The 72,089-nt window shown below is 41.5% G+C and overlaps 1 protein-coding gene and 1 non-coding gene across 4 annotated transcripts; both read left to right on the top strand.

Moving 5' to 3' along the window:
* Window positions 1-19,702: 19,702 nt before the first annotated feature.
* LOC149744320 (melanoma-associated antigen D4-like) lies at window positions 19,703-27,176 on the top strand. 3 transcript variants are annotated; one of them, XM_089904533.1, is made up of 13 exons: window positions 19,703-19,769; window positions 20,730-20,940; window positions 21,186-22,016; window positions 22,401-22,607; window positions 22,713-22,776; window positions 23,005-23,084; window positions 23,475-23,566; window positions 24,202-24,281; window positions 24,366-24,408; window positions 24,825-24,887; window positions 25,886-26,000; window positions 26,272-26,702; window positions 26,894-27,176. In XM_089904533.1, exons 2-13 carry the CDS (start codon window positions 20,731-20,733, stop codon window positions 26,901-26,903), a joined length of 2,226 nt encoding a protein of 741 aa, XP_089760659.1. In that variant the 5' UTR covers window positions 19,703-19,769; window position 20,730; the 3' UTR covers window positions 26,904-27,176. The 3 variants fall into 3 exon arrangements, with proteins under 3 accessions (XP_089760659.1, XP_089760658.1, XP_089760660.1); XM_089904532.1 differs by lacking the exon at window positions 19,703-19,769 and having other exon boundaries at window positions 20,605-20,940; XM_089904534.1 differs by lacking the exon at window positions 19,703-19,769 and having other exon boundaries at window positions 20,605-20,940; window positions 26,272-26,714; window positions 26,894-27,175.
* LOC149744321 (small nucleolar RNA SNORA11) lies at window positions 25,511-25,639 on the top strand. The gene has a single exon (XR_016391443.1). It is a non-coding gene; the product is annotated as a small nucleolar RNA SNORA11 (small nucleolar RNA).
* Window positions 27,177-72,089: the final 44,913 nt, after the last annotated feature.

A 72,089-nucleotide genomic window follows, 5' to 3' on the forward strand; every position in this document is an offset into this window, starting at 1 on the left:
AGCTAATAAAGACAGTATGGTACTGGCACAAAAACAAATATAAATCAGTGGAACAGGATAGAAAGCCCAGAGATAAACCCAAGCACATATGGTCACCTTATCTTTGACAAAGGAAGCAAGAATATACAATGGAGAAAAAACAGTCTCTTCAATAGGTGGTGCTGGAAAAACTGGACAGCTACATGGAAAAGAATGAAATTAGAAGACTTCCAAACACCATACACAAAAATAAACTTAAAATGGGTTAAAGACTGAAGTGTAAGGCCAGATACTATAAAACTCCTAGAGGAAAACATAGAACACTCTATGACATAAATCAGAGCAAGATCTTTTTTGACCCACCTCCTAGAGAAATGGAAATAAAAATAAACAAATGGGACCTAATGAAACTTAAAAGTTTTTGCACAGCAAAGGAAACCATAAGCAAGACGAAAAGACAACCCTCAGAATGGGAGAAAATATTTGCAAATGAAGCCACTGACAAAGGATTAATCTCCAAAATTTACACACAGCTCATGCAGCTCAATATCAAAAAAACAAACAACCTAATCCAAAAATGGGCAGAAGCCCTAAATAGACATTTCTCCAAAGAAGATATACAGATTGCTAATAAACACATGAAAGAATGCTCAACATCACTAATCATTAGAGAAATGCAAATCAAAAACACAATGAGGTTATCACCTCACACCAGTCAGAATGGCCATCATCAAAAAATCTATAAATAATAAAAGCTGGAGAGGGTATGGAGAAAAGGGAACCCTCTTGCACTGTTGGTAGTAGATATATACTACCAAATGTAAATTGATACAGCCACTATGCAGAACAGTATGGAAGTTCCTTAGAAAAAGTTAAAGAAAAACAGTAAGAACTACCATATGACCCAGCAATCCCACTACTGGGCATATTCCCTGAGAAAACCATAATTCAAAAAGAGTCATGTTCCACAATGTTCATTGAAGCACTATTTACAGTAGCCAGGACATGGAAGCAACCTAAGTGTCCATCAGCAGATGAATGGATAAAGACGATGTGGCATACATATAAAATGGAATATTACTCAGCCATAAAAAGTAACAAAATTGAAAGATTGATAGCTACACACATTGAGTGCTTATTACATGCCAGGCACTGTTCTAAGCCACTTCTGTGTAATAGTTAATTAAATCCTCAAAAACTTTAATGGCCTATATGGGAAAAGAATCTAAAAAAGAGTGGATATATGTATAGGTATAACTGATTCATTTTGCTGTACAGCAGAAAGTAACACAACATTGTACATCAACTATATTCCAATAAAAATTTTTTTAAGATGAACTTCTCCTATTATAATTTTATGTCAGAGAGCAAAAGTAATTGCTTTCTGGAGACCAAAACCTTAAATGGTCTCCACATGTTCTATACACAAAATATAGTAGACAATTTTTTAAAATTAGCAGGCTTGAACAAGATTGAATAAAATAAATGGGACTACAGTTTACAAAAGTAAAGAAAAATAAAGAAGAGGAACAGGCCCATAAATGATCCAGATTTTAGAATTTAAAACAATGGATGACAAGAAGGAGAATTTCTCCAGATAACTGAAATATACAAGAATAATACAATGGGGCTTCCCTGGTGGTGCAGCAGTTGAGAATCTGCCTGCTAATGCAGGGGACACGGGTTCGAGCCCTGGTCTGGGAGGATCCCACATGCCACAGAGCAACTAGGCCCGTGAGCAACAACTACTGAGCCTGCGCGTCTGGAGCCTGTGCTCCGCAACAAGAGAGGACACAATAGTGAGAGGTCCGTGCACCACGATGAAGAGTGGCCCCCGCTTGCCACAACTAGAGAAAGCCCTCACACAGAAACGAAGACCCAACACAGCAAAAATAAATAAATTAATTAATAAACTCCTACCCCCAACATCTTCTTTAAAAAAAAAAAAAGAATAATACAATGGAAATTTTAGAAATGGAAATCAAATAAATTAAAAACACAATAGATTGGTTTAGCACCACATAAGACAAGAAGAGAAGAATAATGAACTGGAAATTATATCAGATAAAAATATCCAGAATTAAAAATATAGAGCAAAAAGGATTGAAGACAAAGAAGTCAATGTAAGATATATGAAAAATGGAGAATAAAATATATCAAATTTGAGTCAGAGAGAGAGGAAAGAGAGAGAGAGAATGGGGCAGAATGGGTATCTTTCAGGCAGAATGAAATGTTGAGAAATGGAAGCATGGAGATACAAAAAAGAATAAATGGAAATTGAAGGGTAAAATATATGAATTATTGTAAATTAATATTTGTTATGGAAAATAGTAACATTGTCCTGTGGGCCTTAAAATACATGTAAAATTAAAATACATGTTTAAAATAACACGAAAGATGAGGGATCTGAGGCAAATTAAAGTGTTCTAATATCCTTGTACTTTTCTGGGAAGTAGTAAAAGTACCCATAAAAATTAGACTCTAATAAGCAAAATTCATGGTGTAACCTTGAGAATAGTCAGTAAAAGAAAAAGAGTTATATATCTAACAAGGTACTAAAAGGGAAACATAAACTGATGATACATACTTGATTAATCGAAAAGATGACAAAAACAAAATGAAAAAATAACAGAGTATGCTGGAGACACAGAAACAAATAGTAAGATGATAGATTTAAACAAAAATATATGTGTAATTACATTAAACTTTAACAGACTAAAAATAATAAATAGAAGGAAATAAAACAGAAAAACATAGAGAAAATAAATCTAAACATTTATTATTTGCAAAGTTTAATACAACTGATAAACCAATAGCAAGACTGATCAAGAAAAATAGAGAAAGCATAAATCAACAATATCAACAATGAATAAGTTGACAACATTCAAAGACATTATAGATATTAAAAAGGTAATTGGTATAAAATTGTCCGTAATAAATTTGAGGGTTTACATAAAATGAAAAATTCCTTGAGAAAAACAGTTTACCAAATCTGACAGAATAAACAGAAAATATGACTGATCTTAAAGTTATTTTTTAAAGTGTATGTTATTAAACACCTCCCCACAAAGAAAATTTCAGGCTTAGATAGCTTAACCAATGAATTCTCCTGAACACTTAGAGAAATGTCACTAATTTTAAATAAATTCTTCCAGGGATAGAAAAAGTACAGTTTCCAACTATTTTAACTCTCTAGCAAAATCTTGACCCAAGACTGAACACAGACAGTCCAGTCTGTGGGAAAGGAAAATTACAAAATATCAACAAATAGAATCCAAGAGTATATATGAAGGGTAGTTCATGATGATTAAGGCATGATTGAACAAGGAAAGGGTGCTTTAATACTGGAAAATCTATCAGTGTACTTCCTCACATTAATAAAAGGGAGCAAAGTCATATGAAAATCTCAATGGATACAGAAAAAATAATTTGACAAAATTAATTATTTAAAAAAAATTTTAGAAAATTAGTGAATAGAAAAAAAGTCCTTAATCTGATAAATACTACCTTTATAAAACATGTAGCAAACATCAATGGTGGTGAATTATCCAAAAGAAATTGGATTGGAAAGGATAGAATAAAAATGCTACTACTCACACATGGTGTTACTAAGCACATAGAAAACCCAAAAGAATTTACAAACTATTAGAATTAATAAGTGAATTTAACAATGATGCAAGGTCAACACATAATAATTAATTATATTTCTATAAACAGAAATGAACAAACAAAAGGAAATTAAATAGTATAGGTGATGCCATTTACTAACATAAATAATAAAATACCTAGGAATCAATCTAATTAAAGAAATGCAAGACACAAAACACTATTTAAAGAAATTAAAGGAAATCTAAATAAATGCCATGCTCCAGGATTGGAAGTCTCAATAATGTAAGATGTAAATACTCCCCAACTTACTTAAAAACTAAAAGAAAATACTCCCCAAATTGCTCCATAGAGACAGTGTAATAAACAATTTTAAATGGAGCAGGTTTTTGAAAAATGACGAGTTCATTCTACAATGCATATGGAAATGTAAATGGAAAGAAAGAAACAAGGTAATCTTGAAGAAGAAAACTATAGCTAAAAGACTCTAACTATAAGAAGAGTTAATAGAAAGTTATAATTAAGACACTGGTACTGGTACAAAGATGAACAGACCAATGGAATAGAGTCCAGAAACATGCATACACACATATGGTCACTGATGATGTAAATGCCATTTCAGGGCAGTGGGGAAAAGATAGACTTTTCAGTAACTTGTTCGACTTCAATGGTATATTTCTATGGAGGAAAAAAGAATGTTCCCCCATCTTCACGAAATGTGAAATAATCTATTTGAAATGTATTTCAGATTTAAATGAGAAATGTAAACCAATAAAACTTTTAGAAGAAAATACAAGCAGGCAGCTGGTGTGGCTTGCTGGAGCCAGGGTGGGCAATAAGGACCTTGTTCTCTAAGTATCAGGGTTCTCTGTTCTGATCGCTGATCACAGTTTTTCATGGCTGAGGTGCAGGCAGCTCCTCAAAAAGTAAAATGTAGAACTACCATAGGATCCAGCAATTCCATTCCTCAGTATATATTCAGAAAAATTGAAAGCAGGAGCTCAAACAGAAATTTGTATGCCCATGTTCATAGCAGCATTATTCACAATAGCCAAAAGGTGTAAACAACCATGTGTCCATCAACAGATGACTGGGTAAACAAAATGTATATACACACAATGAAGTATTGTTCAGGCATAAAGAGGAATGAAATTTTGATATATGCTACAACATGGATGGACCTTGAAAGCATTTTTCTAACAGAAATAAGCCAGATACAGAAGGGCAAATATTGTCTTTACATTGTATAATGTATTTCACTTATATGACTTAAGTAGAACAGGAAAATTCATACAGGCAATAAGTTGAATAGAGGTTACTTGGGGCTAATGGGAGGAAGAAATGGGGACTTAATTTTTAATAGGTACAGAGTTTATGTTGGGAAAGATGATGACTTTTGGTATAGATAGTGATGATGGTTACACAACATTGTGAATGCATTTTATGCCACTGAACTCTGCACGTATAAATGGTTAAAATGGCAACTATTATGTTGTATACATTACACCACACTTAATTTTTTAATTGTATGACCATTTTGGAAATTTCTTTATTAGTATTTAATAAAGCTGAGTGTAGGCAATGTCCTATGACCTAGCAGTTCATCTCCCAGGTAAATTCTTACACAAATTCACAGAGGTAAGTATCATTATCACTAAAATATGTAAAATATTTGATATAACAAAATATGTAATATCCCAGATTTTAAAACTACCCAAATATCCATAACAAGTAAAGTTAATGAATAAATTATGCACATTGATATAGAATACAATTAAATGGTTGAATAACTACCAGACCCAAAGAGCATGGATAAAACACAGGAAAATGATGTTGAGTGAAAAAAAGCTACAAAGAAAAAAACACAAAAAACTTAATACTATACAATTCCATTAACATAAATTTAAAATCAGACAAAACTAGATCGTGCTGCTGGAGGCGAGGATTGTGGTTACTTTGGTGAGGAGGGATGGGGGTATCTGGGAAGGGGCACAAGAAGGCCTTGTCAGGAACTATGTGATGTTCTACATTTCAAACTGAATGCGGATTACATAGGTGTAGTGTGTTTACTTTGTGGAATTTCATGGAGCAATACAATTATAATTTGTATAATTTTTGTATGTGAAGTTATACTTTAATAAATAAGTGTATTTGAAAAAAACTGGGAGATGGGAGAGATTGGGTCAGGAAGTGCAAGGGAACTATCATCCTCATATTTCATCTTCCAAGACAGGGATTCTCCTGAGCCTACCAAAATTTAAATGAGCCATGAAAATAAAAAAGGCCCCAAATCTAAAATGTTATTGAGAATCTATTTTCTTAACTTTGGAGGAATCTTCTAGGAACATTTATCCCATCAGCTAAAGACATCCTTAACCAAGACTCATCTCTTTCTTGTCACCTTTCAACTTATTTTTGCATACTTGATAAAACTAAATCTATTTTTATTTTGAATAACATTGTATGGTATAAGCTAATTGTTGCGATATTCCTTTCTTTCAAGTTATGTCTCTTTATTGCTTTCCACCTGCTGTCCTACCCTTTTATTTCATAGATGAATAATAAGATGCTTGAAGTGATTTTGATCCAGCATTAGAACTACATAAATGTGGATGTTGAAATTTGTCATAATGTATTGTTTTGCATTTATGTTTTCTCAGTGGTCAACTTTTTAACAATCAGCATATTATAACAAAATTATGAAGTTACACTCCTATATTTTTTAATTTATATATACCTCACCCTCATATTTTGTAAATGTAGCTATATGTTGTCAACCAAACCATGTGATTGATTTACACCATGATTAAAAGCTGCAAAATCCTCAGCATTTATATGCTAGATTTTGTTATTTTTTCTTTTATAATGATAATTCATTTTGTGAATTTACACTTGTTTTTGTCAGTGGATCCACATATAAACATTTTCCAGAATTATTTTTTCTTAATCTGGGAGGAATCTTCCAGGAACTAACATCTCTTCAGTTAAAGAAATCATTAACTAAAGATTCACCTCTTTCTTGCTTCCTTTCCTTTATCTTAGTCTAATAAAATGAAATCTAATACTTTTTTATTTGAAGAGCATGTATGGTATAAGATCATCATTGTAAAATCATTTCCGTAGGTTAGATCCCGTTCTGGCTATCCACCTTACAACCTATCAATAAATAATATGTTTCATAAGTAAAAAGAAAGATGTTTATATGTAATGATTTTGAATAAGTGTTAGAACTAGCTAATTCTGAATGTTGCAATTTGATATAATTTATTGTATCTGCCTTCATATTTCCTTGTGCTTGACTTTTTTAACAATCAAAATGTTACAGTAAATCTATGAAATGGCCATCCTTTGTTTTTTTAATTCACATAAACCTCTCCCCATTACCTTTTGTAAATATAGCTGTATGTTATCAACCAAATCGAGTAACTTACTTACACCATGATAAAAGTTTTAAAATCATCAGCGATTATATGCTAGAATTTATTGTTCCCTTGTTTTCTAATGAAAATTCGCTTTTGTGAATTCACATTTGTTTTTCTCAAGAGGCCCATACTTTAACAGTTTCTAGAATAGGTGCATTTGAGATTTTAACAGCAAGATCAATTTTTACACATGACCTACTTTTTCTATGATCCAAGCAGTTTCTATCCATGGTTCTAGGTCACTGGAGGTGGGGGCCAGGCTTCTCTTTCCACTTCCCACCCCAGAGAAAGCCTCTTCTCCCAATCCCTTTCCTTACTCTTCCCTTAGAGGGAAGACTGATGTGATGGACCAGATTCCGGAGCACTGTGAGCAATACCAGTGTGCACTGGGACTGGACACCTATGCGTGGAGGACATGTCCATGCCCTCTCTTTCTTACAATACTAAGAGGTACATAAGCTGAGCCACTGCCTACCTACCCATGAAGGCTGGGAGCTGCCACACCACTCTCTCCTCCTTTCTTCTCACTGGAGATTTGGGGCTCTGTCATCCTTGCACATTAGGGATCAGCTGGTGGTAAGAGATAGAGTTAGAGTCTAGGAGATCCTGCTTCATTCTTGAGCCCAAGCCTGTGCTTCACCCCAACTCCACAAGGGGGCGCTTCACTGAGGGACTCTGAGAACTGGCCCAGTGAAGGATATTCCAGACTCCTATGTGTCTGTCTCCTTTAGAGAAAGCCCTGGGAGAGGGCAGAGCGGCTGTGTTGGGTAGGAGGAGGCCATTGTTGTATCGCTGAACGAATACTGGCCCCGTACTGTCAGATTCTCACCAGTAACTCCACACCTTCACGTCTCTCACTCTACTGCAGACGGTGAACACACTCACCCAAATGTCATAACCCACAATTAAATGTCACAGGTACCCATTCAAATAGACATGCCCTCAGGTGTTGCCATGCTCTCAGCCAGAGGCCAGCACTTGGTGTTTGCAGACATGGTAGTGGACACAACTCATGGAATGATAAGGTAAATGTCTGTTGATAGGTTAAAGCCTCCTGAATTCCAGTGGTTTCCCCACACCTGCTTTCCATCAGGGGCTCATGCACCGATGTCAGGTACCATGAAGGCAGTGTTCTCATTCTTAAGCTGGTCCTTGTTCAGACCTCATGTTATCTCTCAGCACTTTGGCCTTGACTTTTAGACTGCCCAAATTGTAAAAACATTTCATGGCCAACTGACGGGCTTCTGATATTTCTCAGATAGAATTGGCTACTTCCAGCCATATGCCACATTTGAAATAATCATCCACTTACTTCGCAAACAATTTATTTTATGTACCTCACCTTTTACAATTGTCTACAACTAGACAACACATATCCCTATTTCCCTTTTGAGACATGCCGTCCAGCTATCATTAAATTGTATATTGCTAATATTTTGTACAATTCTTATTATACCTAGCCAATAGCCATACTCCTCTTCCCCTTCCCCAAATAAAAGATCTGGGGATGAAAAGCATTTATCCACCAATAACTTTTCCTTGATGACCACTCTGAAAAAGCCTCACAAGTGTGCTGCTTGATCAGCCTCTTGGTTAGGCCTGTGTTAACTGTCCTAGGGCTGCTATTAACCATTGGGAAACAGATGTTGCACTCCCATAAGCTCTCTCCTGCTTGCTTCTCTCTGTCTTCCCTAAATATCCCATTGAGAGGCCATACCCATGCTGCATACACCATTACACAAAGGAGTCCAAACTGGGCTCATTGTAAACTTTTAGTCATTATCTCAGGGAAGGGGAGGGAAGATCTTATGGTAGAAGTAAGATCGGTGTGTCACAGAGGAATTAGTGTGGTTAGTCCTTCTCCATTTAAGTCCATGCAAGTCCTCAAGATGTTGCCTGTAACCCTCCATCAGCTTAAGGAAACAATTCAGGCCCATGGTGAACTACAATAAAATGTAGAGCTTGGGAAATATTGACATTTAAATGTCAAAATATGGCTGTTTGTTTCCACTGAGTCTCATTAGTCTAACACCACATGGAAGAATGTCCTTGGGATCAAGTGATCATGGTTACAACCTTTTCATGCTTTGTGATGTTAAATTCTCTACTTCATCTTAGAGGTTTGATATAATAAATGCCCAATACCAGCAGCAGGGCAACTTCTACCTGGAATGCTTGTTTTGCCCCTGAGAGGATTCAATTTATTTCCAGTGCCTCACGATGGAGAATTTTCCATGGTATGTAGACAAAAGACTTATTTCCTTTTTCCTTTCTACAAAACCAATGCATACATCAGTCTATTACCTTCCCTGGATGTGCTTCCCACATAGCCACCTGAATGGAGCTTGCTTCAGAATGAGGAGTGTCTACTTGTCCCTGTCCCTTTCCCTGTAGCCTTATCACTGGTAAAACCTCAGCTACTAGGCTTTCACCAGAAGCAATGAGTGGAGTCAGACCTTTGTTGCCTTGAATTTTTACAAATGGCTCTAATTTTTCATGGCCAATGTTAAGAGCTGGTGGTGCTAGAAAGAACAGGAGGGATGTCTGGAATTCATTATTTTGATCACCACCCAGTAAAGTGTGTTGCTGGGGAGAGATGCTCCTTTACTTTCTGCCTGTCCCTGGCTTTCTGCTTGTCACCTTGCAGTCCCACTTGCTGTCTCTCTCCTCCACCTCTCCCTCAGCTCGCCTGCATCCTCCCTCTCTCTTTGCTGCTACCTCTGTCTCCCTCTTTCCTATGTCTTTACAGTCTTCCGACTGGTTTTTCTGCTAGTCTCCCCTTCTCCTTCCATCCTTTATCCCCCATTCTGTGTCTGTGTATCTTCCACCCCCTGGCTCTCCCTAGCATATCCCTGTCTGTTTTCCCATTGCTGGGCCCACGTGGAGCCACATCGGTGGGAAGACCATGGATATATACATTCATCCACCGATCCCTCTATCGATTCTTCCATCCTTTCCGTTCTGTTTTTTAATTCATTAATTCCTCTGTTCATTTATTCCTCCCACAAATGTACTTGAGAGTCTATAAGGGAACAGGCACTGGACTAGACCCTCAGGATATACAGTGGAGAACAAAACAGACAATGGAAACTTTCACCATGGGGCTTGCACTGGAACGGGGCGGCAGGTGTTCCAAAAGGATCCCTCTAACAAATATATACAAATACATTAGTTATGACAAATACTGATAAGTGCTATGGAGGAAGTTTTCAAGGTGCTAAGAGAAAGGAGAAGAGGATAAATAATTTAAATTGAGGATGAAGTGGTTTGTGGCCAGGAAAGATCCTCAGGAAGAAGTGATCTTTAAGCTGAGACCTCAGAAATAAGCATGAGGTAGACAGATGAACAGGAGAACACAAAGGGTTATCACTTCAGGGTTCCCAGGAGCAGCACTATAAAGTCTCTAAGGCAGTAAGTGGTATGTATGGCTCCCACAGGGCCTAAGAGAAGGTCAGACTAGTTCAAGCAAAGAAGGGTGGGAATACTTTAGGGTCAGACGGTTGTGAAAATCTTATTCCAGCTCATATCACTATTGTCATCATTCTTTCAGGCCAGGCCCCTCACTTGTCAGTTATGTTTTCAATCCTTTTCATTCCCATTTTCTACTCCCTCTCTATGCCTCTCATGGAGACAAGGTATTCTAGTTTTTTTTCTAAGTATCCTTTTTCTTCCTTTTTTTTCAGATATTTATTGACATACAGCACTGTACAAGTTTAAGGTATACAGTATAATAATTTGACATAGATATATCATGAAATGATTACAACAGTAAGTTTAGTGAACATCCATTATCTCATATAGATACAAAAGTAAAGAAATAGAAAAGAAATATCCTTGTGATGATAACTCTGAGGACTTACTCTCATAACTTTCATATATAACGTACAGCAGTTTTCATTATATTTATCACATTGTATATTACATCACTAGTACTTGGTTATCTTGTTACTGGAAGTTTGTACCTTTTGATTGCCTTCATCCAATTCCCCCTCTCCCCACGCCCTGCCTGTGGTACCCACAAATCCGATCTCTTTTTTCCATGATGTTTTTTGTTTTGTTTCTTTTTGAAGTATCATTGACCTACAACATCATATTAGTTCCTGGTACACAAAATAGTGATTGTATATTTCTATATACTTCAAAATGATCACCACAATAAGTCTAGTTATCATCTGTCAGCATACAAAGCTATTATGTAATTATTGACTATATTCCCCACACTGTACATTTCATCCCTGTGACTCATTTATTTTGTAACTGAAAGCTTGTATCTCTTAATCTCCCTCAGTTATTTCTCTTTTCCTCCAAACCTCCTCCCCTCTGACAACTACCTGTTTGTTCTCTGTATCTATGGCTCTATTTCTCTTTAGTTTTGTTGGTTCATTTGTTTTGTTTTTTAGATTCCACATATAAATGATATCATACAGTATTTGTCTTTCTCTGTCTGAGATTGTTCACTTAGTGTAACACCCTCTAGGTCCATCCATGTTGTTGCAAATGGCAAGATTTCATTCGTTTTAATGGCTGAATATTCCACTGTATATATACCACATCTACTTTATCCACTTATCTATTGATGAGCACTTAGGTTGTTTTCATATTTTCACTGTTGTAAATAATGCTGCAATGAACATAGGGATGCATATATCTTTTCAAATTAGTGTTTCTGTTTTCTTTGGAAAAATACCCAGAAGTAGAATTACTGGATTGTGTGGTACTTTTATTTTTAATTTTTTGAGGAAACTTCATACTGCATTGGCTGCACCAATTTACATTCCCACCAAAGTCCACAGGGGGCCCTTTATTTTCTCCACATCCTTGCCAACACTTGTTATTTGTTGTCTTTTGATGATAGCTATTCTGACAGGTGTGAGGTGATATATCATCATGGTTTTGATTTGCATTTCCCTGATGATTAGTGATATTGAGCATCTTTTCATGTTTGTTGGTCATCTGTATGTCTTCCTTGGAAAAATGTCTATTCAGGTCCTCTGCCTATTTTTTAATCAGGTTTTTTGTTTTTTTGATGTTGAGTTGTATGAGTCCTTTAAATATTTTGAATATTAACCCCTTATCCAATATATTGCTTGCAAATATCTCTTCCCATTGAGCAGGCTGCCTTTTAGTTTTGTTGCTAGTTTCCTTCACTTTGCAAAACCTTTTTAGCTTCTTGTGGTCCCATTTGTTTATTTTTATGTTTGTTTCCCTTGCCTGAGGCGACATATCCAGAAAAATATTACTAAGAGTGATGTTAAAGACCGTACTGTCTATGTTTTCTTCTAGAATTTTTATGGTTTCAGGTCTTACATTTAAGTCTTTAATCCATTTTGAGTTTATTTTTGTATATGGTGTGAGAAAATTAACCAGTCTGATACTTCTGCATGTAGATGTCCAGTTTTCCCAACACCATTTATCAAATAGACTGCCTTTTCTCTGTTGTATATTCTTGCCTCCTTTGTCATAGATTAATTGCCCATATAACTGTGGCTTTATTTCTAGGCTCTCTATTCTCTTCCATTTATCTATGTGTCTGCTTTTGTGTCAGTACCATACTGTTTTGATGAATGTAGCTTTGTAGTGTAGTTTGAAATCAGAGATTGTGTTACCTCCAGTTTTGTTCTTCTTTCTTAAAATTGTTTGGCTATTTGGATTCTTTTGTATTTCCATATGAATTTAGAATTATATATTCAATTTATTTAGGTCTTCTTTAATTGTTCTCAGTAATGTCTTAATATTTTCAAGTAAAGTGTTGCTCAGCTTTTGTCACATATACCCTTATATAATTCTTCTTTTTATGCTCTTGTAAGTGGTATTTTTGCTATTGGAAATGGTATTTAAAATTTCATTTTCTTGATTATTTCTGTTGTATAAATTTCCATTGATTAGAATAAAGTTATTGAATATTGACATAAATTTTTAATATTAGTGATATAATTAACACTAATTTTATCGTTCTTGATATTGGTAATTCATGTTTTATTTCTTTTATTTCCCTAATTATTCTGGATAGAGGCTTATCACTTGTACTGATATTCTTAAAGATCAGATTTTATCTCTTTAATTTCCTCTATTCCTTTCTTTTTTTTTTTTTTTGTGGTACGCGGGCCTCTCACTGTTGTGGCCTCTCTCGTTGTGGAGCACAGGCTCTGGATGCACAGGCCCAGCGGTCATGGCTCACAGGCCTAGCTGCTCCGTGGCATGTGGGATCTTCCCGGACCGGGGCACGAACCCATGTCCCCTGCATTAGCAGGCGGACTCTCAACCACTGCACCACCAGGGAAGCCCTATTTGTTTTTTTTGTTGTCTACCTCAGTGACTGCTACACTTCCCCTTATTTCCTTTCTTCTGCTATTTTGATTTTAATTGTATCTGAATTCTTTTTTCTAAATATTGAAATTTAAATGATTGATTTAATTCTGATTTTTAAATATAGGCATTTTGTGCTATAAATTGGTTTCTAAGGACTGTTTTAGGTGCATCCTACAAATTTTGATAAGTTGTACTTCACTTTTCATTCAGTTCAAATTAATTTCTAAATTTCTTTTTTATTTCTTTCACCGATATGTTATTGAAGAGTATGTTATATCATTTGCAAATATTTTGGGAATTTTACAGATACATTCCTGTTATTTATATCTAATTTAATTTCATTGTCCTTTAGGAAAATCCTTTAGGTGATGTTAATTCTTTCATTTGTAAGATGTATTTATGGCCCAGAATATTGTCTATCATGGTAAATTTTCATGTACATATGAAAAAAATGTGTGTTCTTTTTTTTGTTAGGGATAGTGCCCTTAAAATGGAGAACAGTATGGAGGTTCCTTTAAAAACTGAAAATAGAGCTACCATATGATCCAGCAATCCCACTCCTAGGCATATACCCAGAAAAAGCCATAATTCACAAAGATACATGCCCCCCGGTGTTCATTGCAACATTATTCACAATAGCCAGGACATGGAAGCAACCTAAATGTCCATCAACAGAGGAATGGATAAAGAAGATGTGGTACATATATACAATGGAATATTACTCAGTCATAAAAAAAAGAATGAAATAATGCCATTTGCAGCAACATGGATGGACCTAGAGATTGCCATACTGAGTGAAGTAAGTCAGACACAGAAAGACAAATATATGATATCGCTTATATATGGAATCTGAAAAAAAAGTCTACAAATGAACTTATCTACAAAACCAAAATAGAGTTACAAATATAAAAATTAACTTACGGTTACCAGGGAGTAAGGAAGGGAGAGATAAATTGGAAGATTGGGATTGACACACACACACTACTATATATAAAATAGATAACTAATCAGGACCCACTGTATAGCACAGGGAACTGTATTCAATACTCTGTAATAGTCTATATGGGAAAAGAATTTAAAAAGAGTGGATATAATTATTTGTATAACAGATTCACTTTGCTGTACACTTGAAACTAACACAACACTCTAAATCAATTACACCTCAATAAGATTTTTTTAATGTTAATTAGATTAATTCGAGTGATAGCATTTTCAAGCATTCTATACACTTACTGATGTTTTTTGTCAACTTGTTCAACTGTGGAGAGAAAAGACAAATCTCTGACCCTAATTGTGGATTTTCCTTTCTTTCATATATTTCTAAATTCCGTTTTTACGTGTATAAACATTAAGAATTTTTTTTTTTTTTTGCGGTACGTGGGCCTCTCACCGCTGTGGCCTCTCCTGCCGCGGAGCACAGGCTCCGGACGTGCAGGCCCAGAGGCCATGGCCCACGGGCCCAGCCACTCCACGGCATGCGGGATCCTCCCAGACCGGGCCACGAGCCCGCGTCCCCTGCACCGGCAGGCAGACTCTCAACCACTGCGCCACCAGCGAAGCCCAACATTTAGAATTTTTATGCCCTCTTGATGAATTGGCCTCCTTAGGCAATCATAAATATAAACAATCCTCTTATAAATGATCCTCTTTATCCTTGACAATATATTTTATTCTGAAATCTGCTTTATCTGATATTAATATATACATTACAGCCTTGTTTGGATTATTAGTAGCATGATATATCTTTTCCCATACTTTTAACCTATAGGTACAATGGGATTCATGTACACTGCATATAGCAGGATCTTTTTAAAATCCAATTTGTCATGCCCCACATCGTATGTTATTAGGGAAATGCAAATTTTAAAAATGAGATACCACTACACTCCTATTAGAATGGCCAAAATCCAGAACACTGGCAATACCAAATGCCTACAAAGATGTGTATCAACAAGAACTCTCCTTCATATCTGGTGGGAATTCAAAATTATACAACCACATTGGAAGACAGTTTGACAGTTTCTTATAAAATTAAACCTATTCTGACCATGTAGTCCAGCAATTGTGCTCCTTGGTATTTACCCAAATGAGCTGAAAGTTTATGTCCACAGAAAAACCTGCATACACATGTTTATAGCACTTTTATTCACAATGCTGTAACTTCGGAAGAAACCAAGATGTACTTCAGTAGGCGAATGGATGAACAAACTGTGACACATCCAGATAATGGAATATTATTCATCACTAAAAAGAAATGAACTATCAAGCCCTGAAAAGACATTCAAGAACCTTAAATGCATATTACCCAGTGAAAGAGACCAATCTGAAAAGTGTATATATTGTATGATTCCAACTATATGACATTCTGGAAAAGGCAAACCTATAGGGACAGTTAAAAAATCAGTGGTTGCTAGCAGTTAGGAGAGAGGGAGGGATGAATATGTGGAGCACAGAGGATTTGGGAGGCAATGAAATTATTCTGTATGATACTGTAGTGGTGGCTACATGTTGTCCAAACCCATGGAATGTACAACAGCAAAAATGAGTCCTAATGTAAACTATACACTTTGGGTGATAATGATATGGCAATGTAGGTTCATTGATTGTAAGAAACACACCTCTCTGGTGCAGGATGTTGACAGTGGGGGAGGCTCTGTCTCTGTGGGGGCAGGAGGTATATGGGATGGCTCTGTAATTTCTGCTCAATTTTGCTATGAGCCTAAAGCTACACTAAAAAATAAACTCTATTTAAAAGAGAAAGGAGTCCAATTTTAGACAAATAGTATTTAATATGATTACTGGTATGGTTGGATTTAAAGCTGTCATGTTAATTATTTTCTATTTTCTCATCTGTTGTTTTATTTTTTCTCTTTTAAAACATTTTAAGTTAAATAAGCATTTCATGATTCCATTTATCTCCCATATAGGCTTACTAGTCATAATTCTTTGGATACATACATTAGTGTTTATAGTTCATGCTTCTTTAACGTATCAAAATGTACCTTCAAGTAATATTGTACCACTTCACATGTAGATTTAGAATCTTACATACACTTATATTCCCCCATCCTTGTGCTATTATTTTGCAAGAAGCTAATTCCACATAAGTTATAACTCCACAATGCATTATGAATTTTTGCTTTACATCATTAATAACAAAATATTCTTAAATGTGAAAATTAATAGTTTATATCTACTTTCATATCTACCATTTCCATTATTGTTGACTCATTTATGTAGACCATATTTCCATTTACAGTCATTTTTCTTGTGCCTGAAGGACATCCTGTAACATTTCTTGTAGGGTAAATCTACTGATGATTAATTTTTTCAGCTTCGTATGCATGAAAACCTTTTATTTCAACTTCATTTTTAAAAATATATTTATTGAGTATACAATTCTGATTGGACAATTATTGTTTCACTATTTTAAAAATGGTATGCCACTTCCTTCTGACTTGCATTGTTCCTTATGAGAAGTGTCCTCTAATTCTTATCATTGGTCCTCTTAATGATTCTATATTTTCTGCTTTTATACTTGTCTAGGAATAGAAGTAAAACCCTGGGGAAGCAGATTGGCAAAATATCATGAATGCACACCATGCATTAACTGTGCATAGCAACTTGGATACATATTAAAGCATAAGAGTCACTAAAAAAATATTAAAAACCAGGATGGATACTTATACTTGCAGCCACGATGAATTAACAGGAATCCGATGTGCTCTGCCACCTAAATATCTATAAACCAAGAAAGTTATAAAGCTTTACGTCGTGGCTCCACGAGCCATGCAGGACATTGATCCCCAAGATAAGGGAAATTAAAAAGGTGATCCCCAGGATTGCCCAATTCCCCTCAACTTCTTGCCTGGATACGGCACAGGGAGATTGAACACAAACAGAGGTGAATAAGTGAAGGAGACAGAGCTGAGAATTCCAAGAGGCCAGTGTGACTAGAATATTCTGGGGGTAATGGAGGGGAGAGAGCTGCACACTGAGGTAGCCCTGGAGAGCTGCAGAGGTTTCCCATCTGGGTGCAGTGTATGAGAAAAGGGCAGTGGTGGTAGCTGACTTCCATTTTCTGGAGTGAGTAGTGTGGATCATGGTGTCATTTACTGAGATTGTGAAGATGGGAGTTTTAAAAACAAGAGAGATGGGGGACGTGAGTGTGTGGGAGTGGTGGATATAGCAATACCACAGTGAGACAGACTCACTGTGAGGAGCCCTTGAAACATCCAAGTGGAGATGTCAAGTAGACGAATGAATATATGGATTTGGATCTCAAAGCTGAAGTTCGAACTGGGGTTGTAGATTTGGGAGTTGTAAGCATATTAGCATATATAGTTATAAAGCATCTAGCATATAGAGGGGCTGGTATAAAAACGAATACAATAGAAGTTCTCATCATAAAAAATTGTAACTATGTGTGATGATGGATGTTAACTGGACTTATTGTGGTGATCATTTCACAGTATATACAAATAATGAATCATGATGTTGTACACCCGAAACTAATATAATGTTATATGTCAATTATATCTCAATAAAAAAAAGAAAAAGAAAAAATAAGAATAAAAAATAAAATAAAGCGAATATAAAAGTCCACTATGGATTTTGTAAAAAAAGCACAGTTTCAAAATGAGATGGGAACATAGCATTTTCTATTAGCATATAGCGGTTTGTCAAGGCTTTCGCTTCTAAGGTCTGGTCACGTCCCACAGAAACGTGTTGCACAGGAAGGGCTGAGAGACACAAGCAGCTGACAGGGAAGGTTGCTATGCAACAGCTGAGGAAAGCCATCCAGACAGGCAGAATTGATGTTGGTCACTGGAGAGTAAAAGCTCTGGTCCTAGCAATAGCTTCCATTCAGACACAGGGGTGGACAGCCTGATATAAAAACGAATATAAAAGTCCACTATGTTTTTTTGTAAAAAAATAAAAAAATAGAAGTGCAATTTGAGGTGGGAACATAGCATTTTCTCCAGTCATTCTGGAAGCGCAGCAGCATGTGTGTCCTTAGGTAGGACCCCAGTAAGTTCTCCTTCTGCTTCACATTTTGCATATTGAGAAACCGGGCTCAGAGATGTCCAGTGACCCAAGCGGGCTTTCACACAGCTAGCGACAGACTGGTCCAACACTCCGTCCCTGGAATTCGGAAGTCCAGCCCAGCTTCTATCCACAAGATCACAGCTGCCCCAGGCCCCAGCCATGGAAGGAACCAGGCGAAACATTTACTCTGAATCAGGGCTTGCCATGGCTCAGACACACAAGTGCCTGATTGTCCTGGCCGCTCCAGTGGGCACCAGGAAGGCCTCAGGCAGCGTGTTTGTGCCACTCACAGCGAAGAGGCCTGACAGTCGGAGCAGGGAGTGGACCCCAAGGAGCAATTCTCACACCTGGATGGACCCACATAGAGCAGGCAAGGGGTGGGCCTGGGGCTCCTACCTGTTCCCCCTGGAATGCAGAGCGTGAGCTTAGGTCTCAGAGAACAGAAACCTGGCTTGTTGGGACAGATGTTGACAGGGCAGGAGAGGTGGGGTGGATCTGCTGCTCAAACTGAAGAAGGGAGGGTGCCTCAGTCCCCGGGGCCAGTGCTAGCGGAACATGGATTTTTGGAGTCAGCGAGACCCCGGCCCAAATTCTGCATTTTCAACCTACTGGCTCTGTGGCCTTGTCTAGGTCGTGCGATGTGTCCGTCTGTGCCTCAGCTTCCTGATCTGTAAAATGGGGATGCTGACATCCACCTCCCAGGGCTGCTGTGAGAGGAAGATAATGCCCAGCACAGCTCAGGCTGTGACACACAAGCTGCATGAAGAGTGGCTGGGGAAGCAGATGTTCCCCGTGTGTCTGGGGGCCCTAGAGATGGATAGTGGAGGGGAACACAAAGGGAACTGGTGTCCTCTCGCCATTTCCATTTCTCTTGTTGCAGTTGCAGACTGGGCTAGAGACCTCCGTATTGGTGACCTAGGGGTCACGCTGGGGAAGCAGGGCTCAGTGTATTCCAGACCACACTGGAGGAGCTTAGAGGCAAGGGGGAGGGCAGGGCTGAGAAGCATTGTGCAAAAGTGGGGGGACTGAGGGTATATGATGGATGGGTTGGAACCGCAGTACAGGGTGTGAGTGCCCGCGCCTGCGGTCGGGGGCGCGGAGGCGGAGGTGGGGAACAGTGAGGGGAATCTGGCGGGAAGGAGAAAACGCCCCCCACCCCGCCCACCCACTGGCGGAATCGCATGCGCACAGGGGACCTGGTGGGAAAGGCTTTTGTTGGGAAAGCGGGCCGGCTGGAGGGGTCCGCGCATGCGCAGGCTGCTCAGCCGCGCGGCGGGGAGGGGGGGGCGTTGCGCGGAGAAAAGGGGCGGGGTGGTCGGAGCTGCTGTGCTGGCAGCAGTAGGCGAGGGCGCGGCTGCGGGGTTCCTGGTGCTGAGGACGGACGCCATTGGAGCCCCAGGGAAGGTAAGGATCCAGCCCCAGACAGGACCGGGAGAGAGCGAGTGGAACGAGGGTACGCTGTGCCCTCCCCATCCCCAATCCCCCGCCCCCGGATCTGAACAAAGCCCAAGCACGCAGAACCTGAACCCCCTTAGACCCGCGGTCTAGATAGGAGCCTCCCCCCTCCACCGCCATCAGACGCAGGCTCCCCGATCCGAGCCCTCCTTACACCGGAGCCCACCATCCGAACCCCTTTAACAGACCCGTGTGCTCCGTGCTGAGCTTCCTTAGAGCGGAGGCCCCACCTCCACCCCAAACACTCTGAGATCAATCCAGTGGAGCTGAACGTTTTCCCCCCTTCCTGGAGTTGCAGTCCTGGCCTCTGAGACCTCCAGCGCTCCAGTTCGAGCCTCACCTAGCCCGAAGACCCCCACCCCATACACCTTGAGCGCTCCTGTATGAGCCCAACCTAGACCTGAATCAGCTGAATCCCCCCACCGGCACTTAGAGGGTCCCTGGGATTCATTTTCCCAGAGCTTCCAGCGGTCCCCGTTTGTCTCAGCCCTCTCATGTCATCTCCTCCCCACCGTCCTGGCCCCCTGCTCCAGGCATTAAATTCAGGCGCTTTATTTCTCCCTCTCTCAACGCATCTCCTATGGGACTCTTTGGACCCAGGCCCGCCAGTGCACCCCTTGTTCAAATCCGGCCGCTGGGCCGGGGAGCCTGCCTGTCCTAAACTCCCCTTTCAGTGTAGGGACTCCTCCGACCTCCTCTATCCTTCTCTTAGGGCTCTGTCTCTGAGGGAATCTACCCCAGCAGCCTTCACTCCCCCACCCACCCCGACCTTACACTGCCTGGTAACCTGATGATTGCAGCTCCCCACTTCCTGAGAGATCCGGCCTCCTGCTGGGTCCTGCCCCCCTCCCCGTGAAGAGGCCTCCCTGTCCCTCTCAGGCTGAGCTCTCTTCTCCTTGGGACCCCCAGCATGGCTGAGGGAAGCTACCACAAAGAATCTGAAGGGTACAACGTTGAAGACATGGACGAGGGTAGTGATGAAGTCGGGGAGGAAGACATGGTTGAAGGCAACGACTATGAAGAATTTGGTGCTTTTGGAGGCTACGGAGCCCTCACCAGCTTTGACATCCGTATCCTCAGAGCCTTTGGGAGCTTGGGTCCAGGCTTTCGCATCTTAGCGGTGAGGCCCCTTGTCGGCCACCTGCTAGCCCTGGGCCTTCCCTCCTGCGACGTCAGGGAGGATAGGAGGAGGGGGTGGGTGAAGGCTGGAGTTGAATGGGGAAGGACTGCCCAGCTTCACCAAACCTTCCCTCTCCTGCTGGGAGAAGGGGGATTTGGGAGGGTCTGGGGGCTGGTCGGGGGCTGGCCAGCACAGGACGAGTGTGTACAGCTGTCTGCCTTGCCCTCCCCTCCCTGGTCTTGCAGAATGAGCCCTGGGAACTTGAAAACCCTATGCTGGCCAGGACTCTGCTGGAGGCATTTCGGATGGATCCAGAAACACTTGCCAACGAGCCGGCTGCCCGTGCTGCCAACGTAGCCCAGGCCGCCTCCTCTAACCAAGCTGCTCGGGCCGCTGCTGCTGCTGCCCGTGCCACCTACCATCAGGTGGTCGCTAACCACTCAGTGGCCACAGACCAGGGCTCAGGAGGCGATACCCAGCCCATGACATCCGCTGCCGAGGCTCAGGCAGCCACCCTTGAGACAAGCCTTGCTTCTCCGCACAGCTCCCAGATGCTAGTCAAGAGCGAGATGGCCACCCCCGGGGCTCCAGCAAGGTCCACGCAGCCCCAGACATCCTCCCGGGCCCAGGAGGCTGCTGCCGAGGGCCCTAGTACGGCCTGTGCTTTCTCCCAGGCCCCGCGTGCCAGTGAGATGGATGCCACCCGGCCCAAAACAGCCTTCCTGGGTCAGAACGATGTCTTTGATTTCACCCAGCCGGCAGGTGTCAGTGGCATGGCCTTCCCACGCCCCAAGAGACCTGCCCCGGCCCAAGAGGCTGCCACAGAGGGCCCCAGTGCTGCCTCCGGGGGGCCCCAGGCAGCCTCTGCCGGGGAGGGGGCAGCCACCCGGCCAAAGACGACCAAGTCTGGGAAGGCTCTCGCCAAGACTCGGTGGGTGGAGCCTCAGAATGTTGTGGCAGCAGCTGCTGCCAAGGCCAAGATGGCCACGAGCATCCCTGAGCCTGAGGGTGCAGCTGCCACCTCTCAGCAGAGTGCGGAGCCCTGGGCCAGGATGGGAGGCAAGAGGACAAAGAAGGTGAGACCTCCCTGCTCTCTCCAACCCCCCTTGCTCCCCTGCTTTCTGGGCCCTCTCCTCTCTGCCTCCTCCTCTCCCTCGCCGCATCCCCTCCCTTCCCCTCCCCTCTCCTTCCCTCTCCTTCCCTCCCCTCTTCTCTCAGCTTGTGCATGTTTCTCCAAGACAGGTTAACTAGCATGTTTTTACTCCACGTAGTCCCTACCCTCGGGCCTGGAGGGAGAAGCGGTTGGCTCAGTGCCTGGCACTTAGTAAGCACTCGGCACGTGTCATCCGCTGTTCCTACTACCCTTATCTCCAAGTACCTGCTCTGGTTAAGATGTGTGCCAGGTGCTTTTGCACGGGTAGCCTGGTAGCCCTGAGTCTCTCCTCTGTCTAATGGTACAGTCCAAGCACCTGGATGACGAATATGAGAGCAGCGAGGAGGAGAGAGAGCCTCCTGCGGTCCCACCGACCTGGAGGGCATCGCAGCCCGCACTGACGACTGTGCGGCCTCAGATGGCCCCTCGGCCCCCCATGGCCCTGAGGTCCCAGGTACCCTCAAGGCACGTACTGTGCTTGCCACCCCGCAATGTGACCCTTCTGCAAGAGAGGGTAAGAAGCCTGCCCTTCCCCCATCTCACTCCTCTCCTCCCTTGCGGGCCTGTTCTTTGAGGTCGCCCACGCCTTGGTCTACCCGTGTGCTCCCTCCTTCTCCAGGCAAATAAGTTGGTGAAATATCTGATGATTAAAGACTACAAGAAGATCCCCATCAAGCGCTCAGGTAGGCAACCTGTGCCCCCTCCCTGAGCTCTGCCCTTCCCCCCTCCCACAACCCTGCCCTGTGGGCCTCCCATCAGATGCCCACACACACACATCAGGCCTGGCTGATGGCTCCATTTGCACGGTGTGGGGTCCTGAGTGTGCTCCCTTCAGCAGGGCTGACAGAAAAGCTGCAGCTCTGTGGCCCCTGCTCAGTCTCGGTGCTTTGCCCACCCCTCCCCTCCTGCAGACATGCTGAAGGATGTCATCCGAGAATACGATGAACATTTCCCTGAGATCATTGAACGAGCAACGTACACTCTGGAAAAGGTGGGTGCGGGGCCGGGGGCAGCTCTGTGGAGCAGGGGCTGCAGGGAACCCTTGCCCCCTGCATCCCCTCGAGGCCCAAGGGCAGGACTATGTGCTCTGGAAGGAAGCCCTCCCTGGCCTCTCCACCTGGGAGCTTGCTCTGCCTGCCTCCTTCCCTCCTTCTTGCCCTTCGTGCTCTCTGAGTGTCTGTGGTCTCCTGAGGTGGATCCCATTGTCTCAGCCAGTGTCAGTGCTCCCACAGGGTACTTCCTCTGCGGCCTCTCTTCTTCCTCCTCCCCCAGGGCTTGGGGCTCCCCGCCAAGGAAAAGCTCTAACGGGGAATTGAGTGACTCCCTGCAGGACACCCAACATGGATGTTTGATCTCACATTCTGTTTTCTCCCCCATGTAGAAGTTTGGGATCCACCTGAAGGAAATCGACAAGGAGGAACACCTCTACATTCTTGTCTGCACACGGGATTCGTCAGCCCGCCTCCTGGGAAAGTGAGAGAGCACAGGAGGGTGGTGGCCTTCCTTGGTGGTGCCTCCCCGCTCCTCTCAGAGAAACGGGAAAGTGGGGTTGGGGGGCCTAGCACGGCTCCCACCCAGAGTTAGCGGAGCAGTTAAGGGCTGGCAGGGGCAGTAGCCTGGGCCGAGGATTTGCTGCTCTCCGGGTTTCGCCCCTGCCCACCCTTCCCCACCCCCATCTTCCTAGGAAAGCAAGCTCCTTGGTTGCCTCTCCCTGCTAAGGTCCTGGCCAGGGCTTGGCAGAGTGGGCCTCGGGAGGGGGACGGGGGTGTGGGGGTGCTCTCCAGTGGAGTTGTGCTCCCGACGCAATGCGCAAAGGGCAGGGAAGGTCTGGATGTGCCTCTGGACACAGAGTTGCCAACCGTTTGCTCCCTGCCTAACCCCATCCTCGGCAGAGCCCTGGGAGGAGGTGTTAGCATCCCCATTTGATGGATGAAGGGACTCAGTCTCAGGCCGAGGAATGAATTGTCTGGACCAGGTAGCGCAAGCCATACAGAGTAGGAGGAGCTGCCCTGTAGCCCAGCAATCTGGGAGAGGCTAGTTGAGTGAGCCGGCTGTGGTCCCCCCGGGCAAATGGCTGCTGGACAGGATCCCTCCTTCTACACCTTCAGGACCAAGGACACTCCCAGGCTGAGTCTCCTCTTGGTGATTCTGGGCGTCATCTTCATGAACGGCAACCGTGCCAGCGAGGGTGAGTGGCTGGACCTGCAGCTGGGGGGTTGCCCGCCGTCTCACCTCCGTGTGCTAAACTCTTGTACCTCATCTCCCCTCGCAGCTGTCCTCTGGGAGGCACTACGCAAGATGGGACTGCGCCCCGGGTATGATTGGGGTCTCTCGGCTCCCACTCCTCAGTGTGTCTGTCCTTGGGCACAAGAGGCCCCGGGATTGCAGTGGCCTAGTGGTCTCTGCGGGGCGTGGCGTCCTGGACTAGGTAGAGCGCAAAGGGTCCCACCAGGGTGCGTGGGGAAACGGTCCTGAACACTGAGCACCCCCTCTGCTCCGTGTGCCTTCTCTGTTCCCAGATGAGAACTAAGAGAAACCATCGGACCTGGGGGCTCCGTCAAACCCCTCCCTGGGGCGTCGCTGACAAGTGGCCGTCTGGCCTCTGCTGCCGGCCCAGGCATCCATGGGGACACCCCACAGGCTGGGAAGCTCTCAGTCCTGCTGGGAGTGCTCCCGCCCACCCCGGGCACTGCCACTGTCTCTAGTCATGCGTTCCTTTCCTTGCACTCAGGGTGAGGCACCCATTCCTGGGCGATCTGAGGAAACTCATTACAGAGGACTTTGTGAAGCAGAAGTGAGTATCGACTGAGTTCACTTTGCCTCCCACTCAGGCCTTCCTCGTGTGCTGCTCTGCCTGAGGAAGCCATTCCCCAGCCCATGTCTTAACACCAGAGGGATGGGTGTCTGGTGTGAGTGTGGGGTGGGGGGGAATGTGAGTGTTGGGGGGAGGGCAATTCCAGGGAGGCTTGGGGAAAGGGAGCACATGCTGACTGCGAGCACCGGGTGGGGTGGTACAGCCCCCATCTCGTTCAGCACCTGCCCTCTAGGCAGTGTCCCCGGCTTTACATCTCAGGAGCCTGGGGCTCAGAGAGTGGAAGCCTGACATGGCTCCGGCTGGGATAAGGCCCATTTGGGCCTGGAGTCCAGCCCCGCTGACTTTCTAGCCCAGGCCCACCCCATCCTCGGTGCTTGGAGATCTCGTGTGCCCTCACACAGGCCCGTATGCATGTTCACCACCACCACCCCCGCCCCCCGCACCACACACACACACACACACACACACACACACACACACACACAGATGGTCGAGAGTATGCATGGAGTCCACTGCTCTTGGTTGACTGTTTCTTCCTGTACAGTCATTTTCTAGGGTGGACTGTCCCAGGGTTCAGCCAGGCCACGGACGAGCCACATGGTGGAGTGTGCTCAGAGCAGGGGGCCTGAAGAAATGGCTCCTCTGTTTACAACACACCCAACAGGAACCTGGGTTATTGTGACAAGGGGCACAAAACTCGTGGCCTTCCTATGAACAAATACCCTACACGTGCCCCCTGCACCTCCACGTGGCTGCTGGGCAGGACCAGTGGCCTAAGGGTGTGAGCACCTCAGTTTTGGAGGCAGAAACCCCTGGGAGTGAGCGTGGGAGTGAGGCAAGGGCTGCGGGGCCAGGGCAGGCCTCCTGCGGCAGCCAAGCTGCAGCCTCGGGGCTGGGAAGGGGCCACCTGGGAGCCACTGGTGCAGCAACAGGTCTGCCTGGCTGGAAGCAGAAGTTTATTTTCCTCTCTCACGCAGGTACCTGGAATACAAGAAGATCCCCAATAGCAGCCCACCCGAGTATGAGTTCCTCTGGGGCCTGCGCGCCCGCCACGAGACCAGCAAGATGAGGGTGCTGAGATTCATCGCCCAGGTAAGGCAGAGCCTCTGTTCTGGCTGGAGTTTCCCATACCTCGTTGGTCCGCTGAGGCCCAGAAAGGTTCCTAAGTCACTGACACAAGTTCACAGACGTAGTGAGTGGGTGGGGCGAAATCCCAGGTCTGGCACAGAATAATGGGAGCCCGATTCCAGTCGTGTGGGTTTCTATCATGATTTTGCAAAGCGCTCAGGAGGGCGTATGGCAGGAAGCAGGTGCTGAGCGAGGTGGGGTAGCTGTTCCGACGGCTGCTGTTCTTCCACCGCAGTATCAGAACCGAGACCCCCGGGAATGGAGGGCTCATTTCTTGGAGGCTGTGGATGATGCTTTCAAGACGATGGATGTGGATATGGCTGAGGAACATGCCAGGGCCCAGATGAGGGCCCAGATGAACATCGGGGAGGAAGCTCTGATTGGACGGTGGAGCTGGGACGACATACAGGTCGAGCTCCTGACCTGGGATGAGGACGGAGATTTTGGCGACGCCTGGTCCAGGATCCCCTTCGCTTTCTGGGCCAGATACCATCAGTACATTCTGAATAGCAACCGTGCCAACAGGAGAGGCACCTGGAGGGCTGGCGTCAGCAGTGGCACCAATGGTGCGGCCAGCACCAGCATGCTCGATGGCCCCAGCACCAGCTCCACCATCCGGACCAGAAGCGCCGCCAGAACCAGTGCCAGCTTCTTCTCCTGGATTCAGTAAGATTGGAGGTCATTAGATGAGACTCTGAAGGATGGGGTGTGGAGGGACTGGGAGGAGTCAGGGGAAGGCCTGGGGTGTCATGGGGGAACGAAGAGAGCCTGACGGGACACTCAGTTTGTTCTTCCTATCCCTGACGGTTCACCTGTATTGACCCTTGTGTTCCGGCCTTTGTGTCTCCCGGTTCCAGGCAGCGCTGAGGAGCTGCAGCAGCCCCCTGCCGAGCCAGAGTGCCTCCTCTGCCCCCTCCCCGACAGAGCACTCTAGGCAGCTACTCCCCGTCCATGGAAGATGGCATGCCAGATGACGCGCTCTCTGCCCTTCCTGCTTTCCTGTGTGCTTTTTGTCGTGCTGTCGTGTTTTGGGTATCAGTATTGCATTAAAGTTGCAAAATCAGTCGGACGTCTTCTCCTTTTCCTGGGCAGGTGTGGCTCTGAGTGGCCGGTGGTCAGGCCCTCCGGGACAGGCGGGGGCCGCCTCTCCCTAAAAGGCAGGCGGGTGTGGCTGGGTCAGGCACTGGGAGGCGCAGAGATGCCAGCTGAGTGTGGAGGCCAAGAGTTTCCAGGGGCTCCGGTCCATACAGTTTCATGATTTCTTACACTGTGTGGCCCCGGTTAAATGCCAGTGGGGGTCCTCAGGAGAAGGGGTGGGGTGGAGGGCCATGAACCGGTGCCACCGTCCCTCCCACCAAGGGACAGGATCCACAGACATCCCCTAGGACCCACCTCCGCCCCATCTCTGGAGGCGCTGTCCTGGAATCCTTCCCTCATCATCCACACCATTTCAGGACCTCCTCCCTCAGACCGAGTCTTAAGGACAATGAGGTAGGCCTCACAGTGACACTCTCACCCCTCCAGCAGGTAGAAGGAGGAGCCATTACTGCCGCAAGAGCCGATTCAGTGAAAGAAAGCTGTAGGCAGACCTGGCTCTGGCAGAAGGCTCCGGGGCTCTTCTCCATGGAAGCAGGGCTCTCCCGGCGAGGCCAAGGCCAGCCTAGGTCTCTTTGTCTTCAAGGGCTGCGTGATCCCTGCGGGGGCGGAGGCTAGAACTTTCATTCCCCAGGTGCACGACAGTGAGGGCAGAGACACTTTGGAACCCTGGGAAGGACTCCGTAGCAGGAAGGGGCCGTCTCGGGCTTTTCTGGGTCCCCCAGTGACGTCCACAGCTTGGAGGACAAGGCTCCAGGTTAAGAGGAAGGAGAGAGTAGTGTAAGGACCCCAGCCCCCCCACCCCCCGCTTGCCTCTTTGCCCCAAGAAGTGGTCCCGCTCCCTCAGCCAGACCCGGATCCTGACCCAGACCCAGCTACATCATTTGCCAGAGCCAGTGGAAGACAGAAACTCTGGTCACCTGGCTCAAAATGTATTAACCATCGCAAGAGAGCAGCAGCAGAGCACTGCACCTCTAGTGCAGACCTGCTGAGGGACGGCCCGGGCCGCACCCCCAGGAAGCAGGCTCTGTATGGACACCCCTCCCCTAAAGACAGGCTTCACGCGGGTTTCTGCCTTATTTGTTGCTGCTTTGATTTCTGCCTCCCTGGCTGTGGGCTTGATGCCTGGCCTTGTGGACACTCTGTGATTCCGACAGAGATTCAGGCCCCTTCCAGGTGCAGGTTTCCCGGTCCACGGCCCGGGATTTGGGAACCCAGCCCTGGCATGATGAATGACACTGGAATGTTTCTGGTTCCCTTGCCCTGGGACCTCCCAGGACCCTGCTGTGCACGCAGTAGGCACCTGCCTTGTCATGGACAAGGGTGGGGCACTCACCACAAGCCACAGGGATGAGCTGGAGCACTGTGTTCAGAGGACACCTGAGATAAGGCAGCTCATCTAGAAAGGAGGAGAGAGCAGCCCTCAGAGACAGGGTGCTGGGGAAGGTACCACCTCCCCAGGCCTCCAGGCTTGCAGCACTCTCCCCTTCCACCCCCTTCCCCATGGTTGTCTTCACCTGGGCCCTGCTCCCCGACACTCTGCAGGGAGCAGTGCTGAGAGCAGGGTGGGGAGGGAGGAAGGAGGGCACTGGGGATCGCGGAAAGACACTGGGTCCCCCAGAAACCTGCACCTGGAAGGGGCCTGAATCTCTGAGGATGGTCACCTCGAAGACGGCCGACCTCCTCACCCACAGGGCAAACATGAGACCAAGGCAGGCCTCCCTCCCGGCCCCAACCTCAGCCCTTCCACGGGCTCCCCCACCACAAAGGCCCACAACAGGTCTCAGCAACTGTTTTCTGAGGCCCTACTATGCGCCGGGGCCGTGGCTGAGGTGTGCGTGCACCTTGGCAGCTCCCGCAGCTTTCTCCCCAGCCCAGGCCTGTGCCCTCTGACTCCTGGGACACTTGTTGATGGACAAACACTCACCGATTCACTTGTTTCCAGTTACTGACGATTATGTAAAGTCGTTCTGAATATTCGCATGCCACTACTCGTATGGCCTTGACGTCATTCACCAGACAGCCCTGATGGGAGGTGATGATCAGGCCCATTCCATGGATGAGGACACTGAGGCTCGGAGAGGGAGGACACTTGCCCCACGTCCCACAGCCAGGAAGGGGGCAGTGCTGGGACTCGAGCCCAGGACGCTTTGAGGCCAAATGTGTGCTCTGCCCACTGCAGTCTGCTGCCACTGCCTTCGAGGGACTCACAGTGTCGTGGGGTGACACCCCCAACTCTCACCCCTCTCTGCAGACACCCACCCTCCTGACCACCCGGGAAACCCATACAGCTCCCCATCTCCCTTCACTGAGCCAGCACCCCACCCTTCACGGTCTCCCTGCCCCTGAGGTTCATCGTGGGCTTTTAAGGCCTGCCACTGCCCACCCAGCCTCCCGACACATCCTCACTCCTGTGTCCTGGAGAGGCCAACGCTTCAGCATCCTCATCAGAAATGGACTCGCACACCTGAGGGTGACACAACAGTCCCTTTCCAGGCCAGCTGCCCTAGTATGGGGTTCAGCAAATACATGCAATATATTTTGAAACGGGTGACCTACCCACGGGTTACAAAGTTCAAGAAGTGAAATGGGGTGCACACACCCAATGACCACATGAAAGAAGAAAACTATAAAGACTGGATACTAAGAGTTGGTGAGGGTGTGAAGCAAATGAACTCCCCTACACTGTCCATAGAAGTCTTCATTTGCAGGAGGCCTCCGGAAAACAGGAGGGATTAGAGCATGTGGCTACTTCAGGCAGCCTGGACGGAGGAGGCATCAGAGATCAGGTCTAGGCGAAAGTGAGCCTTCTGAAAGCAGGGAGGGAAGACGTGGGAAGATGTAGCTTCACTATGAGCAGCGCACTGCTTTTAGCCAGGCATCTGAGAGAGCTGAAAGCCAGATAATCATGGGCCTTTCGGGAAGGCAGCAGCTACAAATTATCTTTAAGTTTGTCTCTGAAGCTCTCTAGGACACTGAGGGGTCCCAGTACCCAGAATCAGGACACAGAGGATGAGCCCTGGGATCAGGCCACCCTCACAAATCTCCTCCTCTTGCTTCCTTTCCCAACACGGTGCGGCGGGGGGGGGGGGGGGCGGGGGGGAAGGGTCCCAGGCACAAGGTTTGGAGGCAGGAAGGACAAGGGCAAGGGCAAGAATCAATGCAGAAGGGCGTTCCCGATGTCCAACCTCAGCTGTAGTTTCACATTCTTGTCAGAAGCATGCTTTGTCCTTCTGTGTGTGGGCGGGTTTCGGAGGCCTGCAGAGGCTGGCGAGACTCCCCTGCTTGCTGCCCACAAGGAGAACATTGCAATGACTGCTAAAGCCTTGAATATTTTCCTTATCAGAGGTCCACGTTTTGGGTGTTCGCTCATTTGCAAACTGAGCTCCTCCAAATGAAACTAATAGTCAAGGTTTCTCTTTATCAGTTGTACTGGGGTTTCACTGGCCACCAAAAATGTATCCATTTAAGTGTACAGTTCCATGGACTTTGACAAATGCTACCATCCATGTAACCACCACCTCAGTCAAGAAAGAGAACATTTCCCATCACCTAATAAAGTTCCCTTGTGCCCCATCCCAGTGAATCCCTACCATCCACATCCAGCCTTAGGCAACCACTGATCTCCTCTCTATATTGCTTACAGGTTAGAATGCTGTTTACGAGAGCCTGTTATACACATAAATATGCAATATGTAACCTTTTGTGTCTGCCTTTTTTCCCCTCTGCTTCAATGCTTTGGAAATTCATCCATGCTGTGGCACAAATCAGTAGACTAAATTAAAATTGTTCCAATTCACAAGCTGATTGTCTCTGTTGAAATCACACAAATACACCAAAATCTCCTAGAACTGGTAGGTGAATTTACCCAGAGTGCGAGATACAAGATTACAGCACAAAATCAATCATATTTCTAGATACTAGTAAAACAGCATTGGGAGAAATGAAACTTAAGAGAGGAACACCACATACCACTCACAAATGAGGGCGATTCTTAGTTGTGAATCTAACAAATGACACATAGTATTTGCATTCTGTAAACTGCAAAACACTGAGGAAAGAAATAAAAGAAGACCTAAATAAACGGAAGAACATACCACGATCATGGATTGGAATATTGACTGTAGTAAAGATGTCAGTTCCCCCTAAATTTATCGATAGGTTTAATGCAATTCCAATAAAAATCCCAGCAGCACGTTTTCATTTTGTAGGTATAAACAAGCTGATTCTAAAGCCTGTACAAAAAGTAAAAGAAACTAAAATAGCCAAAACAACTGTGACAAGAAGCATAAAATTGGAGTCACATTATCTCATTTAAAACTTATAAAACTACAGTAAACAAAAGTCAGTGTGACGATGGTGAAGCAACAGACACACAATTAAATAAATTGGAGGGAAGATTCCAGAACTAGTTTCACAAAATATGGCCAATTCGTTCTGGACCAAGGTGCAAAAGCAACTGAATGAAGAAAGGATTGGCTTTTCAGCATATGTGCGGGAGCAACTGGACGTCCATCTAAAAGAAAAAGAACCTCACACCTTATCCTAAAACCCACTAAAAATGAATCTTAGATATAAACCAGGAACATGAAACTGTAAAACTTTTAGAAGGAAATAACACAAAATCTTCAACCTGGAGTTTGGCAAGGACGTTTCAGGTATGACACCCAAAAACTCTTTTCCTCTGTGAAAGGCATTGTTAAGGGTTTGAAAAAACAAATCCCAGGCTGGGAGAATGTATTTAAAAATTACATATCCAACAAAGGTCTTGTATCCAGGATATATAAAGAACTGTCAAAACTCAACGGAAAGAAAATAGTGGAATAAATATCTGAAGAGACAACTTCAATAAAAAGAATATATAGGTGGCAACTGAGCACATGAACAGATGTTCAACTTCCCTAGCTCTCAGGCAAATGCAAATTAAAACTAAGGTGAAATACCTGTCTTCCTATTTAAAAATGCTAAAACGTAACAAAACCCAAAACAAAACAAGAAAGAAAGAAGCAAGCAAAGAAACAAACCAAGGAAAAAACACCTGACAATACCAAAGGATGTTAAGGATGGGCAGCAACTGGATTTACCACAGGTTACTGATGGGAATGCAGAGTGGCACAGCCACTATGGAAAGAGTTTTACTGCTTCTCATGAAGTTAAACTTACACTTAGCCACGTGACCAACAACTTCACCCCTGAAGTATTTCCCCTAGAGCAGGTTAAACGTGAGTTCACACAAAAACCTGTACACGAGCGTTTATTACAACAGATCTGTTCATAATCAACAAAGTCATGCAACAACCCAGATGTCCTTCAACAAAGTGCATTATTCCCATACAATTGAATACTATTCAGTGGTAGAAAGGAACGAACGTGGATGAAACTCAGTAACATTATGCTTAGTGATAGAAGCCAGTCTCAGGTTACTTTTTAAATGGCTCCATTTGTAGGATGGTCTTGAAAAGACAAAACTAGTGTGACTGAGAGCAAATTGGTGGTGCCATGGTTAGGCATGGTTAGGCATGGAGGTAGAGCATGACTACAAATGGATAGCACTGGGGACTTCTTGGGGGTTGCAGAAATGTTCTGAATACTGATTGTGATGGTGGTTACAAGAAGCTATACAAGTAAGTGTTGAAATTCCTAGAAGGGGATGTCCAGAAGAAGTCTATGTCACTGAACATTAATTTAAAAATAAAATAAAATAAATAATGATGCAATAGCCTTTTTCAGTCAAACAAACGAAAAAAAAGTATTAGAATTGTCCACCAGTGGCCTGTACAACAGAAAATACTGAATGCATTTCTTTAGGATGAATGAAAACCATGCCAAATTTATGCCCAGATCAACACAAAGGAACAAATACCTATAGAAATGGTTAAATATGTGGAGGGGGGGAGGGGAAGGGTTTCTAAAAGATTCCTTTCTTTAAGAGTTAACTGAATGTTTTCAAGACAAATAACAATGCATTATTGGGGATATAATATATGTATAAATAAACTGTATGGAAACAAAAGCAAATAGATGGGATTATAAAAATAAAGGCATACATGTGTGTAAGGAATCTTATTCTTTGAAGATGAAATGCCCGAAGTGAGAGAGTGGCATGGACTTATATATACTACCAAATGTAAAATAGATAGCTAGTGGGAAGCAGCCACATAGCACAGGGAGATCAGCTCGGTGCTTTGTGACCACCTAGAGGGGTGGGATAGGGAGGGTGGGAGGGAGTCGCAAGGAGGAGAAGATATGGGGATATGTGTATATGTATAGCTGATTCACTCTGTTATAAAGCAGAAACTAACACACCATTGTAAAGCAATTATACTCCAATAAAGATGTTTAAATAAATAAATAAATAAATTTAAATATGTATAGTATACTCTTCTACAGGAACCACTTAAATATAAAACAAAAGGAATAAGTAATAAATATGTAGATTAAAACGGAATACTGAAAACTACATCAGCAATACATAAGATGGCAAGGGAATGGGGTGAAAGAAAAAATGAGAAAGCAAATCAAGAAATTAAGGAAAGAAAGGGAGGAAGGAAAGGAAGATGGAAGGAAGGAAGGAAGGAAGGAAGAAAGAACGATAGATAGAAAGAAAGAAAGAAAGAAAGAAAGGAAAGAAAGAAAGAAAAGAAGGAAAGAAAGAAATCTGCTTGAAATAAGATGGTGGATTTAAAGCCAATACTATTTCTACTTAAGCTAAATGTAAATATTCTAAACCCTACAAATAAAACACAGAGATTTCTAGATAGAATACGTGTAGAATTCCATAGTATGATGTTACATAGGAACTCCCTCTAATATAGAGACAGAGATAGGTTCAATGAAAAAGATATGCCATGTGAAGACGAATTGTAAGAAAAAAGAGAAGGTATAATAACAGATAAGGTGGATTTTAGGATCAGGAGTATTAACTAGTGATAAACAAGCATATTTAATAATGAAAAAATGGGCTAATTACTCAGGAAAGCACAACAGTTCTCAATGCACTGGATAATTGAAGGTTAAATTACATAGAGGGGGCTTTCCTGGTGGAGCAGTGGTTGAGAGTCCGCCTGCCGATGCAGGGGACACGGGTTCGTGCCCTGGTCCGGGAGGATCCCACATGCCGTGGAGTGGCTGGGTCCATGAGCCATGGCCGCTGAGCCTGCGTGTCTGGAGCCTGTGCTCCGCAACGGGAGAGGCCACAACAGTGAGAGCCCCGTGTACCGCAAAAAAAAAAAAAAAAAAATACATAGAGGGAAAACTGACTGAACTTAAAAGAGATATAGATGGACAAATGTATTTAATAGTTGGAAATTTCAAACAGTTTTTCTGAGATTCTGGTATAATAAATAGACAGAAGGCCAATAATGATAAAGAGAACTTTAACAACACTATCAACTAATTAGACCTAATTATAGTACATTCCACTCAATAGCAGTGGAATACACATCCTCTTCAAAGGCACATGGGACATGCAGCAAGAAAGAGCCTCTCTTGGCGTTACAAAACAATATTGCATCAATGAAGAAGGATTGAAGTCATGTAGAGGATGTCCTCTGGGCCCAATGGAATAAAACAAGAAATCCATAGCAAGAATATTTCTAGAGAATCCCCAAACTTTGAAATTTAACAAGGATTTCACAATAACACACGGTCAAAGAAGAGGCACTAGGGAAATTTGAAAGTATGTTGAACTAAAGGGAAATGTAAACACAACATATCAACTTTTGTGTGATTAAGCTAAAGCATTGCTTAGAGAGAAATTCTCACTTTGCATGATTATATTCGGAAAGAAGAAAGGGCTAACATCAATGAACTACAAAACTAAGATGCTACCAAAAGAAGTAAAAATTAAACCGAGAGGAAGTAGAAAGAAGGAAACAATAAAGATATCAATGAAATGGAAACCAAAGAAATAATAGAGAAAATACAATGAAGTCAATAGCTGGTTCACTCCAAAGATTTATACAATTTATAAACTCAGTGTAGACTAATCAAGAAAAAAAGTATTGATAGCTAAGACACAAGCGGCCAGTATCAGGAGTAATAGAGGAGATATGACTTTAGAGTGCAAAAAATGCTAAAACGACAATAAGGGAATAATATGAAAAACTTTATTTTAAAAATTGACAACATAGAAAAAATGAGCAAATTGGTAGAAAGACACAGCCTATCAAAACACACTCAAGAAAACAGAGAATACTCGAGTAGCCTTATATCTCTTAAAGAAATAGAATTTTTGGCTAAAAATCTTCCCACAAAGGAAACCGCAGGCACAGTTTTGGCCTCACTGGTGTGTTCTACAGAATATTTCAGGAAGAAATAGTGCCAAATTTGTACAATTCTGCCAGAAAGAGAAAGAGGAAGGAGTACTTCCCAATTCACTCTCTGAAGCTATTGTCCTTATACAAAACTATCCTTATACCAAAACCAGACCAAGACATTGCAAGAAAATATAGCTGCAAACCAATATCCCTCAAGAACATAGACACAAAAATTGGTAACAAAAGGCTAGCAAATCGAACGCAACAATACATAAAAGAAAATTTTTATGACCAAATAGGGTTACTCTCAAAATGTAAGTTCTCTTGAACATTTGGAAATCAATACATGAAGTTAATCATATTAATAGACTACAAAAGAGCGCCATACCATCACCTCAAATGATGCACATCCTAGGCAGAACAATGACACCCAAATGTATCTACGTATTAATCTCTGTAGCCTGCGAGTATGTTACCTTACCTGGCAGAAAATACTTTGCAGATGTGATGAAGTTGAGGATCTTGAGATATGGAGATTATCCTGGATGATCTGGGTGGGCCAATGGAATCACAAAGATCCTTATGTATATGGGGGTGGCAGGAAAACGAGAGTGAAGAGTAGGACATGTGATGTCAGAAGCAGAGGTCAGAGAAGAGAGAGGTTGGAAGATGCTATGCTGCTGCCTTTGGACATGGAGAAAGGGACAGGAACCAAAGAGTAGAGGTGGCCTCTAACGTAGGAAAGGCAAGGAACAGATTCTTCCCTAGCAGTCTCAGAGGAACATAACACTGTAGACACATTGAGTTTGGCCGTGTAAAACCCATTTCAGATTTCTGCCCTCCAGAACTCTAAGATAACAAACTTGTGTTGTATTAAGCCACTGAAGCATGTGGTAATTTGTTAGAGCTGCAAGAGGATACTAATCTAATTCGGAAAAAGCATTTAACAGACTGTAACACCTACTCAGATGAAAAGTTCTCTGGAAACCAGGAATAGGAGAGACTCCTCAACCTGATAAAGGTCACCTAAAACATACTTCACAGTTAAAAGGTGAAAGCTTTCCTCTTAAGATCTCTCACCACTCCTGATCAGCACTGGACTGGCAGTCCTCACTAGGGCATTAAGGCAAGATTTTAAAGTATACAAAGTGGAAAGGAAGGAGTAAAATTGTCTTTATTCATAGATGAAATAAACCATCTATATGGACAATCTTTAAGTATCTTTTTAAAAAATTACTAGAACTACTACTGATGAGATAAGCAAGGTTGCAGGATATGAGGTTGGTAAACAAAAGTCAGTTACAGTTATCTATTGTGAAAACAAGCAACTAGAATTTTAAACAAAAATGTCATTCATAATTCATGCAAAACATGAACGACTTACAGGTGAATTTAACAAAATGTGAGTGAAGTTGTAAAATGATACACAGTAGGAATTGCCTAGAGAAATTCACAACCAAGTAAATAAAACGAGAGATGGATCATGTGTTTGGATTTTTATTATTTTTTTTGCGGTACGCAGGACTCTCACTGTTGTGGCCTCTCCCGTTGCGGAGCACAGGCTCCGGACGCGCAGGCTCAGCGGCCATGGCTCACGAGCCGAGCCGCTCCGCGGCATGCGGGATCTTCCCGGACCGGGGCAAGAACCCGTGTCCCCTGCATCGGCAGGCGGACTCTCAACCACTGCGCCACCAGGGAAGCCCCCCATGTGCCCCCATGTGTTTGGATTTTAAGGCTCAAATATGTTAAGAAGTAAAGTGTCCCACGGTTGATCTATTGATACACAGCACTTTGAATGACTAGAAAGCAACAGGATACTTCTACAACGTCTACTGACATACAAAGGATTGGAATAGCCCAAACAACACAGAAAGAGAATCACATACTTGGAATTCTCACATTGCCTAACTTTGTAACTTACTACAAAGGTACAGTCATCAAGATAGTGTGGTACTAGAAAAAGGATAGACGTATAAACAAATAGAAAATGAATAGAAAGTCCAGAAAGAGACGTACACATATAAGGGCAATTGCTTTTCAACAATGGTGCTAATGTAATCCATTGGGGCAAAACACGCTTTCAACAAATATTGAAGAAGCATTGAGTATGCATATGGAAAAATGTGACTTTCACATTACTTCAAATGACATACAAATATAAGCCAAAATAGATAATATGCATACATGTAAAGGGGAAAATTATAAAACTTGCTCATGAAAAACCTGTTAGTTAGTTAGGCAAAGACTTCTTAGAACACAAAAAGCATGAGCAGTAAAAGAAAAAATCAGAAAACTATAAAGAAAAAATTTTAAATGCAAATGAGAAATTTTGCTCCTTGGAAGATCCTGTTAAGAAAATAAAATCCAGTCACGGAAGAAAAGAGCACATTTGTAATACAGAACTTACTTGCACATCTGAATATATAAAAATCTCTTACAACTCAATAACGGGAACCCATAACTTGTTTTTAAAATGGGCAAAATATTTGAACAGTCATTACCCTAAACAAGATACATCAAAGGCAAGTAAACACATATAAAGTTGCTCAAAATCATTAGTCAACAGGGAAATAAAATTTAAACCCAAATGAGATGGCACACCACAACTACTAGAATGAATACAATTCATATGGCTGAGTATGGCAAGGGCTGGTGAGGTGGAGCCACTACAGATTTCAGACATGTGGGCACAAAGATTAGGTACTTCCATAAAAGTTTGGCAGCTTGTTATCAAGGTACGCATACGACTACCGCGTAATCTAGTCATTCCAACCCTAGGTATTGAACCCAGAGAAATAAGAGCACATGCCAACAGCAAACTTGTACATGGATCTTGGTAGCAGCTTTATTCATAATGTCTCCAAACTGAAAACATCCTAAATGTCCATCAATTGGTGACTGGATTATCAAACTGTGGCATATCCCTACAAAGGGTCAAAAGGAACAAACCACCAACATAAACAATGCCTAGGAAAATCAAAAGAATTAAGTGGAAGACCAGAAACAGAATACTGCATACCTTCTGATTCATTTTATACACAATTCTTGAGAAGTCAAAACTAAAATGAGACAAGGAAGGTTGTTGATTGCCCAGGGCTAGAAGTGGGATGAGGAGAATGACTGCAGAGGCACATGGGGAACTTTGTGGGACACTGGAAATGTTCTCTATCTTGATATTGGTGGTGGTTACACAGACGTTCCAATTTGTCAAAACTCATCAAAGTGTACACTCAAATGAATATAGTTTATTGAGTGTAAATTGTGTCTCAACAAAACCAAGAAATAAATGGAGCGTATAAAAAGCAAAATATCTGAAAGCAAGAAATGAACGGATACATTCTCAACAGGTAAGACATGGTAGAGGGAGAATCAGTGTGCTAGGTAAAAATACACAAGATAAAATATAGAGAGAAAAAAGGATGGAAAATACAGAATAGGTAGTAAGAGATATAGTGGATGCAGAGGCTCACATAGGCCTGCTATTTTAATTGCAGTTCCATGAAGACGTGACAGAGAGAAAAGGTTCTAGGCCACAGTTGAACAGATAGGGACCATGGTGCTTCCAAAACTGACAAATAACATGTCCCTTTGAGACTCAAGAAACACTAAGGAGCCGAAGCAGGATAATTCTGAAGTAAACATCTCTTAAATTTGTATAGTCAAACTGCTGAAAAGCAAACAAGGAGAACATCACAAAAGCAACCAGGGAAAATCAAGCCATGGTCTTCAAAAGAGGGCGATGAGACTGACAATTGACTTTGAACATAGTCAAGGAAGCCAGAAGTATGTAGAATGATACATTCAACGTGCTGAAAGAACAGAACGGCCAATGTAGAGCTCTATAACCAGGAAAAAGATCCTTCAAGATGAAGGTGAAATAAAGATATTTTCAAACAACCAAGAGGGTGACTCTTTCATATTCTTACCATATGATCCAGCCATCATGCTCCCTGAGATTTACCCAAATTTGCTGAAAACTTTTGTCCATGCAAAAACCTGCACACAAATGTTCATAATTGCTAAAACTTGGAAGCAATCATACAGCATGGTGACCACAGTTAATAATAATGAATTGTATAATTGAAGTTTGCTGAGAGAGTAGATATCAAGTGTTCTCACCACGAGAAAAGGGTAACCATGTGAAGGGATGGATATGTTAATTAGTGTGACTGTGGTAGTCACTTCACCATGTATATTTATGTCAAATCACCTCACCGTACCTCCTAGATATATACGATTTTTATCTTACTAAAGCTGAAAAAACAAAAGATGCCTGGCAACAGGTGAATGGGTAAACTGTGGTACATCCATAGAATGCAATACTATTCACTAATAAAGAGAAATGAGTGATCAAGCCACAAAGAGACATTTAGGAACCTAAAAAGCGCATTGCTACATGAAAAAAGCCAATCTGAAAAGGCTACCTTCTCTATAGTTCCAAGTGGACAATATCCTGGAAAAGGCAAAAGTATGGAGACAGTACAAAGGTCGCCAGGATTCCAGGGGAGTGAAGGAAAGAGGAATAGGTGGAAGAAAAAGGCAATTTTAGGACAGTGAGACTATTTTGTATGTGGCAGTAATGATGGACACATGTCATTTTACGTTTGTCAACAGTACAACACAAAGAGTAAGGGTTGACCCGAATGCAAGCTATGGGCTTTAGTTAATAATTTTCAATTGTAACTCATGGACCACAATAACGCCAGATGTAAATGACAGGGGAAACCAAGAGCAGGGTGCAGGTGGCGGGGAGAAGGAGTACGTGGCAACTCTCTGTACTTTCCGATCAATTTTACTATAAGCATGGACTTGAGTCATGAGTCCCAGACTTTTAGTGCATATGGCAGAACAGGTGTAAAATGAGCATGTTATTGATGGTGGGGAAAAGGGGAGATGTTACTGAAAGCTTTGGACTACACTGCAATCAAAGTTAATAAAGAATGTATATTATTTTTTTTAATTTACTATAAGCATAAATCTGCTCTAAAAACAAACTCTATTAATTTAAGTTAGAAAGGGAAAAGGTTTCCCCAGCACATCCACACTAAAGAAGGTACTTAAGTGTGTTCTTTAAGAACAGAGACAATGACCTCTGATCAAACGTAAAGACATGGAAGTAATGAAGAGTGACATACAAGATAAACATGTGGATATATTTAAATGATATTGGCCTTATAAACTGATACTAAAAATAATAACGTCTCTTGAGGTTAAAACTGTCTGTGTTTGTGTGTTTATATCTATGAGGGATTAAAATTCATTACAGCAACAATATTAAAGTAAGGAGTGGGTAAATATAGACCACGTGTTCTAACGTACTTACATTTTCTGCGATGAGATAAAGGGACCAATTTATTTTAGACTTTGAGAAGTTAAGAATGCAAGTTGTAGTCTCCAAATAACCACTAAAAGAATAGTAACAGAGTGAATAACTATCAAGGTGATAGAGGTGAGAAATAGAAAAAAATTTAAATTAATCAAAAAGAAGACAGCAAAACTAAGAGATAAATGAGCATAGAGAAACAGGAATAATAGAAAATAGTAAGATGGTAGATATAAAGCTAAGTATATCAATAATCACATTAAAGGTAAATACTCCAATCGAAAGCAACAACAACACAAAGATTAGCAAGCTGATTGAAGGAGGAGGAGGAGGAGGAAGAGGAGAAGGAGGAGGCAGAAGAAGAAAAAGAAGGCAATATATGCTTACGGTACATGTTGCTTCAAATATAAGTATGCAGAAAAGTTAACATTACAAGTTGGTAAAATATGTACCTGAAAAGTACTAATCAAAACAAGCTGGTGTACCTCTTTTTATATCAGAAACTTTGGCCTCTGAGGCAAAAAACCATTACCACAGGTAAATATAATGAGCATTAACAATCATAAAGGGTTCAAATTCACCAGGAAAATAAAACACTTATGAGTCTGTTTGCACCAAATAATGTGATCTCAGTATATGATGTAAACCTTGGCACAGCTGCAAGGACATATACATTACTCCACAATCATAGTGGGAGATTTCAAAACACTTCTCTCCATAAACGATACATCACACACATAAAAATTTGCAAAGACATGAGAGATTTGAAAAATACAGTGAACAAACTCGACAATATATATTTATACGTTCCTACCAACATTCAGCTCAACATTCAACTCCACAACTGCAAGATACACAGTCTTTTCAAGTGCTAACAAGGTTTACCAAAAAAGACCACATGTTGACCATAAAGCAAGTCTCAGAAAATTTCAAGACAATGAAATAGTGGAGTATATTCCCTGACCAAAATGCTATTAAGCTATAAGTTAATAAACAACAATAACTAGAAAATCCCCCGTTTTAAAATTAATATCCTTCTAAATTACCCAGAGCTCGAAGAAGAAATCAATGAAATTATAAAACATTTTGAACTGACTAATAATGAAGATTTGGGGGATCCAGCTTCAATATGTATACTACCAAAAAAGAAAGGCAAAAAAATCAATGACATGTGCGTCTGTCTCAACAAGGTGATAGAACAGCAGATTTAACACAACGAGAGGAGGAGAAACGAAATAAGAACAAGAGCATTAATCAGTTAAAGATAAAATAGCCAAGGTTGGTTCTTGGTAAAGACAGCACAACTGACAGTCAGCTCATGTAAGCTCGAACAAAAAAAGAGAGAAGTTATCTTAAATTCAATGTCTGGAATGAATGAGGAGACATGATCATAGATGCAATAAAGATATCGAAAGATCATTAGTCAACTTTATGCAAGAAATGTGAAGAGTTAGATATAATGTACAAGTTTCAAGGAAGCACAACAAAATGACACCAAAACAAACGAAAAACCTAAATTGTCCTATAAATACTAAATGAATGGAATCTGAAGAAAACAACAGCAAAAACGATTTCCATATTCTGATGGTCCCACCAATCAATTCTACAAAACTTGAAAGAAGAAAGAACAGCAATCTTACATACAAGGCAGAAAGTATAAAAAACAGGACTCACTTCCCAGCTTGTTCTAGGAGGCCTAAACATTATAAGACATGAAATATACAGGCCAGTATTTCACATAAACATAGAAGGAAACATTGTGAATGAAACACTGGCAAAACCAATCCAGTTATATGCTTTGAAAGGATAATATATCACAAATAAGTCAAGACTACTCTAGAAATGAAGTGGTTCAACACTTGAAAAATGAATGTATTTCATAGAATTAACATATTAAGGATAAAAATATTATATTTCCTATAGATGCAGAAAAAGTATTGGGTGAATTTGATTGTCAAAAAATAAACGAGGACGGCTTGAAGATGGCGGAAGAGTAAGACGCGGAGATCGCCTTCCTCCCCACGGATACACCAGAAATACATCTACACGTGGAACAACTCCTACAGAACACCTACTGAAGGCTGGCAGAAGATCTCAGACCTCCCAAAAGGCAAGAAACTCCCCACGTACGTGGGTAGGGCAAAAGAAAAAAAGAAAAAACAGAGACAAAAGAATAAGGACGGCACCTGCACCAGTGGGAGGGAGCTGTGAAGGAGGAAAAGTTTCCACACACTAGGAAGCCCCTTCGCGGGCGGAGACTGCGGGAGGCGGAGGGGGGAGCTTCAGGACCGCAGAGGAGTGCACAGCGACGGGTGCGGAGGGCAAAGCAGGGAGATTCCCGCACAGAGGATTGGTGCCGACCGGCACTCACCAGCCCGAGAGGCTTGTCTGCTCACCCGCCGGGGCGGGCGGGGCTGCGAGCTGAGGCTCGGGTTTCGGTTTCGGACGGAGCGCAGGGAGAGGACTGGGGTTGGCGGCTTGAACATAGCCTGAAGGGATTAGTGCACCACGGCTAGCCGGGAGGAAGTCCGGGGAAAAGTCTGCACCTGCCGAAGAGGCAAGAGACTTTTTCTTCCCTCTTTGTTTCCTGGTGCGCGAGGAGAGGGGTTTAAGAGCGCTGCTTAAAGGAACTCCAGAGACAGGCGCGAGCCGCGGCTAAAAGCGCGAACCCCAGAGACGGGCGCGAGCCGCGGCTAAAAGCACGGACCCCAGAGACGGGCGGGAGACGCTAAGGCTGCTGCTGCCGCCACCAAGGGGCCTGTGTGCGAGCACAGGTCACTCTCCACACCCCTCTTCCGCGGAGCCTGTGCAGCCCGCCACTGCAAGGTTCCCGGGATCCAGGGACAACTTCCCCGGGAGAACGCACGGCGCGACTCAGGCTGGAGCAACGTCACGCTGGCCTCTGCCGCCGCAGGCCCGCCCCGCACGCAGTGCCCCTCCCTCCCCCCCCCACCCCCGGCCTGAGTGAGCCGGAGCCCCCGAATCAGCGGCTCCTTTAACCCCGTCCTGTCTGAGCAAAAAACAGACGCCCTCCAGCGACCTACACGCAGAGGCAGGGCCAAATCCAAAGCTGAGCTCCTGTGAGCTGTGAGAACAGAGAAGAGAAAGGGAAATCTCTCCCAGCAGCCTCAGAAGCAGCGGATTAAAGCTCCACAATCAACTTGATATACCCTGCATCTCTGGAATACCTGAATAGACAAGGAATGATCCCAAATTGAAGAGGTGGACTTTAGGAGCGAGATCTATGATTTTTTTCCCTTTTCCTCTTTTTGTGAATGGGTACGTGTATGTGAGATCTTGTCTGTATAGTCTTGCTTCCACCATTTGTCCTAGGGCTCTATCCGTCCATGGTTTTTTTAAAAAAAATTTTTTCTTAATAATTAATTTTAATTGTAATAACTTTATTATACTTTACCTTCGTTCTTTCTTTCTTTCTTTCCTTCCTTCCTTCCCTCCTTTAGACAACGAATCACCCCAAATTGAGGAGGTGGTCTCTGAGAGCAAGATTTATGATTTTTCCCCCTTTACCTCTTTTTGTGAGGGTGTATGTGTATGCTTCTGTGTAAGATTTTCTCTGTATAGTTTTGCTTCCAACATTTGTCCTAAGGTTGTATCCGTCCCTTTTTTTTTCTAAATATTTTTTAATTCAATAACTATATTATACTTTATTTCATTTTTACTGTATCTTCTTTCTTTCTGTCTTTTTTCCTTCTTTCCCTCCTTCCTTCCTTCCTCCCTCCCTCCCTCCCTCCTTCCTTTATTTCCTTCTTTGCTTCTTTCTTCCTTCCTTCCTTTCCTCCTTTCCTTCTTTTTTTCCTCATACTTCTACTAATTCTCTCTACTTTTTCTCCCTTTTATTCTGAGCCGTGTGGATGAAAGGCTCTTGGTGCTCCAGCCAGGAGTCAGGGCTCTGCCTCTGAGGTATGAGAGCCAACTTCAGGTCACTGGTAAACAAGAGACCTCACAGCCCCACATAATATTAAACGGCGGAAATCTCCCAGAGACCTCCATCTTAACACCAGCATCCAGCTTCACTCAACGACCAGCAAGCCACAGTGCTGGACAACCTATGCCAAACAACTACCAAAACAGGAACACAACCCCACCCATTAGCAGAGAGGCGGCCAAAAATCATAATAAGGCCACAGACACCCCGAAACACACCACCAGACGTGAACCTGCCCACTAGAGAGACAAGATCCAGCCTCATCCACCACAACACAGGCACTAGTCCCCTCCACCAGGAAGCCTACACAACCCACTGAACCAACCTTAGCCACTGGAGACAGACATCAAAAACAACGGGAACTACAAACCTGCAGCCTGCAAAAAGGTGACTCCAAACACAGTAAGATAAGCAAAATGAGAAGACAGAAAAACACACAGCAGACGAAGGACCAAGATAAAAATGCACCAGACCTAACAAATGAAGAGGAAATAGGCAGTCTACCTGAAAAAGAATTCAGAATAATGATAGTAAGGATGATCCGAAATCTTGGAAATAGAATGGACAAAATGCAAGAAACAGTTGACAAGGACCTAGAAGAAATAAAGATGAAACAAGCAACGATGAACAACACAATAAATGAAATTAAAAATACTCTAGAAGGGATCAATAGCAGAATAACTGAGGCAGAAGAACGGATAAGTGACCTGGAAGATAAAATAGTGGAAATAACTACTGCAGAGAAGAATAAAGAAAAAAGAATGAAAAGAACTGAGGACAGTCTCAGAGACCTCTAGGACAACATTAAATGCACCAACATTCGAATTATAGGGGTTCCAGAAGAAGAAGAGAAAAAGAAAGGGACTGAGAAAATATTTGAAAAGATTATAGTTGAAAACTTCCCTAATATGGGAAAGGAAATCGTTAATCAAGTCCAGGAAGCACAGAGAGTCCCATACAGGATAAATACAAGGAGAAATACGCCAAGACACATATTAATCAAACTGTCAAAAATTAAATACAAAGAAAGCATATTAAAAGCAGCAAGGGAAAAACAACAAATAACACACAAGAGAATCCCCATAAGGTTAACAGCTGATTTCTCAGCAGAAACCCTACAAGCCAGAAGGGAGTGGCAGGACATAATGAAAGTGATGAAGGAGAAAAACCTGCAACCAAGACTACTCTACCCAGCAAGGATCTCATTCAGATTTGATGGAGAAATTAAAACCTTTACAGACAAGCAAAAGCTGAGAGAGTTCAGCACCACCAAACCAGCTTTACAACAAATGCTAAAGGAACTTCTCTAGACAAGAAACACAAGAGAAGGAAAAGACCTATAATAACGAACCCAAAACAATTTAGAAAATGGGAATAGGAACATACATAACGATAATTACCTTAAATGTAAATGGACTAAATGCTCCCACCAAAAGACACAGATTGGCTGAATGGATACAAAAACAAGACCCTTATATATGCTGTCTACAAGAGACCCACTTCAGACCTAGAGACACATACAGACTGAAAGTAAGGGGATGGAAAAAGATATTCCATGCAAATGGAAACCAAAAGAAAGCTGAAGCAGCAATTCTCATATCAGACAAAATAGACTTTAAAATAAGGACTATTAAAAGAGACAAAGAAGGACACTACATAATGATCAAGGGATTGATCCAAGAAGAAGATATAAAAATTGTAAATATTTATGCACCCAACATAGGAGCACCTCAATACATAAGGCAAATACTAACAGCCATAAAAGGGGACATCGACAGTAACACATTCATACTAGGGGACTTTAACACCCCACTTTCACCCATGGACAGATCATCCAAAATGAAAATACATAAGGAAACACAAGCTTTAAATGATACATTAAACAAGATGGACTTAATTGATATTTATAGGACACTCCATCCAAAAACAACAGAATACACATTTTTCTCAAGTGCTCATGGAACATTCTCCAGGATAGATCATATCTTGGGTCACAAATCAAGCCTTGGTAAATTTAAGAAAATTAAAATTGTATCAAGTATCTTTTCCAACCACAACGCCATGAGACTAGATATCAATTACAGGAAAAGATCTGTAAAAAATACAAACACATGGAGGCTAAAGAATACACTACTTAATAATGAAGTGATCACTGAAGAAATCAAAGAGGAAATAAAAAAATACCTAGAAACAAATGACAATGGAGACACAACGACCCAAAACCTATGGGATGCAGCAAAAGCAGTTCTAAGGGGGAAGTTTATAGCAATACAAGCCCACCTTAAGAAGCAGGAAACATCTCGAATAAACAACCTAACCTTGCACCTCAAGCAATTAGAGAAAGAAGAACCAAAAAACCCCAAAGCTAGCAGAAGGAAAGAAATCATAAAAATCAGATCAGAAATAAATGAAAAAGAAATGAAGGAAACGATAGCAAAGATCAATAAAACTAAAAGCTGGTTCTTTGAGAAGATAAACAAAATAGATAAACCACTAGCCAGACTCATCAAGAAAAAAAGGGAGAAGACTCAAATCAATAGAATTAGAAATGAAAAAGGAGAAGTAACAACTGACACTGCAGAAATAAAAAAAATCATGAGAGATTACTACAAGCAACTCTATGCCAATAAAATGTACAATCTGGAAGAAATGGACAAATTCTTAGAAATGCACAACCTGCCAAGACTGAATCAGGAAGAAATAGAAAATATGAACAGACCAATCACAAGCACTGAAATTGAAACTGTGATTAAAAATCTTCCAACAAACAAAAGCCCAGGACCAGATGGCTTCACAGGTGAATTCTATCAAACGTTTAGAGAAGAGCTAACACCTGTCCTTCTCAAACTCTTCCAAAATATAGCAGAGGGAGGAACACTCCCAAATTCCTTCTATGAGGCCACCATCACCTTGATACCAAAACCAGACAAGGATGTCACAAAGAAAGAAAACTACAGGCCAATATCACTGATGAACATAGATGCAAAAATCCTCAACAAAATACTAGCAAACAGAATCCAACAGCACATTAAAAGGATCATACACCATGATCAAGTGGGGTTTTTTCCAGGAATGCAAGGATTCTTCAATATACGCAAATCTATCAATGTGAAAAACCATATTAACAAATTGAAGGAGAAAAACCATATGATCATCTCAATAGATGCAGAGAAAGCTTTCGACAAAATTCAAAACCCATTTATGATAAAAGCCCTGCAGAAAGTAGGCATAGAGGGAACTTTCCTCAACATAATAAAGGCCATATATGACAAGCCCACAGCAAACATCATCCTCAATGGTGAAAAACTGAAAGCATTTCCACTAAGATCAGGAATAAGACAAGGTTGCCCACTCTCACCACTCTTATTCAACATAGTTTTGGAAGTTTTAGCCACAGCAATCAGAGAAGAAAAGGAAATAAAAGGAATCCAAATCGGAAAAGAAGAAGTAAAGCTGTCACTGTTTGCAGATGACATGATACTATACATAAAGAATCCTAAAGATGCTACTAGAAAACTACTAGAGCTAATCAATGAATTTGGTAAAGTAGCAGGATACAAAATTAATGCACAGAAATCTCTGGCATTCCTATATACTAATGATGAAAAATCTGAAAGTGAAATCAAGAAAACACTCCCATTTACCATTGCAACAAAAAGCATAAAATATCTAGGAATAAACCTACCTAAGGAGACAAAAGACCTGTATGCAGAAAATCATAAGACACTGATGAAAGAAATTTAAGATGATACAAATAGATGGAGAGATATACCATGTTCTTGGATGGAAAGAATCAACATTGTGAAAATGACTCTACTACCCAAAGCAATCTACAGATTCAATGCAATCCCTATCAAACTACCACTGGCATTTTTCACAGAACTAGAACAAAAAATTTCACAATTTGTATGGAAACACAAAAGACCCCAAATAGCCAAAGCAATCTTGAGAATGAAAAACGGAGCTGGAGGAATCAGGCTCCCTGACTTCAGACTATACTACAAAGCTACAGTAATCAAGACAGTATGGTACTGGCACAAAAACAGAAAGATAGCTCAATGGAACAGGATAGAAAGCCCAGAGATAAACCCACGCACATATGGACACCTTATCTTTGATAAAGGTGGCAGGAATGTACAGTGGAGAAAGGGCAGCCTCTTCAATAAATGGTGCTGGGTAAACTGGACAGGTACATGTAAAAGTATGAGATTAGATCACTCCCTAACACCATACACAAAAATAAGCTCAAAATGGATTAAAGACCTAAATGTAAGGCCAGAAACTATCAAACTCTTAGAGGAAAACATAGGCAGAACACTCTATGACATAAATCACAGCAAGATCCTTTCTGACCCACCTCCTAGAGTAATGGAAATAAAAACAAAAATAAACAAATGGGACCTAATGAAACTTCAAAGCTTTTGCACAGCAAAGGAAACCATAAACAAGACCAAAAGACAGCCCTCAGAATGGGAGAAAATATTTGCAAATGAAGCAACTGACAAAGTATTAATCTCCAAAATTTACAAGCAGCTCATGCCGCTCAATAACAAAAAAACAAACAACCCAATCCAAAAATGGGCAGAAGACCTAAATAGACATTTCTCCAAAGAAGATATACAGATTGCCAACAAACACATGAAAGAATGCTCAACATCATTAATCATTAGAGAAATGCAAATCAAAACTACAATGAGATATCATCTCACACCAGTCAGAATGGCCATCATCAAAAAATCTAGAAACAATAAATGCTGGAGAGGGTGTGGAGAAAAGGGAACACTCTTGCACTGCTGGTGGGAATGTGAATTGGTTCAGCCACTATGGAGAACAGCATGGAGGTTCCTTAAAAAACTACAAATAGAATTACCATATGACCCAGCAATCCCACTACTGGGCATATACCCTGAGAAAACCAAAATTCAAAAAGAGTCATGTACCAAAATGTTCATTGCAGCTCTATTTACAATAGCCCGGAGATGGAAACAACCTAAGCGCCCATCATCGGATGAATGGATAAAGAAGATGTGGCACATATATACAATGGAGTATTACTCAGCCTTAAAAAGAAATGAAATTGAGCTATTTGTAATGAGATGGATAGACCTAGAGTCTGTCATACAGAGTGAAGTAAGTCAGAAAGAAAAAGACAAATACCGTATGCTAACGCATATATATGGAATTTAAGGGGAAAAAAATGTCATGAAGAACCTAGGGGTAAGACAGGAATAAAGACGCAGACCTACTGGAGAACGGACTTGAGGATATGGGGAGGGGGAAGGGTGAGCTTTGACAGGGCGAGAGAGAGTCATGGACATATACACACTAACAAACGTAGTAAGGTAGATAGCTAGGGGGAAGCAGCCGCAAGGCACAGGGATATTAGCTCGGTGCTTTGTGACAGCCTGGAGGGGTGGGATAGGGAGAGTGGGAGGGAGGGAGACGCAAGAGGGAAGACATATGGGAACATATGTATATGTATAACTGATTCACTTTGTTATAAAGCAGAAACTAACACACAATTGTAAAGCAATTATACCCCAATAAAGATGTTAAAAAAAAAAATCTAGAAACAATAAATGCTGGAGAGGGTGTGGAGAAAAGGGAACACTCGTTGCACTGCTGGTGGGAATGTGAATTGGTTCAGCCACTATGGAGAACAGTATGGAGGTTCCTTAAAGAACTACAAATAGAACTACCATATGACCCAGCAATCCCACTACTGGGCATATACCCTGAGAAAACCAAAATTCAAAAAGAGTCATGTACCAAAATGTTCATTGCAGCTCTATTTACAATAGCCCGGAGATGGAAACAACCTAAGTGCCCATCATCGGATGAATGGATAAAGAAGATATGGCACATATATACAATGGAATATTACTCAGCCTTAAAAAGAAACGAAATTGAGTTATTTGTAATGAGATGGATAGACCTAGAGTCTGTCATACAGAGTGAAGTCAGTCAGAAAGAAAAAGACAAATACCGTATGCTAACACATATATATGGAATTTAAGGAAAAAAAGGATGTCATGAGGAACCTAGGGGTGGGACGGGAATAGAGACGCAGACCTACTGGAGAACGGACTTGAGGATATGGGGAGGGGGAAGGGTGAGCTTTGACAGGGCGAGAGAGAGTCATGGACATACACACACTAACAAACGTACTAAGGTAGATAGCTAGTGGGAAGCAGCCGCATGGCACAGGGATATTAGCTCGGTGCTTTGTGACAGCCTGGAGGGGTGGGATAGGGAGAGTGGGAGGGAGGGAGACACAAGAGGGAGGACATATGGGAACATATGTATATATATATAACTGATTCACTTTGTTATAGAGCAGAAACTAACACACCATTGTAAAGCAATTGTACCCCAATAAAGATGTTAAAAATAAATAAATAAATAAACATCCAAGGACGTGGAGAAAAGGGAACCCTTGTGCATTGTTGGTGGGAATAAAATTGGTATAGCCACCATGGAAAACAATGTGGAGGCTCCTCAAAAAATTAAAAGTAAAACTACCATAAGATCCAACAATCCCACTTCTGAGTATACATCCTAAGTAAAGGAAGTCACTATCTCGAAGAGATATCTGAACTCTCCTGTTCATTTCAGCACTATGCAAATTAGCCAAGATTTGGAAACAACCTAAGTGTCCATTGGCAGGTAAATGTGTAAAGAAAATGCAAGATATATATATAACGGAATATTATTCAGTCATAAAAAAACGAATGAAATCTTGGCATTTTGACAATATGAATGGGCCCTGAGGGCAGTATGCAAAGAGATATAGGTCAGAAAGTGAAAGGCAAATACTGTGTGTTCTCACGTTTATGTGGAATCTAAAAAAGCCAAACTCATAGAAACAGAATAGATTGGTGGTTGCCAGCGGCGGGAGAGTGGGGGAAATGGATGATGTTTGTCAAAGGCTACAGACTTCTAGTTAAAAGATGAAAAAGTTCTGGGGGTCTAATGCACAGCCTTGTGATTATACTTAACAATACTGTAACACATACTTAAAAGTTCTAAGGGAGTAAATCTTAAATGTTCAAACCACACCACACACACACACACACACACACACACACACACATTGTAATTATGTGATAAAAGGAAGCTGTTAACTAACCTTATTGTGGTAATCATTTCACAGCACGTACCTGTATGAAATCATCACGTTGTATCCCTTAAGCCTACACAATGTTATATGCCAACTATGTATCAATAAACTGGTAAATAATTTAAAATGCAATATAAAAATAACATCCATTTATGATTTTTAAAAATCCTCCTAGCAAACTAGGAATAAAAGGGAACTGTCTTAATCCAATCAGAATATCTTTTAAAAGCCTACAAAATCCACCTCACTTAGTGATGAAATGTTGAAAACTTCCCCTATGAGATCATGAAAAAGACCAGGCTATCCATTATCACCACAGACATTGCCACAGGGGAAGAAAGTAATAAAAGTGATCCTGCAAGTACAGCCTTAAAGGAATCAGAGAACACGGGTATGAGTGTTCACCACAGTAACATTTTTAATACTGCAGGGCTGGAAAGCTACTGAAATGTCCATTAAACATAGAAGGTATAACTAAGTTGTGGTATGTTCATACAAATTTAATTATTATTCAGTAATGGAAATCAATAAACTACAGCTAACACTACAACAAAAATGAACAGCAATACATAAAAATATAATGTCGCCAAAAGAAAGCTAGATTATAAGAATACGTGTTTAGGGGTGCAGGAGGGATAAATTAGGAGTTTGGGATTAGCAGATACAAACTACTACATATAAAATAGATAGAAAACAAGGTCCTAATGTATAACACAGGGGAACTATATTCAATGTCCTGTAATAAACCACAATGGAAAAGAATATGAAAAAGAATATATATATATATATATATATCTGAATCAGCTTGCTGTACAGCAGAAACTAGCACAACATTATAAATCAACTATTCTTCAATAAAAAGTTTCTTTAGAAGGATACGTATTTATTATGTGTAATAAGTTTCACAAACAGGTAAAATTATAGTGCTAAAAGTCAAATACTGGTTAGATTTGCTGAGGTGGCAGATGGTAGTGACCAAGTAGAGGCACGATGGTGCTTTTGGGTTGCCGGCAACGCCAAATCTCTTGACCTGGATTGCAGTTACTCAGTCGTTTGTGATGTAAAAATTTACTGAGCAGAACATTTACGTTTCGTGCAATTCCATTTTTGTGTTGTATTCCATTGAAAAGTTAATACTATTCAGATAAATAGACTCCCACGACCATACATAAAGAATAGAATCTTCGGTGATTTGTATATTTTCTGACCACTGTAAACTATAAAATGTCATTAAAACTATAAACTGATAACAAAGATCATTAGAAAATACCCCATATGTTTGTAAACGAAGACATACCTCCTAAACAACCCATGGCTCTGAGAAGAAATCATTGAAATTAGAAAATATTTTGAACTAATATTGAAAACTTGGGGACCATTGCCTGCTATAATTATGAAATCTCTACTCTTGGGATGGTTTGATTACCCAGGGAAGAACCTCCTGCATCTATGGGAAAAGGCAAGATGCCGGCACTTTGTATAGCAAATTGGGCATGAGGCTGAGGATCGAACTTTTATGTACAGTACATTTTTCACTTAAATCCCTATGTTGGGTTTGGATGCCTGCTTTCCCCTGACCCCGAGGTTCCAAGTCCATAAGTCTGCTGATTCACTCCCTCCAGAGAGTAAGTCTCTCCTCAAACTCCCTAGGGTTTGGAGAAGGCAATTTGTCCAGGCTACAGGTTGTTGAGAGGGGCTCTGGGTGTCTAAATGTTTCATAACTATACCTAAGAGCAATCGTGCAATTTACAACCCCCACTACTACCCCTAACTTGTAGGGGTACTTGCCATTGCCAATCTCGCAGACAGTTTGAAGGTCTGGTGAGGGAGGTTAAAGACTGTTGCTTTGGGGCTTTCCTCACTGCTCGGCTCTTAAATCAGCTAAGTCAGATAGCACTCATCTGTCTGCTTTCCACCTTCTAATACTTTATAATTATTCTTGTCTCCTCGCCCATCCTTTTTGTCCTTGTGGGGTTAGGCCTCTAAGAAAAAGGATCTAGCCAGGTGAGAGGGAGGAGGAAGAGACGGAAGAAGAAAGAATGAGCAAGAGAATGGATGAAGGACACAAACAAAGGTGCCGCTGTGGAACTTGGAAGCAGGAAGAAGGATGCACTGACAAGATGAAACAGCTCCTTACCCTGTTTTGGTCTGTTTGTTAGTCAGATTCCAAGAAGTGGGCATCCCGTTGGACTTCATGTTTACACCTTCAAGAGTGGGCTGGACACCTTATGTGAGAGTCCCATCATGCTGCAAACGATGGAAGAAGGTAGTTGCCCCCCACGTGAAAGAGAAGGCAGTTACCTAAAGAGGCAATAAGACAATGCTGGGTGGCAGGATGCCAAATACCGATGACATTTCCTTCACTGAACCCACCACGGAAATTAGGTCCCCTATTGTTCACGCTCATAGCTCCTTGTTGTTTAATTCCATATCACTTATCATAATTTGCAATGGAACGGTAATGTCTGCAATTAATTTTACGATGCACTGTCCGATGAAGCTGGAAGCTCAAAATAAATGGCCTATATTAGGCCAATCATAATTGCGTGAGTGAATTCTTAGTCACTTCATACTAGGGACAGGCGAGGGGGAGGGAGGAAGAACAAAATACAGAGGGAAGGAAGGAGGGCAAAGAGCAAGGCAGAGTGGAGGACCAGAAGGAAAAACTAAGGAGGGAGAGAAGAGGCGAGGGATACGGGAAGACAGAGGGGGGAGAAACTGAATGACAATGAAGGGAGGACAGAGCGAGGCGGGAGAGGAGAGATGAGAGGGAGATGACGTATGTTGTTGAAGGGGTCGTAGCACAGCTTCGCCCACAAGAATCCTATGGGCCAGCCAGCATGATGCAGAGAATGACGTCTGTTTTCATTGTGCTGTGCATGTGCGTGCGCGCATGCATGCACCTTCGTGTTTTCTGTGTAGTGATTGCAGGGATCAACGTGCCTGTGGAAATTGTGAATTCTTTCCATATGAGCGCTTTGCTCATATGGAAAGAATTTGCTCGAATCTCTTCTCCCAAGGGCCTTTGTGTCAAGACCACCTTTGCTTTCCGCCCACAGTCCAATGCATCACTCAGCTTCAGTTTCCATGGTAACCAAGGTATTGTTTCCTGTCATGTCTAGGGACTAAGGATGAGACAAAGAGAAAGGCAGAGAAATGTGTGAGCTCTGTCTTCCTCTGAGGTACACAAGCTACTATTTAGGGATTTAAAAATCACATTCTATTTAATTCTACGTTGCCCTGCACCCACTGCCTGGTGGAGGAGGATAGAAATTGTAGAGCAGCCCAGTATGAATCTAGAATTTCTACCTCTCCACAGTGCACTTACATGGTTAGGAGACGTAGGCTTCCTTGACCTTTAGCCACCTTCTTACCAGCAATTTTTTGTTACCTCCAAACCATGCCCATGGATTCCAGGACTCTGGCTACCCAACTCACTTCCCCTGTTCTCACCTTGTAGCCTCTGTCTCACTGTGTGGGTTTCCAGTAGCCCCAATTTTCTAGCACGAACCTCAGTTACAGCCAGGTTTCAGAAGTACTGCTCCCAGAAAAGTTCCATGATCCCCAGTAGGGAAGTCACACAGGACAGATGACTCCCTCCTCTCCTCTTTGTTCTGGGAGACCTCTACCCAGACCATGAGACCAGTTGATAGAGCTCCCACTTCCTGCCCCACTCCTGTTTTAGCAGGGCCTTAGGGAGACTCAGAGGAGAGAGGTCTCTGCTAGCCTCCTGAATTTGGAAAGCAGCAGAACTAAGCAAGCACCTCTTTCCCACCCCCTTATCCCAAATAACCAATTACCTCCTTTGCATTTTCTCCTCATTTCAGAGGCCGGACAAACACGGTCCCAGGCAGGACGTGAGATGTCTCAGGGCACCAGTTTGTGAGAAACAGCAGCACAAAACCTGGGGGTATGTCCCCATCTACCCCTCCCTTCTCTCTCAGTGTTGTAGGATGTCTCTAGAAGTCCATTTGTCCAGCCCTGCTATCATTTACGGGGTCCCAGCTGCCCACCACTTCCTGTGTACTGCAACCCCTCAATCCAAAGTGTCTAAGGAATCTCATTTCCACTCCAACTGAATGACCCGCACTGAACCGAAACCAAAGGCTTGCCCATCCTCCTGACCTCGGGGTCTTTTTCAGATGTCCATCTGTTTTTGGAAAGGGGGTTTGCCTCGTATCCACTCTCAGTATCCACTTGCCAGGTGCTTCTCTGTGTCATACCTCTTTCAGAGGATACCAGATCTGCTTGGATGCTGGTCTCTGCCTGGATGTCTGGGAAGAGAGTCCCTTGGAGTAGGACCAAAGAGGAACAGTAATGCAAGGAAGGTAATGTTTTCCTGGAATGTCCTGCTCCTTAAATCGCCCCAAACACCACTCTAGACTGTATGGGAGAAGCACATTTTAACAACAGGTGAAAGGTAACTGAGGGAATGATAATAGGGAACAAAACTACTAGGAAATGATGGCTAAATATCAATGTTCCTAAAGTCCAGGGAAAATCACCCAGCTCCTGCTCTCCCCCTCAAAAAAAAGTTAAGGCCTTCCGGGAAGATTCCATTCTGGGTTGATCTCTGTTCCTAGCTTTTCTTGAAGACTGCCCTTTTCTCTCCCTTGAAAAGGAGAAAGTCCCCTCCATTAATATCCTCCATTGTAAGGATTTCTTCTTCTCTTAGCAGTGGGATCTACCCAAATTTTCACCCTCCCCTGAATATGCAAACACACAGAGACACTCACAGACATGCCAATAGAACTATCAGTGGCACGCAATAATCCCTAACCCATACATTTCTCAAAACTGAAATTTGTCAGTCTAGATTAACCTTCAGAACTCAATCTGGATCTCTTGGACTTCAAACCGCATTTCCTCATCCTCTGGCCATTGCTGGTGCACTAATCTCTCATTCTCAGTTTGGCCTTGCATGGGGTTGTAAGTATAAGCACATCTGTAAGTAAGAGTATGAAGCATGGGGCACGTGGGTTATAATTTTAACAAAGTCACTGTCTCCAGTTGATCTAATCTTTACCCTCACCTTTTAAAAGATTTAACCGCTGCAGATGACCACTGTTTCTCTTGCATCTCCATCTTCTCCTGCTCTAGCGGTTATTCCCACAAGCATACAATCAAGCTCCACTGTCCTCCATTTTAAACAATACCTTCCCTTGGTGACACTTCCCTACCAACTATTGTTCCATATATGTGCTGCCCTTCACAGCAAAACTTTCATGATAAGTTGTCTCCACTTCCACACCTCCGCCTCTGACAAGTCTTGCATGCCCTTCTGTCTTCTAAACTGCTTTTTTCTTGTTCTCCAATAACTAGCATGATGTCAAATCAAAGCATCATTCCTCCGCCCCTGTTTGACTTCTTAGTCTTTGAACTTGCTGCCTACTTCCTCTTCCTTGAAATCTTCTGGATTTCATGAAATCGCTCTCTCCTGGTTTTCTTCCTTCCTGTGTGGATCGTATTCCTTTGACTCAGTTTTGGGGGCTCCTCTTCCTCTAAGCTCGTCTACAGGTTGCCACGCTCTAGGTTGTGGCTTTGGGCTCTCTTTTCCTTCTTTTGTGCATTTTCTCTCTTAGAAGTTTCTTTTAATCAATTTGTACACATTGAATATGTACAGCTATTTGTATGTCAATCATACCTCAATAAAGCAGTCTAATAAAATGCTTCTTTTCCTTTTATGACTATAAATAATATCTACATCTGCCAATCTCTGTGTGAATCAGGGTGTGCGATTATGGTCAACAGAACAAGGCTCAGGATCGCTTAACCAAAAATAAATCTTACTCAAGGATATCAGGTTGCTCATGTTGTCCATTGAGACCTGGAGAACCAGGATTGGAAAGCAAGCAGGAACTAGGTGAGCCTGAGAAGTAGAACCAAACATGAAAGTCATGCCTGAAGAATAGCGTAGTTTTGATATTTTTGCTTCTAGCATTGCAGAGGTTGCATTGGGGGCTATATCTCCCATATCATTTCCTATTACAAACCTTTATATTTATCTGTTTTATAAATAATTTAAAGAATATCTGTACTTTTATACTGATATATAGGCATGCATAGACGTATGTAAATTTAGCAATATACTATGAACACTATGGGTGCCTTTAGAAATTCTTTTTTTCATTTTAAATAATTGATTGAGATACATTCAAATACCATAAAAGTCATACTTTAAAGTGTACAAGGCAGTGATTGTTAGTATATTCATAGAGGTTTGCAACTATCATCATAATATAATTCAAGAACTTTTTTCTTTCAAAAAGAAACTCAGAATGTATTAAAGTCACTTCCAATCCCTCCCCTTTCTCCAGTCCCTGGGAATCTCTTTACTGTTTCTCAGACTTTGCGTACGTTTAACATTCCAAGTAGAAGGACTATACAGTAGATGGCCTTTTTTAACTGCCTTCTCTCATTAATCATTATGTTTTCTACAACATAATCATTATGTTGTAGCATGTATCAACACCTTATTCCTTTAATTGTGAAATAATATTTTATTATATGGATATACCACATTCTCATTAGCCATTCATCCTTTGATGGACATTAGTGTTGTTTCCACCATTTGGCCATTATGAATAACGTTTTAAGGGAAACTATTGTACAGGGTTTTGCTTGAAATATTTTCAGTTCACTTCAGTACATGTTTAGAGTCAAATTGTCAAGTCAGAAAGTTACTCTAAAGAGCACTCCCTAACACCATACACAAAAATAAACTCAAAATGCATTAAAGACCTAAATGTAAGGTCAGACACTATCAATCACTTAGAGGAAAACATAGGCAGACCACTCTATGACATAAATCACAGCAAGATCCTTTTTGACCCACCTCCTAGAGAAATTGAAGTAAAAACAAAAAAAAACAAATGGGACATAATGAAACTTAAAAACTTTTGCACAGCAAAGGAAACCATAAACAAGACAAAAAGGCAACCTTCAGGATGAGAGAAAATATTTGCAAATTAAGAAACTGCCAAAAGATTAATCTCCAAAATTTACAAGCAGCTCATGCAGCTGAATATCAAAAAATCAAACAACCCAATCCAAAAATGGGCAGAAGACCTAAATAGACATTTCTCCAAAGAGGATATACAGATTGCCAACAAACACATGAAAGAATGCTCAACATCATTAATCATTAGGGAAATGCAAATCAAAACTACAATGAGATATCATCTCACACCGGTCAGAATGGTCATCATCAAAATATCTAGAAATAATAAATGCTGGAGAGAGTGTGGAGAAAAGGGAACACTCTTGCACTGTTGGTGGGAATCTAAGTTGATACAGCCACTATGGAGACCAGTATGGAGGTTCCTTAAAAAACTACAGATAGAACTACCATACGACCCAGCAATCCCATTACTGGGGGTATACCATAATTCAAAAAGAGTCATATACCAAAATGTTCATTGCAGCTCTATTTACAATAGCCCAGAGATGGAAACAACCTAACTGCCCATCATTGGATGAATGGATAAAGAAGATGTGGCACATATATACAATGGAATATTACTCAGCCATAAAAAGAAACAAAATTGAGCTATTTGTAATGAGGTGGATAGACCTAGAGTCTGTCATACAGAGTGAAGTAAGTCAGAAAGAAAAAGACAAATACCGTATGCTAACACATATATATGGAATTTAAGAAAAAAAATGTCATGAAGAATCTAGGGGTAAGACAGGAATAAAGACCCAGACCTACTGGAGAACAGACTTGAGGATATGGGGAGGGGGAAGGTTGAGCTGTGACAAAGTGAGAGAGAGGTATGGACATATATACACTACCAAACGTAAGGTAGATAGCTAGTGGGAAGCAGCCGCATAGCACAGGGAGATCAGCTCAGTACTTTGTGATTGCCTGGAGGGGTGGGATAGGGAGGGTGGGAGGGAGGGAGACGCAAGAGGTAAGAGATATGGGAACATATGTATATGTATAACTGATTCACTTTGTTATAAAGCAGAAACTAACACACCATTGTAAAGCAATTATACCGCAATAAAGATGTTTAAAAAAAAGAAAAAAAAAAGAACTACCATAAGACCCAGCAATCCCACTACTGGGCATATACCCTGAGCAAACCATAATTCAAAAAGAGCCATGTACCAATAGGTTCATTGCAGCTCTATTTACAATAGCCAGGACACGGAAGCAATCTAAGTGTCCATCAACAGATGAATGGATAAAGAAGATGTGGCACATGTATACAATGGAATATTACTCAGCCATAAAACGAAACGAAATTGAGTTATTTGTAGTTAGGTGGATGGACCTAGAGTCTGTCATACAGAGTGAAGTAAGTCAGAAAGAGAAAAAGAAATATCGTATGCTAACACATATATATGGAATCTAAGAAAAAAAATAAGGTCATGAAGAACCTAGGGGTAAGATGGGAATAAAGACACAGACCTACTAGGGAATGGACTTGAGGATATGGGGAGGGAGAATGGTAAGCTGTGACAAAGTGAGAGAGTGGCATGGACATATATACACTACACATCATCACCAATACTTGTTATTGTCTGCCTTTTTTATCTTGCCATTCTACAAGATGTGAAGTTCCATCTCATGTGTGATTTTGATTTTCCTTTTCCTGATGACTAATGATGTCCAGCATCTTTTTTCTTTTTAAACATCTTTATTGGAGTATAATTGCTTTACATTGTTGTGTTAGTTTCTGCTGTATAAAAAAGTGAATCAGCTATACGTATACATATATCCCCATCTGCCCTCCCTCTTGTTTCTCCCTCCCACCCTCCGTAACCCACCCCTCTGGGTGGTCACAAAGCACCAAGCTCATCTCCCTGTGCTATGCGGCTGCTTCCCACTAGTTATTTTACATTTGGTAGTATATATATATCACTGCCACTCTCTCACTTCGTCCCAGCTTACCCTTCCCCCACCCCATGTCCTCAAGTCCATGCTCTACATCTGCATCTTTCTTACTATCCTGCCCCTAGGCATTTCAAAACCTTTTTTCCCCCCTTAGATTCCATATATATGTGTTAGCATATGGTATTTATTTTTCTCTTTCTGACTTACTTCACTCTGTATGACAGATCTAGATCCATCCATCTCACTACAAATAACTCAATTTCGTTTCTTTTTATGGCTGAGTAATATTCCGTTGTACATATGTCACACCTTCTTTATCCATTCATCTGTTGATGGACACTTAGGTTGTTTCCATGTCCTGGCTATTGTAAATAGTGCTGCAATGAACATTGTGGTTATATGTACCACATTTTCTTTATCCTTTCCTCCAACGATGGACATTTAGGTTGCTTCCATTCCTTGGCTACTGTAAACAGTGCTGCAATGAATATTGGGGTGCATGTTTCCTTTCAAACCATGTTTTTCTCAGGATATATGCCCAGGAGTGGCATTGTAGTGTCATATGGTAGCTCTATTTGTAATTTTTTAAGGAATCTCCATACTGTTCTCCATAGTGACTATACGAATTTACATTTCCACCAACAGCGCAGGAGAGTTCCCTTCTCTCCACACCCTCTCCAGCATTTATTGTTTCTGGATTTTTAAAAATTAATTTATTTATTTGTTTTTATTTTTGGTTGTATTGGGTGTTCGTTGCTGTGTGCGGGCTCTCTCTAGTTGTGGTGAGTGGCGACTACTCTTTGTTGCAGTGCACTGGCTTCTCATTGTCATGGATTCTCTTGTTGCAGAGCATGGGCTCTAGGCACGAGGGCTTCAGTAGTCGTGGCTCATGGGTTCTAGAGCACAGGCTCAGTAGTTGTGGTGCACGGGCTTAGTTGCACCGCGGCATGTGGGATCTTCCCGGACCAGGACTCAAGCCCATGTCCCCTGCATTGACAGGCAGATTCTTAACCACTGCACCACTAGGGAAGCCCCTGTTTCCGGATTTTTTGATGAGAGCCATTTTGACTGGTGTGAGGTGATATCTCATTGTAGTTTTGATTTGTATTTCTCTAATGATTAGCGATGTTGAACATCTTTTCATGTGCCTCTTGGCCATCTGTTTGTCTTCTTTGGAGAAATGTCTATTTAGATCTTCTGCCCATTTTTTGATTGGGTTGTTTGTTTTGACGATTTACAAAGAGCTCCATGAGCTGTTTGTAAATTTTGAAGACTAATCCCTTGTCAGTCATATCATTTGCACATATATTCTCCCAATCTGTGGGTTGTCTTTTCATTTAGTTTATGGTTTCCTTTGCTGTGCAAAAGCTTTTGAGTTTAATTAGGTCCCGTGTGTTTATTTTGAGATGGATCAAAAAAGATATTACTGTAATTTATGTTAGAGAGTGTTCTGCCTATGTTTTCCTCTAGGAGTTTTATAATGTTCTGTCACGAATTTAGGTCTTTAATCCATTTTGAGCTTATTTTTGTGTATGGTGTTAAAGAATGATCTAATTTCATTTTTTTTTACAAATAACTGTCCAGTTTTCCCAGCACTATTTGTTGAAGAGACTGTTTTTCCACCATTGTATATCCTTGTCTCCTTTGTCATAGATTAATTGACCATAGGTGCGTGGGTGTATTTCTTGGCTTTATATCCTGTTCCTTTGATCTATATTTCTGTTTTTGCACCAATACCATACTGTCTTGATTACTGTAGCTTTGTAATATAGTCTGAAGTCAGGAAACCTGATTCCTCCAGCTCCGTGTTTCTTTCTCAAGATTGCACTGGCTATTTGGGGTCTTTTGCATCTCCATACAAATTTTGATTTTTTGTTCCAAGACCACATCTTGATTACTGTTGCTCTATAGTAAGTTTCAAATCAGGAAGTGAGAGCCTTCCACCTTTGTCTTTTTCAAGATTACTTTTGGCTTTTCTAGGTTCCTTGCATTTCCATGGGAATTTTAGGATTAGCTTGTCAATTCTGGCAGAAATAACCTGCTGGGATTTTTAATAGGGATTACACAATACCTGTAGATCATGTTGTGAAATATTACCATTTTTAACAATATGAAGTCTTCCAATAAGTGAATAAGGGATGCTTTTCCATTAATTTAGGTCTTCTTTAGTTTCTTTCAACAATATTTTGTAGTTTTCAGTGTATAAGTCTTACACTTCTTTTGTTAAATTTATTTCTAAGTATTTTATTTCTGTGGGTACTGTTATACATGGAATTCTTTTCTTAATTTCTCTTGAAAATATTTCACTGCTAGTGTATAGAAATACAATCAAATTTTTATGATGATCTTATATTTTGCAACCTTGCTAAACTGGATGATTAGTTCCAATAATATTTTCCTTTCTGTCTTCCTTAGTATTTTCTATACACAGGATCATGTCAACTGTGAAATAGTTTTCTTTCTTTCTTTCTAATTTTGAGGTCTTTTAAAAATTTTCTTGCCTAAATGTTATGCTAGAAGCACCAGTACAATGTTGGATAGAAGTGAAAGTGGACATTGTTGTCTTTTTCATTATTTTAGGGCAAAAGTTTTCAGGTTTTCATAGTTACGTATTATGTTGGTTGTTGGGTTTTGGTAGATTGCTTTTATCGAGTTGAGAATGTGCCTTTCTTTTCCTGTTTTCTTCATTGTTTTTATCAAAAAAATGCTTTTGGATTTGTCACATGCTTTTGTGTATTGAAATGATAAGATTTTTCCTTTTATTAAGTCAAGATGACATATTACATTGATTGATTTTTGTATGTTGAGTCAACCTTACATCCCCAGAATAAATCTCACATGATCTTTATGTATAATCTTTTTGTGTGTGTTGCTGGATTCAGTATGTGAGTAATTTGTGGAGGATTTTTGTGCCCATATTATAAGGGATATTGGTCTTAATTTTGTTTTTTCTTGTTGATGTCTTGTGTGATTTTGGAATTAGGTTAAAGCTATGTTCATAAAATTAGTTAGGAAATGCCCCTTCTTCTCCTATTTGTTGGATCATCTTGTAAAAGTTTGATGTTAATTTTGCTTTAAATATATTTGGTATAATTCATCATTTAAGCCCTCTGATCCTAGGTTTTTCTTTGTGGAAATATAGTTGTTATTAATTCAATCCCTTTAATTGTTATGTCTATTCAGATTTTAAAATTTCACCTTGAGTCAATTTCAGTAGTTAGTGTCTTTTGGAGGATTTGTCCATTTCATCTAGGTTATCTGATTTGTTGGCATTCAGTTGTTCATATCATTCTTCATAATCTTTTTGTTTCTGTAAGGTTTGTGTTAATGTTCTATCTTTCATTTCTGATTTTTGCAATTTGAGTCTTTGTTATTTTATCTTGGTCTAGCTAAAAGCTTTTCAATTTTGTTGATCTTTTAAAAAAATTAACTTTTGGTTTTATTGATTTCCTCTATTATTTTCTATTTTCTTTTCATTTATATCTATTGTAATATTCCTTATTTTCTTCCTTCTACTTGTTTTGGTTTAATTTACTCTTCATTTTCCTGTGTCTTAAATGAATTTTTAATTGTTTCTTCTTTGTTAATAATGGCATTTTTAGCTATACATTTGTTTCTAAGAACTGCTTTCACTATATCCTGTAAGGTTTGGGATCTTGTGTTTTTCATTTCATTCATCTCAAAGTATTTTCTAAGTTTCCTTGTGACTTCTTCTTTGACCCACTGGTTATTTGTTAATTTCCACATACTTTTGAATTATTTAACTCCCTTTTGTCACTTACTTTTTATTCCACTCCATTGTAATAAGAGAACAAGCTTGCATGATTTCATTATTTTCAAAATTTATTGAGGCTTGTGTAATGGCATAATGTATAGTCTATCCTGGAGAATATGCACTTCAGATGATTGTGTACTCTTCTCCTTACTGTTGTTGGGTGAAATGTTTTACAGGTATCTGTTAGTCCTGTATTTTTGATAGTGCTGTTAAGGTGTTCTATTACCTGCTATTTTCTGCCTATTTACTCTAATATTACTAAAAGGGAGGTATTGAATTCTCCAATTATTATTGTTGAATTGTCTCTTTCTCCCTTCAATTCTGTCAGTTTTTGCTTCATGTATTATGAGGCAGTGTTGTGATGTACATATATGTTTTGAATTATTATACCTTCTTGATGGATTCAGCATTTTATCATGATAAAAATGTCCCTATTTGTATCTAATTACAACTTTTGTCTTAAAGTATATTTTGTCTAATGATATTTTTGTCTTAAGTCATATTCATACAATTGCTCCAGCTCTCTTTTCATTTTTGTTTGGATGACATACTTTTTCCACCCTTTTATTTTCAAGATACTTGTATCTTTGAATGTAAAGTGTGTCTCTTCTAGACAGCATATAATAAGAGTATTTTAAAAATCTATTCTTCCAATCTCTGCTTTTGATTTTATTGAGGATATTTTCATCTATATTCATAAAGGATATTATTCTGTAGTATACTTTTCATATGATGTCTTTTCTGATTTTAGTAACTGGGAAATGAACACTAGTCTTATAGAATGAGTATAAGGGAGCTTGAGCAAGTTACCTAAGTTTTCTCAGCCCCAAAGACCAATGCTGATGTTGATGGGTTGAGGTGGGTAGGTTTTCTTTCTCTAGGCTATCTTCTCACATGATAATGAGATGGTGACACCTGCTAGCAGTAGAATAAGGAGTGCATGAATAATGAGGATCAGACATCATCTTTCCCTTCGTTCCCCCTTCACCTTTCTACCCGTTCTGTCTCTATCAACATTTACATCTACCACAATGAACTCGAAGATGTTTGAGAAATTTTAGATGAAATTTTTCCAAAAGTGGATTTGATAAGAATTCCACATGATGATTTCTAAAATTCAAATATTTTTAGAGGACACAGTTTGATTTAGTAACAATGCTATATTGAAGGTTTTATTCATTTCCCTGCCCAGTAATGTGTATTTAGTCTTTAAAGTAGATAATAAGTCTTTGAGTCCAGAGATGGAAACCTGGGAGAAGGAAGAAGCTTAAATGAGGCTCAAGCATTTTGGCGATCTCAAGAACTGAATGATGGTAGAAGGGCTTGGTGGGGCTCCTAGGAGCAGGGATGATGGCTGAAGAATCATATGACACACACAAACTGGATGGTCAGGCTCATTATACTACAGGAACTCCCAATTTGGTTTGGAAAATAAGACCAAACCCATGACATTATTAAAGGAAAAAAACAGTGCCATAGAATTTGAAGAACTTTCACAAAGATGAACTTGAAATAGTTACTGCTGTGAGAAATTCAGAGTCTGGTCGGGTAAGCAGGCTTCAAATCAATACCACAATATCTCTCTGATAGAGGTATGGACAATAACTGATGGGAACAGAGAGGAGGAAACAACTTCCTGAAGGAGTCAGGAGTACTTGCACCTGGTTTGTAAGGATGAATTGGAGTTTATCAGCTATCAAAGCTGTGGGAATAACATTCCAAGAAGGAACAAGATTTGCAAAGATGCAGGAGAATTTATTTGACAAATATTTATTGAGAACTCTGTGTTTTCTATATACTGTGCAAGCCTCTGGGGTTATAGGGGAAATTAACATGGCATCTATCTTTGTCACTAGTGAATGCATGCACCCTGGACCAGGAAGAAAATGTCACAAATCAGTACTCATCGTTTAAAAACACAGGAGTCAAAGGACACATGAAGAAGGACATCTTGTCACCCACTCAGTTTCCCATAGGGGAAGTTAATACCTTGGTATATTCACCATTATTCACAGCTTCATAGGTCCAGAAATTAAGTTTTGCCCATGTATCTAGGAGGATTTTGGCTACAGAGGAATCCCTCACATTGATAAAATCTACCAAACTGACGCCCAGATGATCCGTGATACATCTGGATGAACCATCGAAAAATATTAGCATGTATTAAATAATTTTTAAACAAATGATCCATTTTGCTTCACTGAAATTAGTTTTTATGTCCACTTGCCTTTTTTGACAAGTGATGTGGGATTTCCACCATGGTAGTGATAGAAAGTTTAATTGAAAAATATACTTACTGATGTATAATGATTTATCAAGGGAAAATATTAAGCCTTCTAAACACAATAATGAGGATATCATGTGAGATTAATAAATTAAAATTGTTAGCAAAGATATAGTACATGTGAGTGAAATATTTATGTAGATTGAGGTATTTGGTATTAGACTAGCATTTACCATGATCAAATATGGCAAAAAGAGGAATAGTGCTAAACAGATGATTACTGAAGTTCAGGAAACACTGGCATAGTCATTAAGAGTGAGGTTGCTGTCAGAATTGGGACAAAAAATTTTTAAATTTGTATGGAAACACAGAAGACCCCAAATAGCCAAAACATTCTTGAGAAAGAAGAACAGAGCTGGAGGAATCACGCTCCCTGACTTCAGACTATACTACAAAGACACAGTAATTGAAACAGTATGGTATTGGCACAAAAGCAGACACATAAATCAGTGGAACCATATAGAAAACCCAGAAATAGACCCATGCACCTATGGTCAATTAATATACGACAAAGGAGGCAAGAATATACAATGGAGAAAGACAGTCTCTTCAGTAAGTGGTGCTTTGAAAACTGGACAGCTACATGTAAAAGAATGAAATTAGAACATTCTCTAACAACATACACAAAAATAAGCTCAAAATGGATTAAAGACCTAAAGTAAGGTCGGGTCCTACAAAACTCCTAGAGGAAAACATAAGCAGAACACACTTTGACATAAATTGCAACAATATTTTTTTTGAATCATCTCCTAGAGTAATGGAAACAAAAATAAAAATAAACAAATGGGGCTTAATTGAACTTAAAAGCTTTTGTACAGCAAAGGAAACCATAAACAAACAAACAAAAAAAGACAGTTTACGGAATGGGAGAAAATATTTGCAAACAATATGACTGACAAGGGTTTAATTTTCAAAATATACAAACAGCTCAATATTAAAAAAACAACCCAATGAAAAAATGGGTAGAATATCTAAACAGACATTTCTCCAAAGAAGACATACAGATGGCCAACAGGCACAGGAAAAGATTCTCAACATTGTTAATTATTAGAGAAATACAAATCAAAACTACAATGAGGTATCACCTCACACTGGTCAGGATGCCATCACCAAATTGTCTACAAATAATAAATGCTGGAGAGAATGTGGAGAAAAGGGAACCCTCCTACAGTGTTGGTGGGAATGCAAGTTGGTGCAGCCACTATGGAAAACAGCATGGAGGTTCCTCAGAAAACTAAAAATAGAATTACCATATGATCCAGCAATCCCACTCCTGGGCATGTATCTGGAGAAAACTATAATTTAAAAAGATACATGCACCCCCCCCCAATGTTCATAGCTGCACTATTTACAATAGCCAAGACATGGAAGCAACCTAAATGTCCATAGACAGAGGAATGGATAAAGAAGAAGTGGTATATATATATATACAATGGAATATTACTCAGCCATAAATAAGAATGAAATAGTGCCATTTGCAGCAATATGGATGGACCTAGAGATTATCATACTAGGTGAAGTAGGTCAGAGAGAGAAAGACAAATATCATATGATATCACGTATATGTGGAATCTAAAAAAATTGATACAAATGAGCTTATCTACAAAGCAGAAACAGACTCACAGACTTAGAACACAAACTTAAGTTTACCAAAGGGGAAAGGTTGGGGGGGGGGAGATAAATTAGGAGGTTGGGATTAACATATACATACTCCTATATGTAAAATAGATACACATCAAGGAACTACCGTATAGCACAGGGAACTATAGTCAATATCATGTATTAACCGATAATGGGAAAGAATCTGAAAAAGAATATCTATCTATCTATCTAATCTATCATTTATCTATCTATCTATCTATCTATCTAGAGAGATAGGTATAACTGAATCACTTTGCTGTACACCTGAAACATGGTAAATCAACTATACTTCAAAATAAAAGAGGGTGCTGGAGACAGACCTGGATCCAAACCCTAGATCCCAGATTCCCCACTTTCTGCCATGTGACCTTAAGAGAATTGCTTCTGCTTTTTCAAGGCTTTCGTTGTGAAATTTCAATAATAATCTAACTTACATCGTGGTTGGGAGAATTAAAAGAGAGAGTCCATGTAAAACACTTACCAAAATACCTGACACAGTAATGATCAATAAATATTAGTTGTTATTATTGTCATTGTTTATGTTACTAGTAACCATCTCTTCTCAGATCAGTGTTCCTTCCTTCATCATAATAACTCAGGTCCCAGGAAGACCTTGGAGGGAGGGGTTGTTATTAAGGTGGGGGAAGGGGAGATGTCACAGGGTGGTGAGGATTGCCTAGTGATTCTCATGGTTTCCCTGCTATGTTTCCCCTTTATTTCTTGTAAAGGCAGTTGGAGAGGGCATTAGCCTTATAAATTTCCTTTGAGGGATCATGGTGTGTGCACTGCATTATTCATAGCGTCATCCCGAAAGGTCAGTAATTTGCAGGAGACGTTGCACTTAGATATTTTGTGGAGGGCCTTGATATTTTAAGCTTCATTAATAGGGCATTGTAGGTATTGCAGAGTCACTGCCTGGTAACAGGGAGAGCAGATTTTGCTGGGAATGAAGGTGATGTGTGTCAAGATGGATGAGCCAGGTGTAGACCCTGTTTGTTTCTCACACTACAGTTGGCCTGCTGGCATGGGCCTATCTTTTCCCCTCTATATCTGGGGGCTGCTTCCACATAATAAAGACCTGTAAAACAGAGCATCTAAGTCCACATGTGGGGTGATGTGTGGACCACAATGTCAACTTGCACCAGGTCATGGCAGCCTTTTGAAGCCAGTATTCCTCATGCCAGAAAGCCAAAGAGCCCCTTCATGAGATAAGAGTCTGAATGTGACATCTCCTTTTCAGGCACACTGGGACAAAAAGTAGAGTCAGAGGGACAAAAACACTGTGAGGTTTGTGGTGGGGGGATAAACCACATGTCCGTTAATTCTCTCTCTCTCTCAGATTGCATTAAAATTGAATTTATAAGACATCTGATGTAAAGTAAATTTGAGTCTATTATCACTTCATTTAATACCATGCAAAATGAGGAAACTATTTTCAAAACTTTTAAGTATGGAGGAGGTTTGTGCAACAAAAATTATCACTGATACCAGTGTAGTGGGAAAAATTTGAACACCCTGGCTCCACCACTGGCTGTGTGACCTTGAGCAAGTTATTAAACAAACCTCATAGATTCACATGGGTCACTGGTGATAGTTTTGATGATGAGGGTCAGAGAAGAGGGGAACCTTGGGCATGTTTTCCTTCTGTTTTTCTGCTAATTCCAACAGTTTAGATTTCTTGAGGTCATTTTCTATTCACTGCTATTTTTATTGATTTTGATTCACTCTTTCCTGCTTCTTGGTATATGTAAGCATTTTTGTTTTGTTTGGTGCAGAAGGTTTGTGCACTGTTTGAAATCTGGACTGTTTCATAGTCTATAAAGGCTTTTCAGTTTTGTTTTGGCAGGTATTTAAGTTACTGTTGAGTCCTTTATGGCTTGTTGGGCTTGCTTTCATTCCTTGGGAGGGTGGGCATGTATCAGTTTTGAACTTAGTTGTAAGGCAGAGTATTTTATACCTAATGTCTAGCTTATCTGTCATCTGAGCTGAGTGCCCACAATGTTCAGCAAGAGCTCTGCACTCAGCTCCACCGCACCTGCTCCATCATAGGCTTCTTGGAGTCTTGCCCTCAGCCTGAGCTGGGGCTAAGTGAGAGTAGCATCGACATATATACACTACCAAATGTGAAATAGATAACTAGTGAGAAGCATCAGCATAGCACAGGGAGATCAGCTCAGTGCTTTGTGATGACCTAGAGAGGTGGGATAGGGAGGGTGGGAGGGAGGCTCAAGAGGGAGGGGATATGGGGATACATGTATGCATACAGCTGATTCACTTTGTTGTACAACAGAAACTAACACAGCATTGTGAAGCAATTAGACTCCAATAAAGATGTATTAAAAAAAACAGTTCCCTGTTCCCTGAGCATGTGTGAGTGAATATTTAGTTGATGATCATTCCACTAGGGCTCATTTTGAGTGATGGCTCCATGTGATATGGGTGTGATCTCAGCAGTGGGTTTATTTTGGTACACAGAGGAATGCAACTTTACCAGAGCCTATGGGAACAGAGAATTGATTTTCTGGTGTTGGAGAAAAAGCTGTGGAACAGGCACTTTAGTATAGATTATAGAGTCTATAGAATAGACTCCACCTTCTCATGTGGAGGCATATTTGGAAACTGACCACCAAAGATAAACTTATCCTATCTGGACTCTGCATATATTAAAAATTTACATGGGCCTGTAAGTGTGAAAATTTTTGTGCAAGTGAAATAGCATATATTGGTAATTGGCAGTGATTCTGTAGGACATCTGGGCTACCTCTAAAAATATAAAATTTTGAATATATAACTTAGTGCTAGCGGAAAGTATTTCCAAAAGGGCGGTAGTGATATGCGCTATTTCAAGGCAATTGTTAAACGTGAGATAAATAATTAACATTGTGTGCAAAGAAAACAAATAATTTCTTAGATATGTGGTAATAGTTACTGAAGATGTCCTGGAACGTCCAATTTTAAGTGAGATATATCAGAAGCCAGTGAGTTAGTCAAGGAAGTGTTTACAATTTGGATAGTCTAAATGTCAAGGCCAAAGTGCTGAGAGATAACATGAAGTCTAAATAAGGACAACGTGTTACAGTGGGACCAGCTTAAGAATGAGAACACTGCCTTCATGGTACCTGACATTGGTGCATGAGCCCCTGATGGAAAGCAGGTGTGGGGGAACCACTGGAATTCAGGAGGCTTTAACCTATCAACAGACATTTACCTTATCATTCTATGAGTTGTGTCCACCACCATGTCTGTAAACACCAAGTGCTGGCCTCTGGCTGAGAGCATGGCAACACCTGATGGCACGTCTTTTTGAATGGGTTTCTATGACATTTAATTGTAGGTTATGACATTTGGGTGAGTGTGTTCACCATCTTCAGTAGAGCGAGAGACGTGAAGGTGTGTAGTTACTGGTGAGAATCTGACAGTACGGGGCCAGTATTTGTTCAGTGGACAAAACAATGCCCTCCTCCTACGCAACACAGCTGCTATGCCCTCTCCCAGGGCTTTCCCTAAAGGAGACAGACACATAGGAGTCTGGAATATCTTTCACTGGGCCAGTTCCCAGGGTCCGTCAGTGAAGTGCCTTCTGGTGGAGTTGGGGTGAAGCACGGGCTTGGGTTCAAGAATGAAGCAGGATCTCCTTGACTTTAATTCTACTTCTTACCACCAGCTGATCCCTAATGTGCAAGGATGACAGAGCTCCAAATCTCCAGTGAGAAGAAAGGAGGAGAGTGATGTGGCAGCTCCCAGCCTTCATGGGTAGGCAGTGGCTCAG

The sequence above is a fragment of the Delphinapterus leucas genome, chromosome X (genome assembly GCF_059928025.1).
Source record: "Delphinapterus leucas isolate spDelLeu-1000000601 "Yukka" chromosome X, BTC_Dleu_Yukka2, whole genome shotgun sequence".
NCBI classification, from domain to species: Eukaryota; Metazoa; Chordata; class Mammalia; order Artiodactyla; family Monodontidae; genus Delphinapterus; species Delphinapterus leucas.

Bases quoted from the DNA above. Each gene is read 5' to 3' on its own strand.
- LOC149744320 (XM_089904533.1), top strand. From the start codon at position 20,731: ATGGCTGAGGGAAGCTACCACAAAGAATCTGAAGGGTACAACGTTGAA. The intron at 22,608-22,712 runs GTAAGAAGCCTG...CTCCTTCTCCAG, and splicing joins TGACCCTTCTGCAAGAGAGG to GCAAATAAGTTGGTGAAATA. The intron at 23,085-23,474 runs GTGGGTGCGGGG...TCCCCCATGTAG, and splicing joins CAACGTACACTCTGGAAAAG to AAGTTTGGGATCCACCTGAA.